Here is a 72,089-nt window from a genome sequence, read left to right as displayed (position 1 = left end):
TAATATTGAAAAAATTTTTACTTAATGCCAAATAAACTATGTAGGTCAGATACTGAATTAGGACTCATATATTTAAGTAGAAGAGAAAAAAAAAACTACTTGAGAACTTATTACGAGAAAATTTGCAGGTCAAGTTGGAAATGCACTTATATTCCAGAAAAGGACTTAGTCACAGGTGCAAGTTGATTCAAGGGACATGAGATTCCAGAAATAATTGCTTGCCTCCAAATATAGCTTTCCTTACTCACTGAGTTGAATTCTAAGCATGCCACTACTGCTGTGTGAGCAGAGCAGGTTTGGGGAAGAAAAATCTAAAATAGGTAAGTCATATTATTCTTAGAAGAAGAACATGACCACCTCCTTATGAAAAAGGCCATCTATTTACAATGTTTTCCAAGACCAATTAAGAGATGTCCAAATCTTTAACAACAATTGAATCAACACATGGTTATTCAATAATAAGGCAGAGTACCTCAGAAATTGAGGTCACAACTAAATTATTGCATTTTTTCTTACTATGTACGGTTACAGATAATTCCACATATCACTTTAAAAAATATTTACAAATTTATTATATGTATATGGGTGTTTTGTCTACATTCAGTCTCTGCACCATGTGAGTGACTAGGGCTCACAGAGGCCAGAAGAGGGCCATTGTATTCTCTGGGGCTGGAGTCATAGAATGTTGTTAACCACCATGTGGGTACTGGAAATAGAATTAGGGTCACTTTTAAGAGCAAGCAGTTCTCTTAACCCCTGATCCGTCATCTCTGGTCCCATGCATTTCTTGAAAATGACAAATTTCAAGTTATAGACTTTATTATGATTATGTTGCTGTTGTTTCTGTGAAATATCAATATTTCCGTCTTTGGACTGGTTTAGTAACAGTTTATGAAATCTGTTTTTACACTATTCCCATTTTCCTTTCTGTTTAATGCAGCAAAATTTCTATTTATTTTTTATCTGAAACCTTCAGCTTTGGAGTGAAAGCAAGCCACTACCAGAACTGGGTGGAAGTTTTGATTCCATATCTGAAGAGAATAATGACTAAGATATATATATATATATATATATATATATATATATATATATATATATGTGTGTGTGTGTGTGTGTGTGTGTGTGTGTGTGTGTGTGTGTGTGTGTGAATTTCAGTTCAATTTACTAACAAACCAGTGCAAAAATTTGGTGTGGAATGTAGACACAGGAGTAGGATACCCAGCTACAAACCCTGCAACTTATAGTGGTGACCTGCCTGCAAGATATGCTAGTGCAATAGCGGCATAACCATTGTGGGAGTCGCCAACCCGTCTCTAATTGGATTTAAGTCTCACTTCATGAAAGGGAACCAATTCCTGGACACTGCTTGAGTGGCAAAGGACCTGAGACTGGATAGGCCCTGGGCCTGGGGGAAAACCAATCATACTGTTCTGCTAAAGGAACACAGCCATAAAATGATTTCTAATGACTTTCTGATTTACACATAGATCAGTGTGCTGCTCAGCCAGCATCTGAGATGTTTCCTCTTGCGGTAGATGGGTACTAACACAGAGACCCACAACTAGACAACATGCATAGTGTGAGAGACGTTGACACACTCAGTCATAAATGGAATGTCTTCATCAAACGCCTCCCTTCATGGCACAGGGAACTATGCAGAAATGGAAGTGGAAAGATCATAAGAGCCAGTAGAGATGAATGACATCCAGAAAATAGTGTCTTCCTGACACAGCAGGACTGGCACACATAGGAACTCACAGAGACTATGGCAGCATGCACGGTGCTTCCTTTGTTATTGGATATCTAGTTAGCCCTTTGCATACCAGTTAGGACTCAGATACTCCCAAAGTGAGGACTGCCACAGAAAAGACACTTAAGATCAAATAAACATTAAAACAGATACTAGATACTGGTATCACAGGCATGTGCTGTACAAAACAGAGCAGAGAATCATTCATGGAGTCACTGACATGAATCTGGGTCTACCCAAACCTGGATGAGTTGAGAGGATCATGCATGGTGAGGTGTTTCAGGCAGATGTTAACCCAAGAGCATTTCTAAGCTATCAAACAATGGTGTTTTGATTTTTAAATGGAGCACTCTCAACAACAGACTTGAAAGTAGAACAATGGCCATGCAGTTTTTGACATTTTGAAAAATAGTCTCATTTAACAATAAACACACATTTTCAGGTAAACAAAGCCCATTTGAGTTAAAGCTAATGAGGCTTTTAGTGCAGAAGAGAATATGTGAAAATGATAAGGAGCTAAAAAGAAAGGGACTTTTATTCCTATGATGTGGGTTACCAATAATAATGTGCAGTGCTGTGAGGATTAGTTTTCTAAGTGCCTCCATTATCATCATCCGCCATTGTGTATGTACTCAGACAGAGCAGGCATCACAGAGTAAATTAGCAGAGGAAGAGCAGAAACAAACAAATGGACCATAACACTCTATTTTGGAAAGTAATACTCAGAATCCAAGTACAGATTCCAAAAGTATGTCCCATTCAAACATAAAAGGCATTCTGAAACACTGAAAAGAAATACTTGCAGCTGTTAAGTAGGTTACAACCTCTCCAAAGCATTATAGACCATATATAGAAGGTCAAGAGAGCTGTGAGCATCTTGTTTTTCCTTTTTTTTTTTTTAATAATTACAGAACTTCACTTTGCAAAATAACTCTATTCAAAATCACAGTATCTGGAAAGAGAAAAGGGAGAGAGTATTGTATTCTAGGAGGAAAGCTCTGCTTAATAATCATATGCAATGGGAGCATACAAACATATCCTAAAGCCAGAGATGATAAAAATAAATTTCTAAATGCACAGCTCTTTTGTGATACAGCCAAACTCTATTGCTGAGGTGTCTGACTATGCCCAAGAAAATAGACCCACTTTCAAAGAAAACTGACACAATGTCCTAAGATGAAAAAAAAATAAAGCTTTAACGTTAAATATCAGTAAAACTGAAAATGCTATGTTTTACAATTTTAAAACAATGGCCTGTTCATCCAAAGGAGAGATTTGTAAGCATTAGTGTTCCTGGCAACTAGATTGAAGAGAAAGTGATTGTTAGTACCTTTGGTTTTTACCACTTTTATTCATATTTTTCATAAAACCAATTGATTATTTTTCTTTTGTTTACAATTTTTTATGATGAATTGTCCAATAATGTAAGCATAAAAGAACATCAAATCTTAATGTTTCAATGTAGAGTCTATACCTAGTACAGTTAAAATGCTTTCATATTGAGACATATGACTGATGAGAAATTGATTGCTCATTGCTCTAGTAATTCACTTAAATGATACGCAAATCAACTCATTTAATAATAAATTTCATTTTATAAAAAGAATTCCTAGGGGAAATATTATGGGCATGAATCACATGTACTTAATTTAAATGTCAATATAATTTCTGATCCTGTTAAGTAATAGATTGATGTGTGCAGAATCCACACATATGTGAATAACAAACAAATATTAAGCAAAAACATTGTACTGATTCAACCTAGAGAAGGGGAAGAAAGTCTCTATTGCTGAAGACAATGGGTCCAGAGGTCCCTGAACTGAAACTGACCTGGATATTTCCTTCCTGAGGATTAGCTTTCATTGTGTCAGAAGGTGCCATGCAAGCTTCCAAAGGAGGTAAATAACCAACAATCTTACCTCTGAACCACAACAGTGATCAGCATGGCACAATAACCCTAATTGTGCAGTAGTGGCATGCTTACCTTGGCAGTAACCAACAGCTTTCTGGTTGGACTTAAGACCTTGTCTATAAGATGGAAATCATGTCTGTTACTTGAGACATATCCAACTACCCAGTGATAGTGAAGTCATGGATCTTGGAGAAGAGCACAAAACAACAAATTTACAAAGCTAGGCTAATTCCTGACTACATTCTGACTATTTGTCCTTATACTCATTGATAAAGATAGTCCTCATCCTTCATTGATAAAACTTCTCTTTGCAACAAATGGAGACTATGAAAGAAGAAGGGTGTAGATGTAATTTTGAATGGTTTTATTAAATAAGAAACACAGAGCCAAATGCAGGGTTAAAAGCCCAAGAGATCAGAGAGCAGTAGCCAAAAGCTGAGACCAAGACCGCCTTCTTACCACCCGCTGCCGCTGCTGTCCTTCCCCTGAGAAAGAGACCTACTTCCTGTGTATCTGTCTTTTTATTGACTTTCTGTTCTGCCTTCTCACTGGTTGTAAACCCAACCACATGACCTCCTTGTCACTGCCTGTCTATACAGACCTCCAGGTCTTCTATGGTTGGTATTGAGATTAAAGGCATGTGTCTCCATACTGGCTGTATCTTTGAACACACAGAGATATGCCTGTCATGTGATCAGGATTAAGGGCTTGTGCTACCACTCTCAGACTTCTGCTATGGCTTGCTATTAGCTCTGACCCCCAGGCACTTTTATTTATTAACATACAAATAAAATCATATTTCAGCACAAATAAAATATCACCATAGAAGGGAACCAATCAAAATGTAGAATTGTAGAGCCAAGTCCCAATGGCTATATCTACAAAACAACTTCTAAAACTAAGGCTCAAGAAACATCATGTAAAAGTGGCAGACAAGATTATAAGAGTCAAAGGATCAAGGAATTTTCTGTAAAATTGCATTTCCTAATAATGTCAGAAGCTATACCCCTAAAGTCTCACCAACAGGACTGTCAAAGCATGAGCTGAACAGGGATGACTATAGACATGCCAAAGTAGACAGGAGAAAGACCACAAAGCCTCAACCCCACTCACTTCAACAAAGAACTAGTGAGTAAGCAATGCTGAGGGCACAATAAATAGTTTTCCCCAGGGAAGAATACAGACATGTAACAATAATTAATAAAAAAAGAAGCCATGAATGTAGTTTTAAACTAAGACTCTATTATTTTATTTACCAATAAAGATTCAGGACTCAAATGTTGGGGCGAAAACTTGCTAGCTCAGAAAGGCTTAGAAAAAACCAGCTGATATTCCTTTTTGGCCAAAGACCCAGCAAGAGAGCATCTCTCCAGCTGTTTCAAACCAAAAAGATCATGAAACTCCAAGTTCCTCCCTATTCCTTCCTATGAGGCACTCTATCCATCTTTCTGGCTCTTCCGTACTCTATGGCTATTTCCTGTCAACTACTTGCTGGCTCTACTCCCTGATTAAAGGTTGATTTTTATTAACAGTATCCAGTTTTATAGTTCTATCAAATATCTCAAAACACATGAATTTAAAAGAGAGCAAAGAGGGGTATATGAGTGCTTGGGAGGATGAAAAGGGAAGGGGAAAATGATGTAATTATAATCTCAAAATAGAAGAAATAAAATTTCTATCATGAACTTTGTATCTAAAGATTTATTAATAATATTCCGAATTTAAAGATATTTGATATGATCAGAGTACATTGTGTACAGTTCTTTTGTTCCTGAAAATATTTTTTATACTGTATATTCTGATTAAAATTTTTTCTCTCCTAACTCCTCCTAGATCTTTCCCACTTCTCTTCTTACCCAAATCCACACACTTTACCACTCTTATTAGTAAACAGGCACCTAAAAAATAATTAAAATAATATGAGATCTTAAAAATATAATTGGATGAAACAAACAAGCAATCAACAAAATAAAAAAATAAAGAAACAGCACAAGAAACACATGTAGACCTAGAGAGACACTGATGTTTGAACCTACAGAGATTCCATTAAAAGTACAAAACCAGAAACTATAATACATATGCAAAAGAATTGTAAGGTAAAAAAAGGAGATGCCCTGACAAAGCCTTAGTGGACAAAGAATCTCCAAAAATGCAGTTAAGTTCATTTTGTGTTGGGCATCTACTACTGGGCTTGGTCCTACCCTTAAGAACATTTTTTATACTCAGTGAGACTCCAGAGGAGATAACTAATTTTTTCTCTTTTGAGTAGTTATCAATCATAAATAGCTTCTGGGCTAGGGATGGGGGCTTCTGTACACTTCCTCTCGTAGTACTGGGATCCCATCTGGCTTAGACTTGTGTAGGCCCCTTGCATGCTGCTGCAATCTCTGTGACTTCGTAGGTTTGTTGGTCTTGCTGTGTTTAGAAGGCCTTTTTTCCTTGGTGTCCTCCATTTCCTATAGCTCTCACACTACCTCAATGTTATACTTGCTTCAGAGCCCACAAGGTCCCCTGAGCTCTGAAGGGAGGAATTTCATTGAGACCTTCCATTTAGGACTGAGTGTTTCAAGATCTCTCGGCTTCTGCACATTGTCAGGCTTTGATTCTCTCTGTTTACTCCCATCCACTGCAGGAGGAAATTTGTCTGATGATGGACGAGCAAGAGATGATCTGTGAGTACAGCAGAATGTCAGTAGAAGTTGTTTTTTGTTACCTTCCTTTGGCTTTCCCACAGGTATGTGGCTTATCTAGTCTCAAGTTTTTGGCCACTGAGCACTGTCAGTCATGGGTTCCATTTCACAAAGTGGGATGTAAATCCAACCAGATAGTGGTTGGTTGCTCCTACCAGATTTGTGCCACAATCATACTAGTGTATCTTACAGGCAGGTCATCACTGCAGATTTAATGGTTTATAGCTAGTTAGGTGCTGATCTTTTTCCTTTTGTTGTATTCAGAGTGCCTTCTAATACCATTAACAGTTAGTTAAGAAAGATGAAGGATCTTCGCAGGCACCAACTCAACTTATACACATTCAATGATGTGTCTTCGGCACTAGGAACTTACCATCAGTTTTTAGAGAGCAATCATTAGCCTTGGACATAGCCTGAGTTGTCTGAGAGTTTCCAAGGGGCCCCTTTGGCTAACAACTAGATTAGATGTAACCCATTTCCAGAACTGGAGGTTTCATTTGATAATGAAAGAAGTTTAGTTGAGGTTTTCTCTCCCCCATTATTTGGTGATTCCATTTAGATTCCTTTCATATATGTGTATATTTTAAGAAGTTTTCTATAGTGGGTTTTCATATGACCCCTGAAATGACCCAGAGTTTTAGCTGTCCCTCTCTGTATTCTCTCCCTTAAATTCTCTTCTCTCCTTCCTTGTTTGATCCCCCTGTTCCAGTTCCTCCCTCCTCATCCACCCATAAATATCTATTCTACTTCCCCTTTATAGGGAGATCCATTCATCCCCCTATTCCTTTACTCTATACCTAACTTCTGTGGTTATGTGGATTGTAGTTTGCTTATCAATTACTTAACAGCTATCATATACATTAAAGTGAATACATATGATATTTGGCTTTTGGGGTCTGGGTTACTTCACTCAGAGTGATTTTTTTTTCTAGTACTGTCCATTTATCTATAAATTTAATGATTTTAACTTTTTGTTTTTTTGTTTTTTTCAAGACAGGGTTTCTCTGTGTAGCTTTGTGCCTTTCCTAGAACTCACTTGGTAGCCCAGGCTGGCCTCGAACTCACAGAGATCCGCCTGGCTCTGCCTCCCAAGTGCTGGGATTAAAGGTGTGCGCCACCACTTTTTAAACAGTGTAGCTGGAATGTTATTCTCTGGGTCCCACCAAACCCCTGTAGTCCCGCAGCCCACTTATAAAATAACCACTCAGAAGCTTATATTATTATAAACTGTATGGCCATGGCTCAGGCTTCTTGTTATCTAATTCTTATATCTTAAATTAACCCATTGCTATTAATCTATAAGTTGCCATGTGGCTCATGGCTTACCGGTATCTTAACCGGTTATCTTCTCATGGTGGTGGCGGCTGGCAGCGTCTCCCTGACTCAGCCTTTCACTTCCCAGAATTTTTCTCCTCATTGTCCTGCCTATACTTCCTGCCTGGCTACCTGCCAATCAGCACTTTGTTTATTAACCAATCAGAGCAACACATTCAGAGCATACAGCAAAACAGTGGAGTAATATTTCACTGTGTAAATATACCACATTTTCTTTATCTATTCATCCACTGATGAAATCTATACTGTTTCCAATTTTTGGCTATTATGAATAGAGGAACAGTAAACATGACCAAATGAATGTTTTTATAGTAGGATGTAGAATCCTTTGGTATATGCCAAGTATGATATAGCTGAATCTAGAGGTAGGTCTATTTTCAGCTTCTGGAGGAACCACCATACTGATTTCCATAGTGGTTGTACAAGTTTAAACTCCAACCAGCAATGGAGGAGTGTTACCTTTATTCCACATTCTCACCAGTGTGAACAGTTATTTGCTTTATTTATCTTGGCCATTTTGACTGGTATAAGATGAAATCTCAAAGTAGTTTTGATTTGCATTTACCTGATGATTAACGATGTTGACATTTCTTTAAGTGTTTCTCAGTCATTGTTTTTTCATCTTTTGAAAATTCACACTTTCAGCAAAATGGCTGGATATAAGATTTACTCAAAAAATCAGTAGCTCTCCTATATGCAAATGACAAATGGACCAGGAAAGAAATCAGCAAAATAACACTCTTCACAATAGCCTCTAATACTACAAAATATCTCAGTGTAACTCTAACCAAGCAAGTAAAAGACTTGAATGATAAAAACTCCAAGTCCTTGAAGAAAGAAATTGAAGAATATATCAGAAAATGGAAAGATCTCCTATGCTCATAGATCAGTAAGATTAACATAGTAAAAATAGCCATCCTACCAAATGCAGTCTACAGATTAAATACAGTCCCCATCAAATCTCCAAAACAGTCCTTTACAGACCTTGAAAGGACAATTCTCAACTTCACATGAAAAATAAAAAATATGGTGATATTTTATTTGTGCTGAAATATGATTTTATTTGTATGCTAATAAATAAGTTGCCTGGGGGTCAAAGCTAATAGCAAGCCATAGCAGAAGTCTGACAGTGGTAGCACACGCCCTTAATCCTGATCACATGACAGGCATATCTCTGTGTGTTCAAAGATACAGCCAGTATGGAGACACATGCCTTTAATCTCAATACCAACCATAGAAGACCTGGAGGTCTGTATAGACAGGCAGTGACAAGGAGGTCATGTGGTTGGGTTTACAACCAGTGAGAAGGCAGAATAGAAAGTCAATAAAAAGCACAAACATACAGGAAGTAGGTCTCTTTCGGAGAGGTAGGACAACAGTGACAGTGAAGGGTAAGGTTTTTAGCTCTTAGCTATTGCTCTGACCTCTTGGCTTTCATCTCTGTATTGGCTCTGTGTTTCTTATTTAATAAGACAGTTACATCTACAATCTTATGAAACTGAAAACCTCTTGTTTTTTTATTTTATAATTTAATTTAATTTTGCATATCAGCCACTGATTCCCCTGTCCTCCCTCCTCCTGCCCCCCCCTCCAACCCACCCCCTATACCCATCTCCTTCAGGGCAAGGACTCGCCTGGGGATTCAGCTCAGCAGTGGATTCAGTGGAGGCAGGTCCAGTCCCCTCCTCCCTTCACCCAGGCTGAGCAAAGTGTCCCTGCATAGGCCTCAGGTTCCAAACAGCCAGCTCATGCACTAAGTACAGGTACCAGTCCCACTACCTGGGGGCCTCCCAAACAGTTCAAGCTAATCAACTGTCTCACTTATCCAGAGGGCCTGATCCAGTTGGGGGCTCCTCAGCTATTGGATCATACTTCATGTGTTTCCACTAGTTTGGCTCTTTGTCCCTGTGCTTTTTCCAATCATGGTCTCAACAATTCTTGCTCATACAATCCCTCTTCTTTCTCGCTGATTGGACTCCCGGAGCTCCACCTGGGGGCCTGGCCATGGATCTCTCTTGTAAGACAATGGACACTGTCCATTTAACAAATGGGCAGCCTAGGGAATGAAAAATATTTTTAGCAACCTCACATCCAAGAGAGGTCTAGTATACAAAATATGTTAAAAACACAAGGCACTAGATATTTTTTTTAAAAAAATCCAATTAAAAATGGGGTACAGATTAAACAGAAAATTCTCAGTACAAGAATATCAAGTGGCTGAAAAACACTTAAAGAAAGGTTCAACATTCTTATCCACCAGGGAAATGTAAATCAAAACTACTTTGTGATTCCATCTTACATCTGTCAGAATGACTAAGATCAATAACACAAGTGGCAGGTCATTCTGGTGAGGATGTGGAGCAAGGGGTAAGGAACACTCCTTCATTGCTGGTGGGAGTGCAAATTGTACAGCCACTGGGAAATCAATATCGTAGTTCCTCAGAGAACTGGGGATTAATCCAGTTCAAAACCCAACTGTTCTACTCTTGGGCATATGCCCAAAGGATGCTCCCACATCCTCCCACAAGAGCACTTGCTCAACTACATTCATTGTAGTTTTATTCATAATAATCAGAAACTGGAAGCAACCCAGATGTCCCTCAGCCAAAGAATGGATAAAGAAAATGTGGTACATTTACACAATAGAGTATTACTCAGCTCTTAAAAACAATGACATCATGAAATTTGCAGACAAATGGATGCAACTAGAAAAAAAAAAAAAAAACAACCAAAAACGAGTGAGGTAACCCAGACCTAGAAGACAAATTTTGTGTGTATTCATTCAGAAGTGGATTAGCTGTTAAGTAAATGATAATCAAGCTACAATCCACAGATCCAGAGAGGTTGGGTAAAGAAAAAGGCTATAGGGGAAGCATTGATTTCCTCGGGAAGGGGAAATGGAACAGACTTTGTGGGTGAACTTGGGGCAGGTGGGGATGGGAGTGGGAGAAGTCAGGTTGTGGGAAAGAATGGAAGGAGAGAGTCCAGGGAGAGATAGCTAGAACTGAGTGATATTTAGGGGATTGTGTGAAAACCTAATGCAGTGGAAACTTCCTGGAATCTATAAAGAGTGACCCTAGTGAGGATTCCTAGTAATGGAAGATATGGAATCTGAGTTGTTCATCTTTTGTAGCCAGGCAAGGCTTCCAGAGGTGGGACTGGGTTACATTTGGTTGAGGTGAGGACTGGGATTAAAGCTTTGTGCCACTGCCTGGCAAATATGTATTTTTAAATACTACCCTGAACAGAAACCATGGGCTCTGAGAATATATCAGTAATGAAACATTTATTTTATTAAAACATAAGCAGATTATTACCTAAATAACTATGTGTGAGCATTTCCTTAAGAGTTTTAAGTAAACTGGTAGAATGCAAAGGAGAACAGAGGCAGTGAGGAGATGAGCAAGCTTCTGTAATCTGTAATACTTGTTGACTTGAAGTACCCATGAGGTTAGTTAGCACAATAGAACCTGGGAACAGGCTTGAGAAGGCAGCTGCATGGATGAAAGCATTGAGATTTGGAATGTTCAAGACACAGAAGAACAAAATTAGTTACCTGAGATAGACCAAAGCTTATCAGGAAAATTTGTCTTTTTGTTTTTTTTTTTTTCAAATAGGTTTCTCTGTGGAGTACTGAATATCTTTTTCTAAATGTATATATCATAACAATTATTTACTAATGTTCATGATAGTATAGCATAATATGCTGAAGAGGATTTTAAGTTTCTACAGTGTAGGAAAGCTGTTTTCCTTCGAAGACAAAGACTGTGCAGTGATAACTGAAATGATGAAGATGAGGCTTTTATATATATCTTCAGTTCTTCCATGGTCAGAAATAACCCTATTTAAAAGATTTATCAAAAGTGTGAATTTGTTAGTCTTACATTGTACAAAAGAATGGCAGTTTGTTAATTGTTTTCAATGATAAAATCATTCTTTTTTAAAATAAGAAAGAGGTAAAAATGATCAGGTACTCTTTGGAAAGTTGGGTGGTATTGCTTAATATGTTAAAAATTCGTATTGTTTGTCCAATAAATGAACAAAATAGCAGCAAAACTTGATACTATGTGTTGCAAATAGTCCATTTTAGTAGAATCATCTTGACATTCTTGTCAAAATACTCTATCTTATTAAATAAATTTACCTTATTTGGGGGATGGAAGATTTTTGAGTTATTGTATGTAATGGACATCTATTCTCTTTTGTTTTTCTATTGTTTGAATTTTTAGTAGTTGTTTTTATAATAAGTTTTCTAAACTTTAAGGCTTTTATAATTTAATAACCAAATAAGGAATAATATTCATTGAAGAAACAAACAAGCAAACAAAATCTGTATGTAAAATTGTGAATGTCCTCAACAGACTCCAGCTCTGGGGGAATTTTTCACACTTTTTTTCTTACTACTCACTAATGAGCCTCTGCACTTAATGAGTTTCTTAGTCACTGTCCTACTGTTGTGAAGAGACATCATGACCAAGTGATCTTTTATAAAAGGAAGCATTTAACTGGGGACTTGCTCAGAGTTTCAGAGGTTTAGTTCATTTTCATCATGGTGAAAAGTAGGCTGCATGCATGATACTGGAACAATAGCTGAGTGTAGAGAGCTGCATACAGCCGCACCTTAAAGATGGCGCTGGCTTCTGCCTTCCACCCTCCCGATGGTGAGTGCTTTCTGTGATAAACAACTCCTTATTTGGCTAAGGCTAGGATCTGGCTTGCTTCCGTGCACCTGGACCTATCCGCAGTACCCACGTGGCAGACTGGGGTAGGCTGCCCAGAGGCTATTTAGGTTGTGGGTTGGCTCTCCCCGGGGTCAGAAGATTGTCTCAAGATTCCTGAATAAACTGCTTGGAGAAGAGCCTGGTGTTGCGTCTTCCTTGCTGGTCAAGGTGGATGCGACAGCTGAGATCTACATCCTGATCTGTAGATGGAGAGAGAGAGAGACTGGGCCTGGAAAGGGCTTTTGAAACCTCCAAGGATACCCCCACCTTGCCTATGAAATACTTCCTCCAACAAAGCCACACCTAGCCAGACAAGACCACACTTATTCCGACAAAACTAAACCCCTAATCCGTATAATTCTCTCAAACAGTTCCACTCCCTGGTGACCAGGCATCAAATATATGAGTTTATGGAAGCCATTCTCATTCAAAACACCACAGTGAATGTACACATACACACACACACACACACACACACACACACATCCCTCCTGTTATCAAATAAGGAAGGAAACCCATCTGAAGATCACAGTAATCAGAATGGCCCTAGCCTTCTGGTCTATGTATGCCTCTACCAATTGCATGAATCAGTCCTCTTTATGCCACTCTTCCAGTTTCTAATCACAAGAGCAATTTAATGTCTTTCCTCAGAAAAGCAAAAATAATAATTTCTTCACCTTTGGATTGTCAATATCTCTCAAGTCTAGTACCTAGTTTATCTAAATTGAATGAATAAATAATCCAAAGTGAGTAGATGGTAGCTGTACACTTTGTAGAAAAAATGGCTGTCTCTTATTTATTGGGTGATAAAATTTGGCTTGATGATATAAATCCTTGTGTGTATAGTAATCCATAATCTAAGGTGAAAATGAAGCTTTGACATAGCTTCCAAATGATGGAAATGCTTACTGAATATGAGACTTAATGACTTTAAATTATATTGTGAACATTTAACTGATTGGACAGTATGTTACTCTTTAACATGACAACAATGATTTATAAATGCATTATTATTCTATTTAAGCCTTAACACAAAAGTATGTATTTTTGTATTTTTATTAGTTCAGTGAGATTATTGTACAATGTGTTTTGTTCACATTTACCCTTATTCAACACTTCACAGATTTTTTTTTCTTTTCTCACCCAACTTTGTGCCCCTTTTTCTCCCTTCAAGGTCAATTTGTACTGTCCAAATATTCTTGGATATGTGGCCATCCACTGGAATGTGGTTGACTTATAAGGGGCTACACTCTTATAGGAAACTGACCTTTCCACTCTCAGTAGCTAACAATTGTTAGTAGATCTTTATGTAGGGAAATAACTTAGTGCCTAACTCCCCTCTCTATGTTGGCATTTGGTTTAGTTTAGGATTGGATAAGTCTTGTGCATGATGTCACAAAGTGCTATGAGTGGCTCCCCTGCTGTGTTCAAAAGACACTGTTTCTTTATGGTCATCCTGTACCTCTGGCTTCCACTGTTTCTGCCCACTCTTCCTCAATGACCCATCAACCTTTGGAGAAGGAGGTGTGGTGATATTTGTTACATTTAGGGCTGAACATTTTTCAGTATTTTTTATTCTCTGCACCTTTACCAGTTGTTGTTCTCTGTGTTAGTCATCATTTACTGCAAACAAACACTTCTCTTACAAGGATTCAGAGATGCAATCATCTATGGGTATAATAAGACGTTAAGAGTTGGTTTAATACAATGTCCATTTAGTACAATAATAGTAGTGAGTTCTTTCCTAATGTCTATAGTACGAGAAATATTTATTTTCAAGTAAATATTATTTCAGAATGTAGGTGCCCTCCTCTTGGGGGAAAGATGAAGAGAGAGAACAATGAAAGAGATATCTTGACAGGAGGAGACATTATGGAGTTAGGGAGAAACCTGGTACTAGAAATATCCCCAAAAACCCACAAGGATGATCCCAGCTAAGACTCCTAGCAATAGTGGCGAGGGTACCCAAACTAGTCTTCCCCTGTAATCAGATTGGTGACTACTCTAATTGTCATCATAGAACCTACATATAGTAACTGATGGAAGCAGATGCAGAGACCCACAGCCAAGCACAGGACCAAGTTCCTGGAGTTCAGTTGAAGAGAGGGAGGAGGGATTATAGGAGCAAGGGGGGTAAGGAAAACCACAGAGACAGCTGACCCGAGCTAGTGGGAGCTCATAACTCTGAATTGATAGCTGGGCAACCTGCATGGGACATAAATAGGCCCTGTGAATGTGAGTGACAGTTGTGTGGCTTGATCTGTTTGTGGGTCCCCTGGCAGTGGGACCAAGACTTATCTCAGGTACATGAGGTGGCTCTTTAGAGCCCATTTCCTGTAGTGGATACCTTGCTTAACCTTGATGAAGTGGGAAGGGGCTCGGTCATGCCTCAACTTGATATGCCAGCCTATGCTGACTCCTCAAGAGAGGCCTTACCCCCTATGAGGAGTAGATGGGGGTGGGGGAAGGTGATGGGGACTGGGAGAAGGGGAGGGAGGGGGAACTGTGGTTTGTATGTAAAATGAAAAAGTTTTAAATAAATTTAAAAAAATGAAAAACTAAACTTTGTTCATTAGCATCTAGCTTTCACTTTAGGGAAAATAAAAAGCAGGAAAAAGCCATACTAATCATCTATAGAAAGAGTTTAATGAGGAGGAAGCAAAAAATATATTGAGTTCTTAGTATTTAACTGCTTTTGTATGCTCTTCAAGAGTGTAAGTTCTGTCATGTACTCTTACAATCCAGACTAGAGTCCCGATATTGCTACCACTAGAAGTTTGAGTCAATAGCAATTTTATTTCTGTTATTAATAAAGGGGTTACTAGTTGAATAGAAATCTTTAGTCTTCAGGAAGCAGGAAGGCATGTATTCCTAACTAAAGAGTGACATTTTTCAATTTCATGCTAATTTATTATCATATATAAATTACATACAATAAAGGCTTTATTTTTTCATTTCTCTCAATTCCTCCAGTGTATTTTGACAGGTATACTACTTCCATTAGTCTTTTGTGTTCTCTAACCCATGTTTTCCTCTCTCCTTCTTTGTCCTTTCATACCTAAAATGACGTTCTACTTTTATTTCCTCCCACTTTATATTCTACATGTGAGAGAAAACATGAAATACATGTCTTTCTAGGACTTACTTCCTGGTGTGAGCTATGTAACTTCTTTGGGGAACAATGCCTGAAAATAGCACGTGACTCTCCTTGTGGCAAGGCCTCTAGAGACTGTGAAGCACTTTGCAGGAACCTGTGGAAAGTTCGATGCATAATTCTGGGCGTGACCCCAGGAGCATGTGTGCTGCATGCTCCCCTTGCCAACTGTTAAGAGTAAGTTTCCAGGTTATGCTGCTAATAGGATAAATGAAAAAACCTGGTAGGCCCCCAGAGGGGATAGAGCAGTACAAAATGTAGAATGGATTGATCCAGCTCTGTCTGGTGAGGTGATTGTGAGAATCAAGACCCTACCAGATAATATAGAGATAAATATTAACCACAGGAGACCAGACCGTCTCTCATCCTGCATGACTCTTCAACTGCATGTGTTGCTAACTGGGCATACTGTTTTTCCTGTAGGTGTGCCTAGTTAGAAAAGTTCCTTTGCTTGCAAGACTGCTTATGCATCTGACGATAGAGATATGGGTAAGAACAGTAATGGCTACCTGTGGGAGGGTTGGGAGATGGAAGGGGAAAGAGGCAAGGAACAAACTAGTAATTATTGTAGCTTTTGTTAGAAACTTAGGAAGTAAAACTGGTTGTAAATTTGTTCATGCAAACCACTGAAACTGTATAAAGAGGCTCAAGCCATCCATTTTCTTAAATATCTCTTCATACTTGTTTCTATATTTTTATTTCTTTGCTTCTGAAAAAAAAACACTCTTCTTGTCCAAGTTGTTCCTAACTAACAAGTTTTCTTAATTTAAACTCACTCTGCTGTCTGTCACATTTCATGGTGCTTCCAGGACAACTGCCCCCAAGAGCATTATGACAATATTTCATAGAATTTTCTTATTACATGCCGCAGAGTGACTTTTAAAACCTCAAATTCATATTTTGTATTTGATTTTCTACTAAATGGACCTATAACGTTTACAGTTTTGTATTACTGATATGTATAGTTTGGAACAAGTACCTTGTGGAAAGTCCTCTGACACCTGCTGTAATTCTCAAACTCAACATCAAGTGGTCAAGCTTGTGTGTGTGTGTGTGTGTGTGTGTGTGTGTGTGTGTGTGTGTGTGTGTATTTTCCTAAATTATAGACAAAATCTGTAACTTGTATATAAGTGAGAAATATATGGAAGGTGAAAAGATGAAACTCCTATGGTAAGATTATGATAGATGGGAAAAGACAAAGGGAGTTTTGTATATATCTCAATTACTATATTAGTTGATTTTAGGTCTATATAAAGGGGGGTTAGTCCAGACAAGTCCCTGAAATCCCTTAGGCAGCTCTCTTGATGACCTGTAGAGGTGAGCATTCATGTTGGCAATTCCCATGGATGGAGCCTTAATGAGAATAGTGTATGGTTGCTTTCAGAACTTCATGATGCCTTTTAGAAACCACGAAATCAGGACATGTCATATGATAAGGATAAAGTCAGTTCTAACAAAATTCAAATAAGATTTCAAGAAGATTCTTCCATAGTTGAACCACCACCTAAGAATACAGACCAGCAAAATACTAGCTAGAATTTAGGTATGTGAGACCAAGTAGAATACTCAGCCAAGGATACCTAGATTTCTGACACATGGGAACTTTGAGACGGCAAATACAGGTGAATTTAATTGATAATATTGCTATTCATTATGCAGTGATTAATAACATTATAGTCTTTGACTGCAATTTGCTTATAATTTTCTACTATCTTTACATAATATTAAGGTTATTTTAATAATTAAACATCATCTTACCTATGAATACTTGTTTATTATCATTGGTTGGTTATACATATTGTTGTCCTCTTAGAGAATTTTTTATGTATTTTTATATATAAAATTATATATGTATTTTTATATATCCTTATTATATTAACCATATCACACTAAATTTTTAATTTACTTGTTTATATCTTCAGATCAATTAATGCATTTTTTAGAAAATTTTAAGCAAACACTTAGTTTATGCATTTTAATGAATAAATATTACATTGAATGATCTGATATCATTTGGTACATTTTTCAACAGTATTTTGTGGATTCTTTTTTTAACTAACCATTGAATTTTTAGAGTTCTGTGCTTAATTAAAAATATAAAATTCTTATCCAAGAGAACTTGAAAAAATAGTAAAATTCAGGAGAAAGAGGCAAAGTTTCATCCTAATGGGATTTTTTTTAAAAGGATAGCTGACATGAATACATCAGCTTAAGGAAGTTACATGATTCTGATAAAAATGATTCAATATTTCAAAGTTATTCTGAGAAAACATAAAGAGAAAAACAATGACACCAGGAAATTTGCAGGCAAATGAATGGAACTAGAAAAAAAAATCATCCTGAGTGAGGTAACCCAGACCCAGAAAGACAAACATGAGAGCCTTCATCCATTGACTGATGGAATCAGATGCAGAGACCTATGCCAAGAACTGGGCAGAACTCAGAGAATCCCGTTGAAGAGAGGGAGGAAAGATGAGCCAGGTGGTTCAAGGTCTTCACAAGGGAACCCACAGGAACAACTAACTTGAGGTCATAGGAGCTGACAAACTCTGGACTGACAGCTAGGGAGCCTGCATGGGGCTGACCTAGGCCCTCTACATGTGTGTGACAGTTGTGTACCTTGATGTACTTGTGGGACTCCTAGTATTGGAAGCAGAGCCTGTCCCTGAGGCATTGGCTGGCTTCCAGAAATGTATTCCTCATACTGGGTTGCCTTGCCCAGACTTAATACAAGGGGAAGAGCTTAGTCCTACCTCAACTTGATACGCCATGTTTTGTTGACACCCATGGGAGGCCTGTCCCTTTCTGAACAGAACAGAGAAGTGGATTGGCAGGAGAGGGGTTGAAGGAAGGGAATAGGAGAAGAGAGGGGAAACTTTGGTCTGGATATAAAATAAATGAATAAATTTAAATAATAAGAAAAGAAAAAAAATGTTGATGAAGGAAGACACAGTTTTTGTCTGTTGAGTTCTGACACAGAATGAATGATAAAACTTCATGGATTCTGGCCTATGGCATAGGAAATTAAGTTTCAAAATCCATATAAGAGATGGTTAGACAGAAATAGAGGAGGAGTGGGTTAAGGGGGGCAGAAGGGAGGGGGAAAGAATAGAAGGAGAGGAGGAAGGGGAAACTGTGGACAGGAAGTAAAATAAGCAAATTAATTAAATAAAGAGAAGATATGGTTAGATTAAAAAGTGGATGATAAATGTTGGAAGTCATGAAAAGCCTGTTACATAAATGCTGTGAAGGATCTGACTGGATTTATAAATATCCACTGTGGCATAGGCAGAGGCCAAATATTTGGTCTCATGGGCAAAACTTCCAGAGTTGGCAATTTGCTTCAGTAAGCCTCTAGTATAATATGTCAGCATATTGCAGAGTCTTTTTTTAATCTAAGAAATTTTTTTTCCTGTCTCAATACAGTCAGCCATGTAGGAAGTCATAAAATGCCTATAACTGATGGATTGCTGGTTGACACATTCATCATGGTGCCTTCATGTAGCTTATTAAGTGATCTTCCTTGACTCAAGAATTATATTTTATTAATAGGAAGAGAATGCAAAGAAATCACCTTTAGCAGAATCATGTTCAAGTGCTTCTCACTGCTTCCTGTTTCTGCTTACAGAAACAATGCTTCCAAATAGACTGCTTTGACACTCACAAAACTTCAATTCTTGTGAGCCTACAAACAATAACAAAAAACAAACAAACAACAACAAAAGGATGGTTCATCATTCATCATTTCTGTCCCCATTTAAATCACAGAAGAAATTTGAAAATAGAATGGAATAAAATGGGTGATACTGATTTGAAAAGCACGGTTCACCTTTAAAATTTATGTTGACATTTCCTATTAGATATAGAAGTCATTTCTAATCATTTGGTTTGATTATTCCCTAAAATTCCTCAGATCATGAAAAAAGAAAGCAGATTTTTGAAATGCATTCAATAACTTAGACCTATTCTACTTTATCCTTCATAAATCAAATTCATTTATTCTTGAAAGGATTGGGATTAATAAATGACAACAAAAACCCCTCAAATTGCATACCTGTGGTTGTATTCTTCATATGTGAATCTAGATGTCAATCAATGTTCTACTAACATTGAGATTTTAGATTTTCAGTCCTCAGAACTGGGAGACCATAAATTTCTATTTAAACTTCCCAGTTATCTGTGGTACTAACTATAGCATCCCCGGGGCATTAGTTGATCTATGTACATGAATTGGTTCACATTTGTTACTCCTTGTCGAATCTTGTGTTTTCTTACACATTTAACTTCGTTGTTTTTTCTGTTCCTGGGGCAGTTGCTAAAATCTCTCAGTATAATTTTGGATTTGCCTTCTTTTTTCAGTGATACCATTTTCTGTTTGTATATTTGGAAGCACATGGATTTGGATGCATACAGTTTTGAAAATTTCATGTCCTTCCTTCTCTCTATTGTTTCCTCATGACTCAAGTCCAGACTCATACTCACAGAAACAATGTTTATATTTTTACAACTTGGAGATAGTATTTTGTTTTTGATGGCATCTTTTCATCCTACATCATTCTAGAGGCAGTGGGCAAGACAGTACTTACTAGACTGAGTTTGGTAATAGGGAAGCTATTTAGAATGATCTTGTATTAATTCAAGCAAGAGAGGACAGAAAGCTTTGGTAAGACTAAAGCAGTAAGAAAGGAGGGGGTACTCACTCATAAGTGGATACTAGATGTAAAGCAAAGGATAATCAGACTACAACCCACAGCTCAGAGAAACTAGGAAAGCAGGAGGATCCTAAGAAGTTTGTAGGGATCACCTTGGGAAGGGGAAACAGAGGAGATCCCAATGAGTAAACTGGGGATGGGGGGGCAATAGGGGGTAGGGATTGGGGGATGAGAACATGAAGGAATGGGATGGTTGAGCTGGGGGAAGGACAGAGTGGGAGAGCAATGAAAGAGATATCTTGATAGAGGGAGACATTATGTGGCAAGGGAGAAACCTGGTGCTAGGGAAATTCCCAGGAATCCACAAGGATGACCCCAGATTAGACTACTAGCAACAGTGTTGAGAGTGTCTGAACTGGCCTACCCTGGTAATCAGATTGGAGAATACCCTAACTGTCATCATAGAGACTTTATCCAGTAACTGATGGAAGTAGATGCAGAGATCCACAACCATGCACCAGGCCAAACTCCTGGAGTCTAGTCAAAGAGAGGGAGGAGGGATTATGTGAGCAAGGGGGATCAAGATCATGATGAGGAAATCTACAGAGACAACTGAACCAAGCTCAAAGTAACTCACAAACTTTAGACCAACAGCTGTGGAACCTGTATGGGACTGGACTAGACCCTCTGTATATGGGAGACAGTTGTATAGCTAGCTAGGTCTGTTTGAGGGGCCCCTGGTAGTGGGATCAGGATCTATCCCTGGTGCATGAGCTGGCTTTCTGGATCCCATTATCTGTGGTCGGACACCCTGATAAAGTGGAGAGCGGCTTGATCCTTCCTCAACCGAATGTACCAGGCTTAGCTGTTCCCCCTCCCCCAATGGGAGAACTTACCCTGTTGGAGGAGGGGATGATGAGTGGGGGATGAAAATGGGGGAGAGGGAGGAGGGATGAGAGGGGATCTGTGGTTGGTATGTAAAATGAATTTTAAAAACAGAAACAAAGGGAGGAGGAAGGGAGAGAGCTGATTATTTTTTTAATAAATAAAAAAGAAAAACATCTGCATAGAAATTTGGATAAGAATGTTGAACATCACATTCACAGGTTAAGATCCCCAAACACCAATGAAACTATGAAATATCTTCAGCTTCCGTAATAACTAGACAGAAGCTATGGAAAAATCACAATTCACTATCTTTGTACAGACTTTAGAAAAAGTAAGATGCAAAAGACTGAATTAGCTACATCAAAAATTTGGGAGTTGTGATGACCCAGAATTTTCTACATGTTGTTGGGAATGAAATGTTTAGTTCATTTGTGAAACTGTTTGGCAACATTTATAGTAGCTAAATATATTTGCGCTCAGTAACTCAGCCATTTAGCTCCTTGGTGTACACAATTAGAATATACAAAATGCAATGCTAATAAGCAGTACTTTTTTCTTTAACAAAATCTGCTAATATCCACAAAACGATTAACAAATGGAAGAAGAAATTAGTTGAGTGGGCAGCCTGTTGAAAGTTCATATAATAGCAGTTTATACACGATGATTCATAGCGATCTGCTATATATAAGTCCAGAGAGGCATCTTAGAAACACGGTGTTCAGTGAGGGGTTAACAAGAGAGCATGCTTAGTCTGTGCTTTCATTTACATAGTTAAAACAAAACCATTTAAAATCCACTCAGTGGTATTAGAAGACACATTGAATTGGGAAAGGAACTGATGCCTCATGTGCTCCATGTATTGACTTGTGATTGTGCCTGCTATATTGGTAGCTACACAGGAAAAGACAGTCCTGAAGTATGGGTTATGTATTCTTTTGTCTGTGTGTTATAATTCACAGAAACTAAAAAACAAAACAAAAGAAACCTCTGAAATACTATACAATACTCAACATTGTTCAAATGCAATGAATTTGTCTGAGATTATATGGCAATTTTTGTAAAGACCTTTCACAAATCACCATTTTGCAGTTCTTAGCTATGTTAATTGGACTGTAAATGGGGAAATTAATTATTTAGATGTGTATTCTGGTAAAATGTGGTGGTATAAAAATTGTGACATCACATCAGCTTGTAATTCTGGACTCAATTTTGTAGTTAAAACTTTTAAGGATTATATAAGAAATGGACTGCTAGAATTGACACGAACTTGAGAATCTTGCTAAGAACATTTTAACAGAGTAGAATGAATATGGTGGAAACAGTCACATTTCGAACTTAGCAGTCTTCCTTTCCACACACTTTAATTTTAGCTATGTGTTATCAGTCATATCTTATCCAGTTATTTCTATATACTCTCAATAATGAAATCCATCCTGAAGTTAATGCAACACTTCCTGAAATAGCTCTGAGGTAAAACACATGTTTACTATGGAGGAAAAAAGGAACAGAACTGTTTAAGTTACTTCAGCAGAAAGAAATTGGTTTCAATACTTTTAACTTTAGTCCAACCTCATGTTTTGTCATGCTAAAGAATAAAATAATTTTAGTTATGAAGGGAAAAAATTAATGCTACTCTGTGAACAAGCTATATGGTCATTTCTTACCAAATTACTGTGTTTTTAGAGTGCCATGAACAAAATATTAAAATATCAAAGGAATATTGAAAAAGTAATGTTCATTGTATCAAGCTACTTCATGGCAGTTAATTTAACAACACCTTAATACAAAACGATAAATTGATAATAACAATTCTACTTTTGTAGATTTAATTGAACTATGAAGTGTGACAATCTCTTTCTAAAGAACAAAAGGGGGCTTGGCAGGAGCTGGAGAGAAACTCTCCAGCTACAAATGGCACCCAATGGGTTGGCAAGAGTTTCCACCTAAAACCTGGGAAAAAGATTCTAAAATGGAGCTAAAAACAGCTTCCTAGTTGTCTCTCTCAAGTTAGGAGCAGCCTGTGGGTTTGAGCTACTCATTGGCAGGTTCATGGCGTGAGGGGTTGACCTATGTTACACAGAGGTGTCGCCAAGCTGCACACTATGATGTGTGTTGGATATAGTTTTTGCTAGTTAAAAAAATAAAAGATGTTTCTGGGCTACACACTGATTTGATAAAAGCACAGATCCATTGTTTCTAAGAGTTTATGGCTCCTAGAACTGGTGGTAAATGTACCACCACCATGTTGGGAAGCTGAGGTGGGCGGAGCCAGCAGCCACAGTGCTGTTTCAGTCTTAGAATGTTGCAATTTAAAGCAATAGGTTCACAATAAGACAGATTCAGATAGAATAGTTTACAATGTGTGTAAAATATATGTAGGCTTAAAAGAGACATAAAAAGTGATATATACAGTTATATAAAGAAATACATAGTTTTAAAAAATAAAGTCTTTAAAGAGAGAGTAAAATTAATATAAAAAAATAAGCCACATAAAGATGGATATCACACAGAGAATCTGGATTATGTTGTCTTTGATATTCTTAACTGCAGAAAGACATTTGATTGTAAAAGCTGTTGTCAAGCCAATATGTATATCTCAAAGATACCTTGATCTAAGGATATGTTGCTTTGGAAAGTAGGCTCTGCCTTTGTTTCCACAGAAAGCCAGAAGCCATGGATTTGTTCCAGATTAAGATGCATCAGGTTTGACCAGCCAAGACCCCCTGAAAGGTCTCTGATGACACCATAGCCCAGATGATCCAACATCCAGACCAGTTTCAAGGCAACTGGCTCAGACAATACAGCCTCACGGACTACCCCATAAGCCTAAAAATTACTTTGTGTCCCCATAAGATACAGTGCCCCCATCCAGCAGGAAGTAGTATAAGAAGTTACACCCAAATTCCCAAATATATGAAGCTGGCTTTGGAGATGGAATTAAGAGATTCTTGTGTCCCATATCAAAAGAGTCCTCTGGTATGGGACAGAGAAAAACCAGTATTTTATTTAAACCAGGTTAATTGTAAATACAATATCTTTCTAAAAGAGGAAAGGGGAATATGATATAGATATATAGGATATAGATATGGTAAGATAAAAGGGTAGATTGTTGAACCTACTTTTAAAGAGCAACTTGTTTAAAAATATTTTATATTGCTATGGATTTTAGTTTACTGATACAAATTTAAAGTTAATTTTGTTTTACTGCATGTGTATTTTTACTCTTGTTTAAGTTATCATGTTTATACAACTCATTTAAATTGTAATGGAATAATTAGTCTTCTATGATAGTCAAACTTATAGTCATGTTAAGTTTTCTAGGTATACATAGATATATTTCAGATAGATAGATAATTTTTAAATACTTCAAAGACCTACAGAATATGGCATTTAAGATGTTTTAAAAATTTAGACTTTCTGGACAGTGAGATATGTTTGCTCCTGGCAGCATCAGATTTACTTCAGAGAGGCGGATGGGCATCAGAAACACTTTATATAGAGGTTATCTTCTTGGCAAAAATAGTCATTTGGGCAAGAAACTGTTCTTGCCTGGACTGCTTGATTGACTGGACATGCAGGACCCATAGGAAGGTGACCACTCAACTTTGCTTGGAAAAATGGTCCTTCAGGTTCCTGCTTCACAGAGGAAACTGCCAGACATTCTACAGGACACAGAGAAAAGTGACTGAGAGACTCTAGGCCTGTGGGCTGAAGACATATGCCCCAACTTTACAGAGAAACTTTGGATGACTATCAAGGCTGCCAGCTGTCTCTGTCTACTCTCACAAGACTCCTGAAAGTTGCTTGTGTCCTTCTCCCATTTCTCAAGTAATAGTATATCCTTCTGAGGTCTTTGATGTAGTTGAAGACTGGATAGTTATAATTTTCCTTAGTTATGATAAAAGATAAGTTAGATATAAAACTTTAGACTCATAAATATAAGATAGATATAATATCTTCTTTAATTTTGCCAAATACAAATAGACTAGATATTATAAATAGACTAAATAATGTATCTGTCATTCTTGCCTGATAATTGTTTTGTTATATGTAATTTTACTATGTGAAAGTTAAAACCGTCCTTTTTGAAAAAAAAAGAAAAGGGGAAGTGCTGTTGATATCGCTCTGTATAAATAAAATGCTGATTGGCCAGTAGCCAGGCAGGAAGTATAGGCAGGACAAGCAGAGAAGAGAATTTTGGGAACAGGAAGGCTGAGTCAAGAGACACTGCCAGTCGCCGTGAGTACCAAGATGTAAGATACTGGTAAGCCACGAGCCATGTGGCAAGGTATAGATTTATAGAAATAGGTTAATTTAAGATGTAAGAACTAGATAGCTAGAAGCCTTAGCCATTAGGCCAAACAGTTTAAATAATATAAGTCTCTGTGTGTTTACTTGGTTGGGTCTGAGTGGCTGTGGAAATGGCGGGTGAGAGATTTGTCCTGATTGTGGGCCTGGCAGGACTGGAGAAAACTCCAGCTACAAAGTCCACTTAGATTTATTCTATTTCCACCACTCACTCGTTAGTATCAAAATGAGTTACATCAAAATACTCATAAGTTACTTATCAATCCTGGTACCTTTTTTATTTCTAATAACCTTTTATACATGCATATGTATTTGCAAATATACACATCTCTTCCTATTTTCTCACTGTGTTTTGGCTAGTTGGATAGATTAGAATTAAGTGTAGAAACAAACAAACAAAAGAGGTCATACAATAATATTGTGTGTTCTTGAATATAAAATGCAAGTAAGAAACAGACTTTCATCTGTCTGTGTTTCATTAATTAAAAAACCAATGAAGGCTGAATTCATTATTTATGCCAGCAGTTATATCCACAGACACAGGGGAGGAAAACGGACAATAGTAACAAGACCTTGAGTGTTTTATAACACTGCAGAGGGTAAAACACTTTCATATTTCTGAATTCATATTCTTGTAACAACTTCACGCAGTTATTAGGGAGGAGAATATTTAACTAGTTTTATAAGTGACTGAAGAGGAGTCAGAATTAAAGAAATAATTTAGTCATATACCTAGTAACTGTCAATAAGAGCTGGCATTTTTAGTAATCCAATCAGTTCTTCTTCTTCTTTTTTTTTCCCTTTGAGATGATGTTTCTCTGAGTAGCCCTGGCTGTCCTGAAACTCACTCTGTAGACCAGGCTGGCCTCAAACTCACAGAGATCTGCCTGCCTCTGCCTCCTAAGTGCTGGGATTAAAGGTGTGTGCCACCACTGCTCAGTGACCCAATGGATTCATTTTTTTTTGTTTTTGTTTTTTTGAGACAGGGTTTCTCTGTGTAGCTTTGCGCCTTTTCCTGGATCTTGCTCTGTAGACCAGGCTGGCCTCGAACTCACAAAGATCCACCTGCCTCTGCCTCCCGAGAGCTGGGATTAAAGGCATGCACCGCCACCGCCCGGCTCAATGGATTCATTTTTATTATAGATACTTTCTTTCTGTATTTGTCTTGACCTAAAAATCCTCAACAAGAACAATTAAAAAGTCAAAATTTAAAAGCATGTTAATGTTCTTTTTTTTATTCAAACAAAAATATATCTCTAATGCTTCCACTAGATAATAGTACATAAATCCTTGGTTCATATCTTTGGGTGTGTTTCAAAACTTCTACAGCATTATGTTTAGTGCTCCCAACTTTTACAGATGAAAATACATTGAAAACTTGGCCCTGGAAAACCTCTTGATTAATTGAAAATGAACATTAAATCACTAATTGAAGTGTTTGTAGCTCTATTTAAAATATGAATAGCTGAGATACTATTTTTTTTCTGTCTGTTGTCTACTTAGAAATATTAGCACATAAACCTTCAAAAATCAGATGAGTAGCAAGTCATTGCTTTAGTGAAAAGAATTACTTGTTTAAAGTTGCATTGTCTTGGTTCCTTTTCCTGTTGGTGTTATAGAACACTCTGACAAAATAATTTAGAGGAGAAAGGATTTATTTAGCTCACAGTTACAGGATAGAGTGCATCATGGTGTAGCAGTCATAGCAGCTGTAGCAGCTTGAAGCAACTGCTCATATTAAGTAAATGTATCATACCAGTATCCAGCTCCTTTTTTTCAACTCTTATACTGTTCAAGATCCCCTGCCTAGGGAATGGTGCCACCCATTGTGGGCAGGTCTTCCCATCTCCAATAAATGTTATCAAGATATTCCTTATCAGTTATGGCCACAGGCTGTCTTCCTAGTGATTCTCAATTCTATCAAGTTGACAATTAAAAGTAACTATCACATGTATAATATATAGATATAGATATAGATTCAGACAGTATCAAATATTTTAAGGATACAAAGTGATTGCAAATATAGTTTAGTTTGCAAGTTGCTACTCCATAGAGCTTATGTTTGTAAAAACCACAGAAGAAACATTTGATTTTAGCTTTCTATAAGTGATAATTATCCTTTCCAAAGTCAAATACAGAGCTAAAATCAGAACTGGGTCTAAAGCTAAACTGTAGTTTTTTCCTCAGGTAAAAGATTCTTCCCAAAACACATTGTTTCAAGAAGAATGATTACTATGATCTCAAAATATGATTCAGTCTGGAGAAATAGGGTAGTCAGGTAGCTCTGTAGGTAGATGTTAAATTCTATTTTTAATAAAGTAGTTATGCCACTATGGAGAAGTTTTTAAAACTCTTATGTCTCAGCTTTCTCAACTTTAATTGGAATTGTGCCCATCTGAAGGAGATTTAGGGAGAAGTGTGCAAAAGGAAAAACTTCCTCACACCAATTTCTCATTTGTAATAGAGTAATTTTTCAATTTGTAATGTTTATTATTAGTGTCATTATTGCTATTATAGGATCAATGTTAGCACTCTAGTGTATGAAGCTCAGAAACATAATTTGATGTCACTCAGAATTACACTGAAATACCTTTGGTTTTATAATATATTCAGGGATCTCTGAAAATCCTCTTGGTATACACATTTTTTCCCTGTCTTACATTTATAACCAGTGAGAATGGACAAATTAAGTAGACTTCATATCTAGAGGCACAAATGTCTCAATAATAGTTTTCATTATCATATTTAACATTCTGGAAATGAATAAAGATAGGGTGCTCTTGTTCAAGAAAATATTATTTGGTGTGGGAAGTCATAAGAAATAAAAATGAGCATTAAAGTAAAATCATGTTTTAGAGAGTGTTTATTTCAGATATAGAAAAATTCAAATGAATGACAGAAAATTTAATCTTTCTGGTATACTCTAATGGATTACTAGAAGCTTTCAAAAGTTTTGAGTTAAAATAAATATAAGTATGGATCCTACCTCTTAAAAAATTTAAAATTTTCAGTGTTAATATCCAGCCTTACAATATAGAAAAACATATAAATATACAGCACCATGCTGGGACCATTAGGACCCTTAGGGTAGTTTTTTTTTCTTGTGGTAGACTGTGTACAGAAGCTGAAGAGGTAAGACTGAATCAGAAAGAGTATGTAACTTCTGCGTGTTTAGTTAGATGACTTCTAATTCCATTTGAGTGAATAAAGCCAACACTAGCCTTAAAAGTTGGCATTGCAAAGTAGGTGTATTTATCAGTTTAAGTAGACTTGTTATAGTATAGTAACACATCACTCCAAAATCTCTTGTCCTACAGTGAGTAATTTTTATATCTTTTTTTATGATATATATTTGCTATGTGCCAAGAGAAGTATATGCTGGTAGATTCACATTCAAGGCCACAGACTGGGGAGACCCCTACTATCTGTGCAGGAAGCAGAAGAAAGAAGAAATCTCTTACCCTCTGTGGGATAATCCCTTTGTACACTTTGAAGATTTGTTGCTGTGATTGGTTTAAAAAACAAGCTGACTGGCCAATAGCTGAATAGAATAAGGTTAGTCAGGATAGCCAAACTAAGAATGATAGGAAGAAGGAGGGCAGAGTCAGAGAAGTCCCCAGCCAGCCACAGAGATAGCAGGAGATAAATGTGCCATGCTAATAATGGTACCACCATGTGGCAGAGCGTAAACATGGAATACGGGTTAATGTAAAATGTACGAGCTAGTTAATAGTAAGCCTGAGCTGTTGGCCGAGCATTTATAATTTATATTAAGCCTCTGAGTGATCATTTTGGAGCAGGCAGTTGGGACTGGGAAACTCTGACTACACTTACTGAGTCTCCAACAGCAAATGTTCTTGAATGTAAGTGACTCTCCCAGAATCACTATCCAGATTCTTCATGTGATTTCATCCATGACAAAAATTTGGAGTAGTGAGAAATATCCTTCTATATGCCTGTAGGCAAAGATGAACCAGACACAGGGGAGCAGCAGAGAAATTCTTTAATAACATATAAAAACATCTCAATATAAACTAATGAAGAATGACAATAATTCTGCCCCACTGGAAAAACTAGTATTGGTGATAATAAGTAATAAGCACCCCTCTTGTCATTATCTTGTAGCTGGAGTTTTCTCAAGTCCCGCCCAGGCCTGTGGTAGGGACAGATCTCTCCCATCTGTGGGTCCCGCAGTCACTTATAAAATAATCACTCAGGCTTATATTATTTACACACTGTATGGTTATGGCAGGCCTCTTGCTAGCTAGCTCTTATATCTTAAATTAACCCATTTCTATTAAACTATGTTTTTCCACGTGTTCCGTGGCTTTACCTAAGTCCCATTACGTGTTGCTCCTCAGGTGGCTGACTCGTGCCTCTCCTGCCTCTGCCTTTCTTCTTCCTCTTTCTCCCTTGGATTTCCTGCCTGGCTGTAACCTGACATATTAAGCCTCTGAGTGATTATTGTATAAGAAAGAGGCTGCAGGACCCATAGGTAGGAGAGATCCGTTCCTACCATGGGGCTGGGTGGGACCTGAGAAAACACAGGCTACATTATCTGATCTCTGTAATAATTCTATTTGGTGTCAATACAGATGATATATAAATCAGTGAACTAATTTACATTATTCGTGCAGCCTGAGGTTCAGAGACATTAGGAAACTTACTTTAACTGTGGCCATAGCAAGCAGATACTGACCTCCTTTATGCAAATCAACTACTCCTTCCACATCAGTGTTTCTTCTCAACAAGAAGCTTTAGCGCTTATACAATTAAATTGAAGGTCTCTGTAGAATCAAGATCCCAAAACAACACTTAAGATAATCCTGAAATTGTAGCAAGTTCCCTGGCAATGCTGGTGCTGTGGATCATACTTTCAGAAGCAAGACTGACATGAATCACATATGATTTCTTGTAATTTCTCAGACACCAGTCTGTCACTTGGCTGTATCTGGGGGTTCTTAAAGACCGAGCAAGGAGTATATGTCACATCACACAAGTGTTCATGAATTTTTTAACTTTCTAAATGTATAAAGGATTAGAAGACAAAAACGCTGTTGTTTGAGACTATTATTTGAGTTTATTATGTATGAGTTTCAGCAACAGCCAGCTGATGTGCACATGGGCGATGTGCACTCTCCTTCCTCAGTGCTGAGCTTGTGATGATAGAGGCTGAGGAGAGAAGGTGACAGAGTGCTGACTCAGAGCCAGTTGTAAATTTCACTGTGTTTATAACACACTGATAGCTATTAAAACTGGTGTTTTGTGAAAATTACATTTATTACTTTCTAACTTAAGTCTCCACAGAGAAATCACTTTTTGCCACTTGACTACACATTTGACATTTTGAAAGGTAAGTGAGCTCTCTATCATAAATAGTATCTTGAGGTCACTGTGTACTATTCAGTTCAAAGCAGAGGACCGAACAAAGAAAAAGCCATTTTGTTTCAAGGACAAAATAGAAGACAATTGACTGAAAGAACACCTCATGGTACTGTTACTTATGGTATCTTTTGGGGAAAATTCTTCTGGGATTTTGACAATCAAGTCACCTGCCATACTCTGAGGGACATATCAATCAGATCTGACACACTGCTGATGGCCTCATTAAATCAACATCATGAGCTTGATTTGTCTCATCAGGTCAAGTGAAAAGAAATTTGATGGTAAGCCCTTTTTCAAATTTTCCGATTGAAGCTTCTCCAAATAAATCTATATTTTACATTGAGCTGAGCTAATCGACCATGAAGCCCAATCCTTAATAGAAAGATATTTAGAGTAGGCGCCATGCTTCCTTAAGCAGGGTCAAATAACTATTTTTTGGCAAGCTGAGGTATATCTATAATTCTGACTTTCCAGAGAACTATCATGGACTGCAGACCATTTTAACCAACTATGTAGCAAAAAAGAACCATTGAAGTTACCATAACCTACCAGATAAATGAGTAATTGTTCATAAAATCCTCACTAGAGTTGATGTGGTAACTTTACATTCTTGAAGAGGTTATAAATTAGTTAGACTTATCTTATATTCCAAATGAAACAATCTAAGACACTGAAATATATTATATAACTGAAGAAAAAGGTATATGAATCTAATTTTTAATATTGCCAGATTCTAGAATATTTTGTGAATTAAAATAATTATTAGTGAATACAAAAACCTAATCTTGAAAACACTTGTATAGAGATAATGTACAAATGTGTTGGTGCTACTATACCATCTTTACTATAATGAGTAACATTTCTCTGTGGTCTTGGCTTTATTAAAAATTATCAGTAACTACAATGTATTGAATGAAATCAGTTTATATGAGCAGCAGCTACAGAATATGAAAGTGTCATTTAACCACAAATAATCACCACACATGGTTAGCACTAGCATCATTAACCATTTTAGGTTGTTTCTGGGCGGGGAGAACTCATTTTGAGAGGATTGTCTTCTGGCCAGTGAGTCCCAAGGTATTGGCTGCTTCTGATTCCCCAGCGTGAGAACGGCATGTGTGTCACACTACATTTCTTTTTTATTGCATGGGTTCTGGAAATCAAACTCAGGTCGTAATGCTTGCCAAGCAAATACTTCAGTAAATGAGCGATTGCCCCAGCCCATATATCTTGTTAAATTTCTATTTCTTTTCCAAGTTCCTTGTTAAATAGCAATTTTTATTTCTGTTATTTACAATAGGGAAAGCTTGTTAAGTAAGTATTTATAAAAATTAAAATGTAATAACTTTACTCCTTATCATTTATAATTTTATTATCCAAGACCTGCTATTTTTTATTATATATACTGTAAGTATCTAGTTACTTTGAAAGACAGATTACGTTAAAATTAGTAAGGCAATGTCTAGGGCTGTGCTACATTTATCTTGGTTGTATAGGTATAATTTGTAAAAATAATAGCAGGTTTTATAGTCAAAATATTACAGGTTACATAAATACCTTACTAGATACTAGATACTAATGAGGCCAGCTTTTAAAGGGAGTGCTCTGTAAATATAGAACAAATGTTTCCACTCTTGTAAAAACTATTTTAACAAATAAGATGAGACAGAAAATTCCCTGGCTATTGCAGGTTGCCAGTCTAGCCACTGAACATAAATCAAATGAGGGTAGGCAAACAACCAGCACAACAAAATCATCAGCCAAGCTCACTTAAATAAATATGAATTCAAAGGCTCAAATGCAGATTACAGGCAATGGTTATGAAATGACAGAATTAAAGAATACAAATTTAAAGCTTTTCAGATATAATCAGTGTCTAAAATGGCACTTGAGAAAATCAATACATATTCATCAGTGATAACTTCAGCAAATGAGGAAACATTTGAAGATGTAGGCATAGGCAAGGGCTTTAGCAGCTCAGGAAATAGTACCAGGAACTGACAAATGGCAATGCACAGAATTAAAAAGCTCTGGACAGCAAAAGTAACAATTATTGGAGTGAAGATACAGTCTTCGCTAGCTACACATCCAACAGGACTTGTATCTAAATTATATAAAGACTTTAAACAATTAAATGCCAGAAAATCAAATAACCCAATGCATAAATAGGTTAACAAAATTAACATTCTCAAAAATAAGAAGGTCCAATGGCCAATAAGCACATAAAAAAATGTTCAACATCCTTAGCAATCAGGAAAATGCCAATTGTAGTTGAGATTCCATCTCACTGAGTCAAATTGATTATCATTATGAAAAGGAACACTGGTGAGGGTGAAGGGAACATTTATGCATTGCTGATGGGAATGTAACCTGGTCAAGTCACTGCATTTAAGTCTGGATATTCTCCCCAAATCTAACAATATACCAATCACATGACCCAGCTCTACCAAAGGATTCTGTAATCTCCGATTGAAGGACCATCCACATTAGTCAAGTTACAGAATCAGCCTAGCGCCCATCACCAGATGAATGGGTAAAGAATATATATGCCATATTGAAAACACTAAAAAACAGATGGGAGACTGGAGAAAGGAAGGTGAACAGTAGAATGGAGATCAGAGGAGAGCAAGTGAACTAAAGGGAGGAGGCAGGAGGATGGTGAATATTGTTGACATACATGCTATTTTTGAAAGATACTATCTTCCTCAAATGCTACCTACAATGAATAAACCCCAGTGAAAAGACTTTTATACTAATACTCTATTTTGTGATAAAACTACATTTAGAAAAACAAGTTGCTTGATTGATCTATCTGATAACTTTTGGGATGTGGTGATATTGTGTTCCCCAAAATATTGTGCACCCTAATAAACTTATCTGGAGTCAGAGAACAGAACAGCTACTAGATACAGAGTCCAGAAAATGGTGGCACACACGCCTTTAATCCTATCACTTGGAAGGTGGAGATCCATCTGGATCTCTGTGAGTTTAAAGCCACATTGGAAACAGCCTGGTGTGGTGACTAACGCCTTTAACCCCAGGAAGTGAGCCTTTAATCCGAGAAAGTGATGGCAGGGAGCAAAAAGGTATATAAGGCGTGAGGACTAGGAACTAGCCTGGATAAGCCTGGTTAAGCTTTTATGCTTTTGAGCAGCAGTTCAGCTGAGACTCATTTGGATGAGGACACAGAGGCTTCCAGTCTGAGGAAACAGGATCAGCTCAGGAACTGCAAGGTGAAGTAGCTGTGGCTTGTTCTGCTTCTCTGATCTTCCAGCATTCACCCCAATACCTGGCTCCAGGTTTGTTTTATTAATAAGACCTTCTAAGAATTCGTGCTACATCTGGGTACTGAAAAGGGCTGCATATAGGCTGTAGAGACCTCTGATACCAGTATAGTGGAGCATGATGACAGATTGTAGTTTTCTGAATAAAATCATAGTCTATATGTGTTACCAAACATTGTACCCTGACTCATAAGAAGTTGTTTTTTTTTTTATGGATCTAAGTTTTTGGTGATCAAATTTCATTTTTTTGTGATAAACACTAATATTCATAGAAGCATATGACCAAATATATTTCTAGCATAAAATTAAAATCCAGTTTCTCAAGTGGATGGATGAACAGACAGTTATATGAAGAAAGTTAATATTTTTATTGACCCAAATGCTGAAATAAAAGAAATAAAAATGTTCTTTCCACTTACTAATCAGTTTCAAAGTATGAAAATTTTTATCCCCTGCTCTAGAGTAGAAGATTATAATATAACATTTTATGACTACAGTTTTATTTATTTTCTTTGAGTTACAATTAACAAGAACATTTCAGGGACTGGTGATTTTTTACTAAGGGCTTTCCTTTTCATGATCTCCTTACTTAGTTAGCTTGTGAAAGTGAGTATTTAGAGTTCCCAAGGCTAGAATCTTATAGCGGAAAATTGAGTTTTGCTAGAGTCTCATCCATTTCAATAGGGTTTTTCTCACTAATAAATCTTCATCATTCTTTCAGATCTCTTGAAAAGTAGATTTCCTCTCTGTCTGTCTCTCTGTCTCTGTCTTTGTCTCTCTGTCTCTCTGTGTCTCTGTCTCTCTCTCCTTCTAACAAAGGATCTCATGTTACAGCCCAATAGGCCTAAAACTCACTGTATAGATTTGACTGGCCTGGAACCTGCGACAATGTTTCTAAATCAGCTTCCCAAGTGCACTGAGTACAGATGTGAGCCTTCCTGCCCATTTTCTATAATAATAGTTCATACGGACTGTTGCTCACAAAGCCACAGCTGTGCAGCGCTGTTAAGTCTGTCTACTTTCTTGAGTCTTAGCTCAGGAAAGCACAGCTTTTCCTTTCTCTTCTATCTTTTCCTTCAGAAATGGGCCAGAGCCAAAGCCTGTTTTCCCCGACACCTTAGGCGTTCTCTTTCCTTTGATGCTGTATGTCCTTTGTCAAGTAGCTGCTGGCTGCCACTTGACTGCTTGTGACCGCCATTGCTGAAAAAGCCAGCCTAACACAAATGTCATGGCTTTCTCTCTTCCTTGTCTCCACAACCCTCCTCCTAGCCACTGATATTTATAGCCTGCTTATCCTCTCAAACACTGATAAGAATTTTGTTGAACTTCTGATGGAATGTGGTTTTACATTCTTTTATTAATGAGACTTAGAATGCAAGTGATGTATTCTAGATTTCCTTGGTGATACAGGGTAGCCAATATCGGGCACCCTAAAGCTTCAGGATTGTTCTTGTAACCATAAGGAGACCCAAAAGAAGCTCTTCAGAGGAGAAACCAGGTGTGCATATTGCAGAATATCTAGGTAAGCTCATTAAGGTGCTCAAGTCTTCATTAGCCCCCATTTTGTTTTTGTTTAAGGTTTCTCTGAGGGAGATTAAATCTCCAGGCTTTATCTCTGTTTGTCCAGTACTAAATGTTCTTTCTTTGTTTTGGTATTCTACCACTATGGGAAGAAGGAAAGAGGTATGAATCTGTTTCCTTCCTCTCAGAGGCTTCCTTCCTGTGGATAAATAGTGAGGCATGGAGCACATGTAATTCATTTCCTTTTCTATACACTGGCCGCCAGCTGATAGTTACAGAGTGGGTTATAAATATTGGCCCTCAACTGACCTTAATAGGAATGTGTCTTAAGCACTCAACAGAAAAAAAGAAACAAGATTAAAATAATTGTTTTTTTAATAACTTTTTTGATGGTCCAAAGAATCACAATCTACAGACACTAAGGTTAAATCCATGAGATGTTATTAAGACAATCATTTCTCATTAATAATTTTCTTCTTCATAAAGAAAATGCTTCCCAAATATAGAACACTGATTCCTTGGCCAGTTTCAAACCACAGTACCTATATGGGACTTGCAACCTACAGAGACCGACTCACTGTTATTCTAACCTAAAAATCACATAATGTTTAAATCTTTCATTTTTTTTCTGCTGCAACTGGTTTAGGAGGGACCTCACACTCTGATTCTAGCCCCTCCAGTAGTGATCAAAGTACTTAAAAACAGACACACTCTCCACCACTCTTGAGCCAATCCTCAAATGCCAAAGAAGGAAATACCCAATGTGGAGTCCAATAGGTTAGATATAGACAGGTGCCCTTGGGAGCTGGTTGAGGGACTCTAATGGACTTCGATTCAGACGTCTTAAAACATCTTTCATTCTGCTTTTCCTGGCTCTCTGCCTGGGGCTTTTGATGTGAAGCTGTTATATTACTGAATGCCTGCTCCTGGTGAGATGAAATCATTTCCTCTGCTCAAAAGGCTTAAATTTTACTTTTCTCTGATTCCTCTCTTGCCTTACTTCTCCCTCACACCTCTATGTAGGCCCTTGCCACTATACTTCCTCACTACACCTGCCTGTTGTACAAATAGAACCACTGATACGTTTTTGAGTTTCCTTTAGATAGGCTCACAGGGTAGCCTACCTGCCATATCTTGTGACCCCATTAGTAGGAATAAATAAGACTCAATCGTCACCTAAATTTCTTAATGGGAGTTAGGGTTGACTTTTCAGAGTGAAGAAATAGTAATTGTTTGTTCACTGAGTTTAGGAGCATTGAGTAGTTCCATGTTTATCCTTGGCCAGAAGCAGGAAATTATCCTGGATATTCAGTCAGGCACATCAGAAAGAGCTCTGGTTTCTAGCTCCCCATAAATGTGTGCTCCTACAGAAGCCAGCCCATTTTCTCGAATCCACACATCCTTTATTAACCCTTTCAGATACTGTCCAAAGCAGTATCATCTCTCTTATTTCATGAACACAGTATGTTTTTGATTAATGTGTGATTTCAGTTCTTTTACCCAGTGGTTTACATTTCTCTGTATATGTTCATTACACTTCCTTAGTCAAATTTATTCTTAAATATTTTATGACTACTATAAGATAATTCTCTTAATTTCCCTCTTGGGCCACTTACTATATAGGATTGCTACTAAATTTTATGTTGATTTTGATCTTACATCTTAGCTTAGTTTAATTGTTCTCATATTTTGTTATGTGTTCAGAGTTTTCTATTTAAGTTCTCCCTTCTTGATTTGGATTTCTGTCATTTCTTTTGCCTCACTATTCTGTCACAAGCTGAAGCAAGGTGACAAGAGGAAGCACTCTTCCTACTGTCAGCCAAGTCTCAGAGGCTTCCAAGCCTTAGCACATGTACATGGATTACTCATGAATTGGTTATATATGCTCTTTATTGTATGGGTTGATATTCCTTTCAAACTTATTTTGTTGTGTTTTTATCATAGAAAAGTGCTAAATTTCATCAAATAATGTTTCTATATTTCTTTTGATGATTATATGGTCCTTGGCATCAACTCCTTTAATGTCGTTTATCACTTGATTGATTTGTGTATGGTTAGCTGTTCGTGAACCCGGGAACTCAATCGTACTTGACTGTGATGAAGAAGGACCTTATTAATGTACTGTAATATTCAATTTCTATTATATTGTTGAGGAGATATGCATTTATTTTCATTAGAAATATTGGCATATGATTTTCTCTACTAATGGTGGTGTTTTCTAATTTGGGGTAAGGATGAATATGTAAAATAAGCTTAGAAAGATTCCTTAACTTTGATTATTTCAGAAGATTTTGAGAACTAGTCTTTATTCTATGAATACCCTTTAGAATTCAGTAATGAGGCCATCAGATTCTACATTCTTCCTTTTTTATTTATTCTTTGACAATTTTATACATTTCCATATTCTATCCTCTTCCTTCTTAACTTTTAGGCACAGCACACTCCCCTTCTATTTTCATTTTCATAACTTCTTTTTCAGGAAAAAATAATCCACTGCATTTAATTAAGGTTTTTTGCATGTACATGGGTTAGAGTTATTTACTGGGTCATGAGAAAATTACCAGTGGCTACATCTTGGAAAAACAAATGCTCAAAGAAGCCATCAATTGCCAATAGCACCTCTGCTCAGGCCACAGCCTCATGAATTCGTCCCCATCCATGTTGATGCATGATTTTGTGCAGGTATGTACCCATAACCACAGTGGCTGTCAGTTAATGACTCCAATAACCTGTGTCAAGAAGACAGCATTTCATTATACTCCTCCCTGTATTTTGGTGCTTACACTCTTCTGTCATTTTCTATGATGTTCCTTAAATCTTGGGGGTGGGTAAATGATGTATAATTATTCTTTAGCAATTTGATCATTTATATTTTTCTTTTTGTCTTAACTAGTGCTGGTTGGAAACAAATGAGAAATATCTCACTGAGGTTGAAAAGTAGTATGTATTTGTGGTTATAAACATAAATGTTTAGAAGGAAGTTTGAGAACACTACCAATTAGGAAAACAATAGCAGAGGCTCTATCTTATGACCCACGACCTCCTAAGGCATGATTTTTGACCATGTGCTAGGCATAAATGCCCTCCTGTGTGGAATAGGCCTCAAATAAAATCTGAATGTAGTTGGTTAACCTTCTACTGTTGTAGCAGTTGGAATGCCTTGCCAGCCAGGCTACTACTGTAACATACTATTGCTGGGTAAGACCATTGATGACTTTCTCCCAAGAGACCTATATTGTACTTTTTGACCATATGGAATCTAGTAAACAGGGAAGAAGTTTCCATGTTATTAACCAAGGTATCCTAGTGGATTCAGCAACAGGGTCATGATATCTAATTCTGTTGGGCCACCAAGTGTAGTGGTAGTAACCTACATTCTTTTAGGCAACAGAGGCATCTTTGGCCAATAACTCACAGGGAGGTATCCCACACTTGACACTGGGGATCTTGTTTAATAACCCATGGCTTCTGGGAAGAGCATTATGTACCCATGCAGATGATTACTTCTGTTCTTTATAAAAACAGTTTTTTTTCACATTTCAATAGTGTCTCTCTCTCTCTCTCTCTCTCTCTCTCTCTCTCTCTCTCTCTCTCTCTCTCTCTTTCTCTCTCTCTCTCTCTCTCCCTCTCTCCCTCTCTCCCTCTCTCCCTCTCTCTCTTTTTATGTGTGTGCATGCTCATGTGTGTGCATCAGTGTGTGTGTGTGTGTGTGTGTGTGTGTGTGTGTGTGTGTGTGTGTGTGTATGTGAGTGCATAGGTATACTGAAAGGCCGGACTCGTGTGTCAGATCATCTGAATTTGAATGTTAGAGGTACCTTATAAAGGTGCTGGGAACCAACCTTCAGTCTTCTTGAAGAGAAAATATCACTTTTTACTAGCTCAAAACTACTTATTTTAAAATAATATTTTTAATTAGTATGCAACGTAGTGATATTTCATATGGCTTTTGTAATTTCTTACTTTTGACTATTTAACCCCTACAAACATTCCAAATTTAACCCATAAATATGAAAATTCAGATCTAGGATCCATAAAAGAGAGACAGAGCATATAATGCCTTTCTTTCTGTGTCTGAGTTACCACTTATTATAATATTTTTCCAATTCCATCCATTTTCCTGAATTTCATTTCAGTTTTCCTTACACCCGAGTAAAATTCCTTTGTGTATATATATCACATTTTAATTATCTATTCACCAAATGATATATACCCAGACTGCTTTTTTTTCTAAAAATTATGAATGGAGCAGCAATAACCATGGATGTGGAGGTATCTCTGTAGTAATATATAAAGCTCTTTAGGTATATACCCAGGAATGGTATGGCTAGGCCATATGGTAGACTACTTTTAGCTATTTTGGAAACCTCTACATTGATTTCCACAATGAAAGTGCCATTTACACTTTTGCCAACACTAGATAAGGGTTCTTCTTTTTCTCTCATCCTCACCAGCATTTGTTTTCATTTGTTTTCTTGATAATAGATATTTTGACAGGGGTGAGACAGATTCTCCAAGTAAATTTAATTTGCATTACACTGATGGTTAATGATGTTGAACACTTTTAAAAATGTTAATTAGCCATTTGTATATCTTTTCTTGAGAACTCTCTGATCAGTTTATTGGCACGTTTTTATTGGGTTGTTTGTTTTCTTGATGTTGATTTTAATGAGTTCTATTCTATTTCTTCTAGATGCTAATCCTGTCAGATGTACAGCTGGTAAATATTTTCTTCCATTCTTTGCCTGCTTCCTCACTCAAAACAGTTTCTTTTGTTATACAGAACTTTCAAATTTCATGAGGTCCCATTTGTCCACTATTGTTTTTATTACCTGAGGAAGCAGAGAGAGTCTTATTTAGAAAGTCCTTGTGTTGCTATATTGGAATTTATGGTCCAGTGTTGTTTCAGTACTCTGGGTTTGTTCTTTTTATCAGATGTATACATTCAGTCAAAGTATTTGCAATGTTCAAGTGAGATGTGGATGTTATGGTGTTGAGCTGAGTAGCTCAGAAACACGTTCCTTAGTCCAGGAGCTCAGGGTGCCTGGTGAGTATTATTTTTTGAGTAGAATATTGACTTCAAGGATAAGCACGGACCGGGCGATGGTGGCACATACCTTTAATCCCAGCACTCAGGAGGCAGAGGCAGGTGGATCTCTGTGAGTTCCAGGCCAGCCTGGTCTAAAAGTAAGTTCCAGGACAGCCAGGGCTACACAGAGAAACCCTGTCTTGAAAAAACACACAAACAAACAAAAATTTCAAAAAACCTCAAAAAACAAAACAAAAACAAAAAAACTAGACTAAGTACATCTACTGGGAAGTCCCACTATGCAAATGTGGTACTAGCCAATTGACAGCAGAGGCCCCTTTGACTTTAGTAACTATTAGAGGATAAACAACTAAGGACAGTGTGGTATACATTTTGCATTTAGTCAATAAGATTAGGAATGGATGAAAAGTAGTATGCAAGAAGATCTGGTGTAAGGGCCAGTACTGTCCTGCAGTTTCTACTGTCCCTCTTTGAACAGTTTGACTTGGCTGGCCCGCACAGCACCTATACAAGTGAATGAGCTGTGTTTCAGCTCTCCCGTCTGATTTCCTCAGAGATCTCCTTTGGCTTAATAAGTTCTTTACATTCCTTGTCCTTTGCATGGTAAGAAATTGCCATCTTAAATTTTTCTTTGGTGGAAGTTATTACCAATTTAATATCATCAAATTGATCTCTGCTGCATGCATCTTGAAAATTGTTTCTTCTCTATTATTTAGAAGATAGTATGTCCTGTGCCTTTTCTCTGGTGATGCCCCATTTATATGTTATGGAGAAGGTATTCCTAAATTGGGAAATTTACTCTCAAGTTTACATAAGGATTTGAGAGTACTTGAAGATGTCTAGTTTTCTTATCGATATTTTTTTATGCCTCTTGAATTACTCCAGTGAATTTAGCCTTTATACAAGTATGTTATTTTAAGTTGTTTAAACAGAATATGACATAAACTTGAAAATAGAGTAGCTGATGTTATCATTGACTTTCAAATGGATATAAGCATAATCAGAAGACTAGAATAAAGGTGTTAACTTCACACTGTATAAACATTTTCTGATCCATGCATATTCAAATGTTTGCTTATGAAGAAGTAAAAAATGAACTTGTTAAATGCTTCCTTCCTGAGGAAGATCTGTGATGGTGTCTTCACATAGCGATCCTTCATGGCAGAGACGTCCCACTGAAGATGTATTTCTATATTAAATGCTTTAAAACACAAGATGTGGAAGAATTCAACCTACATGTGTGAAAAGTTTTAAGACAGGTAATCCTGAAAAAATTAAACTTTTGATTTGAATATATTGTAAGGGCCAGAATGGAATATAATAAGAATGATTTTAATATTCCACAGCAGTAATTTTTCACCAATTTTTCTGTAGGTGTAAAGATAGATACAAAATTACTATTCTGGAAGATATTCAGTGATTTGTAATGTAAAAGCAAAAAGATTTATAATTTAATGATAACAAACATGAATTTCTATTCTTTTGTTCATTGGCATAACATTTCAAATTTCAATGAAATTTAAAATTTCTAGCATTTAGACCTATAGTTATTGAGAAGCATAATAAATCTTAGAAGTAATGAAAATATTGTAAAGGTCTATCTTAGTGATAGAACTTCTGAATAACTCAGTTACTTTGAGCCAGATGTCCAAATATTTTACTGTTAATCCTTTAAACTGTATTTTATTCCCTTATGACAAGCTCCTTATAGTTAAAGCTTCCATATACTTCATGTACATTTTGAATATTAGTTCTAGCTACAGAATTTTTATGTTCAATAGGACACAATAACAAATATCTTAATATCTGTGATAATGAATCTCCAGAAATTTTTGTGTAATTGCTAATATATGGACACCATTTTTGAAGCAGAATATGTGAGGAAAATTTTAATGTCTTCATTTTTAAGGCTTTCACTGAAGTCAGTGAAATGAACAAACTTACCCAATCAAATATTTTGCTGGACATTGAATATAACATTCAAAATTCGTGTTTTTGCAATAGAGAAAAGTATACCAAAATAAATTCAAATAGTTGAAATACAATCAAATGATAGTTAAAAAAACTGAATGAATACCTTAGTAGTTAAATACTAAAGTGTAAAAAAATGTAAATGTAAATGAATTCAAACTAGTGTGTGGTTGCTATTGCTCAAACATTTGAAGAAATTTTACACAACCCTACACAAAATGCTAATTAATTTGACTGACAGAAACATTGCTAGTTTCACAGTACTAGCTCAAACCTTTGATTCTGTGATTTTTTTTCTATATTGGAGGTAGAGAGTGAGATTATTTCATGGAAGTCTATAGGTTCTCCACAAAAGTTTTTATTCTGATGTATTTCCACCAGGGGCACTTTCCTCATTTAGTGTAAAAGTTAGAATTCTTTCTGTGTTATATATGTTTGTGATAGAATTTGTCTGCAAATAATCCACTTGTAAGTTTGAAGGTCAAGCCTCTGTAAAAAGACATTGTTACATTTCCACCATATTTACTGTAATGACATTATTATATTTCCACAATATTTACTGTAATGGCATTGTTACATTTCCACCATATTTACTGTAATGACTAGTGGCAAACTTAAAACACTCCATTTTATTCAAACCACCAATAAAATCCATTTAGTCTCAGTAGCAATTTGTTATCTACTGAATATTACAATTCCAACTCTTTGAATTGTACTTTGTGAATTAGGTTTAAATGTTTGTCAGAACAAAATCATGGCTGCTAGTTAAACTGATAATAATTTAGGAATTTTTATTGAGACAGAAAGCATGAAAGTAAATTATATTCTATCTGTAGTTTATTTTTTCAGGACTCTCCTTTAGGTGCTATTAACAGTAACAAAATGCTGATTTTATATCATAACTTATTTCATAATTATAAGAAATAACTGCTTATTTACCATATAAACATATGTAAATGTTTGTATATGTAACTTAAATAAAAAATTCCTAGTTGTAGGTTGATTCCCAATTTTCTGAGAAACCACCATACTGATTTCCAAAGTTTCTGGACAAATTTGCACTCCCACCAGCAGTGGAGGAGTGTTCCCCTTACTCCAAATCCTTTCCAACATAGGCTGTCATTTGTGGTTTTGACCGTAGCCATTTTGACAGGTGTAAGATGGTATCTCAGAGTCATTTTGACTTACATTTTCCTGATCGCTAAGGATGTTGAACAATTCATTAAGTGTATCTTGGCCATTTGAGATTCTGCTTTGAGAATTCTCTGCTTAAATCTGTACCCTGGGAAGGAGAAATAGATCAGATCTCCTGGATAAACTAGAGATGAGGGGGTAAAGGGGAGGGGTTGGGAGATGGAAACATGAGAGATCAGGATGGTGGAGTTGGGGGAGGAGGGATGGAGAGGGAGAGCAATGAAAGAGATCTTGACAGAGGGGAACATTATGAGGTTAAGGAGAAACCTGGTGCCAAGGAAACTCTCAGGAATCCACAAGGATGATCCCAGCTAAGACCCTGAGCAATAGTGAAGAGGGTGGTGAACTGATCTTCTCCTGTAATCAGATTGGTGACTACCCTAATTGTCATCATAAAACCTTCATCCAGTAACTGATGAGAGCAGATGCAGAGATCCACAGCTAAGCACTGGACTGAGTTCTGGGAGTTGAGCTGAAGAGAGGGAGGAGGGATTATATGAGCAAGGGGACTCAAGATCATGATAGGAAAACCCACAGAGACATCTGACCTGAGCTTGTGGGAGCTCATGGACTCTAGACAGACAGCTAGAGAGCCTATATGGGACTGACCTAGGCCCTTTGTGTGTGGACGATTGTTATGTAGCTTGGTCTGTTTATGGGGCCTCTAGCAGTGGGACAAGGATCTGTGTATCTCTGGTACATGAGCTGACCTTTTAGAGCCTATTCCCTATGGTGGGATGCCTCCCTCAACCTTGATGCAGGGTGGAGGAGCTTGATCCTGCCTCAACTTGATATACCATGATTTGTTGACTCCCATGGGAGGCCTTACCCTTTCTGAGGAGTGGATAAGGTGGGTAGAAAGGAGGTGAGGTGAGGGAACAAGAGGAGAGGAAGGAGGGGAAACTATAATTGGAATGTAAAATAAATTAAAAATATTTAATAAAAAAGAAAAAAAAATCCTAGTTGGATTTCTAAATTTCTTGATTTATACTTGGTTTTATATTTTATAATTACAAGAAAAATACTTGTTTTAATGAATTAAGCAGAACATTTTATATAAAGATTATTTCTATAGCTCTGCCTGTACTTTTAAAGAAGATTATTATGTTGTTACAGTATAAATGTACCATAAATGGAGCATCAGGTATTCACAGTCCAAATCACAAGTAATTGCTCTCCATGAAAATATTTTCCAAGATAAATAGCAATGCAAGTGTCTCTGGCAGTGGTTCTCAACCTTTCTAATGCTGTGGCCCTTTAACATCGTTCTTTTGTAAAATTGTCTTATTTTATGAGGATTGAAAGCTACACTTACCTGTGAAAATAAGGATTAGTATTTAAATAATAATTAGAGATTACATTAGTTTGGGAAAACGGCAATAGAAGATTCTTCTTAAGGACTGTGACTATTCAGTCATGAGTAGTTGGCTAGGTTTACAATAATGGGAATTAACTTTTTCCTGTTAGCCAGACCTAAGTATAATTAGACAGCTGTTGGTTATCCCTAAGATAAAAAACCACTGTTGCACTGTTCAGAATATCTTTCTGGACCAGCAATTGCTGCTCATAAGCTTTATAGCTGGGTATAACAACTGATTACTTCTCTCCATTTGCAGTACAAAATTTTCAAATGTTATGAGAGCCAGTTCTTAGGGGAGATGCTTATAGGTCAGATCTAATTTTATTCTTTCAAGACCTGCATCTAAATCACGTAAATTCCAAGACAATGAATACACCCAATGATGTCTTACCTTGAAGTTCTGGAAGGTAACCAATGTTTCTCAAACATCATGATGTTTTTTTGTAAGTATAACTTTCAATTCAAATTTTAATTAGTTAAAGAAGAAAAAAGAAAGGAAGCCACAAGAAAATATTGTCTAGCTGATGTCCAGTAATCTCACTACAATAGAATTTGAACTTTAATATCTTACTGATTAAGTTTTACTACACACTGAAATTTAAAATATTAGTGTTCCTTTTTGTAAGTTTTATAAAATTTAATTATTAATATATGTAAATTCATCTTCATTAAACTAATTTTATTTGTCATGAACAGGCATAGAAAAGAAAGCCAGAATGATAACATACATTGAGTATAACAGTGGTTTCAAAATATACTTTTTGTTACCTGACTGCTCCATATTTTTTGAAGTTGCTCTGTGCTACAAGTACTCATAATAGAAAACCATATCTCTACTATTTACTCCTGTCTTGAAGAGAAGTATTAACAGAATATTCAAGGGTAGGAATACTCAATAGTATTGATTGCATTGACAACATGGAACACAACCTTCAGGCTATAATTCTCATCTTCTACTACTTGAAACTGTAAATCCTAAACAGCTGACTCACAGACAAATTCTCTATGGTAAAAATTTAGCTGCCTTCTAACCATCATCCTTCCCATATCCATGGAAAAACAGCTTTGTCTCTATTTGTGTGTTTAGTTCAGTGAATCTTTATAGTGTGAAAATGTGATTACTAGTATGATATTTGAATACACACAAACATACACATAAATTTGCTTCACCTTCATAGAAAATGAATATATTAAATGGAGACAATTTTTACTTAGGCTTACACTAAGGCTCCAAAGAAACTGAAATATATTAAAGTAGAGCAACTTGTTTTGCAAGATAATCTATGAGACTTGATTAAAACACTGATAAAAATTTATTCAAAGTAATAGTCTCATGAACTCAATATTGATTGTGCTTTATGGTATGAAAATAACTTGAAACTCCTCATTGGGTGTATTCATTGTCTTGGAATTTTAAATGAGCCTCAGACTCTAACTCTGGTAGTGATGAATCTAGTGCTGTCAGTGTTCAGTTTTTCAGTTGTGAAGACAGGGACATTCTCACACAACAAGAGTCTCACACAGATGCTTATAACCAGTTTGAAACACTATGTAAAAATGATTTACTGGAGACCATAATTATAAAAGAGAAAGTGCAGGAGACCATTGAGCTTGTGCTTAACCATTTTCCTTAACAGAGACGTAATGCTGAGATGCTGTTTATCTTCTAGAGATCCACATGGCTATTTTGTTTGGGGAAGACGCATAACCTGGTGACAACAAAGATGACAGAGATTCTAAACAAAGTTCACCGCATGTCAAACAGGTGCCAGAGAGAGCCTGACCACACCACACTGTGATGGGGTTGCAGGATGTCTCTGATATTAGTACAAAACTTAGAGACACAGCAATCAAATTCCAATCTCTAGCCCATTGTTTCCCTCTTCACATATGAGAAAGGCCTACATGTTTTCAATGTCTCTTCACTCATAGCTACTCAAAACCTGTCCACTGTCTATGGACCTCTTTCAGAAATCAGCACAAGCTGCGTATTCCTTATACAGAAAACTTATTTTCTCTGTGACCAGTTATTATCAGTCCATTAAGCTACTGATTTGTTAAATATAAAATAATTCAAATTATTTTTCTTTAAAATGTATTTCCCAATTTGTGTTTTTCAGAAAATATTTTGGAGACTTTCCTTTCTAATTTTTTTATGTAATTAAACTTCTTTGGATTGTTATTCTTTTATATTTCACTTTTCTCTCTCCTTTAATTGACTATTATGGTTATTACATTTTTTGTAGAATCAAGGTTTATAGTTAAATACTTTTACTTTTTGAATCATTTTAATTTGAGAATGATAAACAGGATTTATTCTTACTTTGACTCACATATTTATCTCAGTATTTTATAACAATTTCATTTATTATGTCAAGAAGACAAATAAACCTATAATATTTAAAAAAAGTTTTCTCTCATTAAATGAAGAACATGTCCAATACAAACATTTTTATTTATTTCTGGAGTAAAAACACAAATAAGCTGAATTCTATGCTGAAAAGACTCACTTATAATTATTTTATACTTTTTTTTTGTTTTTGTTTTTGGCTTTTTTTTGGTAATATTTGTTTATTATGTATATAGTGTTCTGCTTGCATGTGTCCCTGCAGGCCAGAAGAGGGCACCAGATCTAACTACAGATGGTTGTGAGCCACCATATGGTTGCTGGGAATTGAACTTAGGACCTCTGGAGGAGCAGTCAGTGCTCTCAATCTCTGAGTCATCTCTCCAGCCCCTATTTTATACTTGTAATTGCTTGATTACTTAAACTATTTTAATGCTAAACTGACACAATCATTAATTACTAGACATAAGATATGTAGTAAAATGTAATCAACATAAATACTTATAAATTAGAGGATGAATAATTCTTTTGACATCTCTCTTCTCTCTCTTCCTCCCTTCCCCCAGTCATTCCTTCCCTCCCTTCCTCCATCACACCCACCTTCCCTCTCTCCCTGCTTTGTTGTTACTACTTTTATATCTTTGATTTTATTTAGAGCATGTTTGCAAAAAGAATGTGGCTAAATTGAAAGCAAATTTTCTTTTATAGAAACACACTCATCAATAAAAAAATGAAAAAGCCACATTCATATTACAAGTAACACTGAACCCCACTAATAACTGTAGTTAATATATGCTGATAAAAATATAAAAATAGTTAACTGATATGTGAAATTAAGTTAATTATAAAATAAAAATACTATAAAAAATCTTCCATGATTTTTAGAATTTTACTTTACTCTCCCAAAATCTTAAATTGGGACACATGGATGAGACTGTAGATCAGAAATCATGTCCGAATGAGTGGGTGATTTGATTTAGGCAAGCAGAGGGACCAGTGCTGATGTATTACTTAGTCAACCTGCTCCCATCACCACTCAGGGACAGTGTTTGCTCTACACACTAGCAAACTTCCTCCACAATTCAACCTGACATCCTGCCCTGCAGCTACTGCAGCTGCCAACACGACTAGACAAGAACTTCATGAGACATAATCAAGTTATAAAAGCATAAATATAAATCTGTAGGGAGACACGTCAGCTCACAAACAGAGGAAGAAGCATGACAGAGACAGCATGGATTGACATATTTCCAGTTCTGAAAAGTAAATAATCATCAATCTAAGATTCTTATGCTCATCAATGATAAATGAAGTATTCTCAATTAGAAGAAACAGAGAAAAAAATTTCCAAGAAAAAGTTATGTAGTACATAACCACTAAGTTAGCCCTGTAGAAAATACTTAAAGGAATAATGAACATAAAAGAAGAAAAAAGCAGTATACAAGAACACAGGAAATAATGCATTCTATGAATGCAACAGATGAAGTGTTTAATTGGAAAAGGATAAATCATGTCCAATACTATCAGTGATGAAGGAAAAGATTACCAGTTAAACAGCGAACTAGAACAACAAACAACAAAATCATAAACAATACATAACCATTTATAGCCATAATCTTGAATGCAAATGGCTTTGATTCACGGACTAAGTCTGGACTGAAAAGGTAGATGGAGAAACGTGATCTAACTCTCTCCTGTCTCTATAAAATTCACACAGCTAGGTAAAACATATAAACTGAGAGTCAAAGGGTGGAATCAAACTACCAATGAAAGGGAAGCTATAAACATTGTATCTTATAATGTAGACTTCAAAACAGGCCTTTACATATTAACAAAAGGAACAAATCATGAAGAAGACAAACATATTGTTAATATTTAGCATCAACTCCTGAGACTCCTAGTTTTATTAAAAACAAAACAGGTAGGGAAAAAACCCAACACTAAAATAACAGCAACAAAAGAAAACAAAACAAAAAACAATGATCACACATATTTGTACAAAATACCATTGAAAGACTATAGTACTCCATTCTCACATCTAGATACGTCTTCAAATTAAGAAAGTCGGCCGGGCAGTGGTGGCGCACGCCTTTAATCCCAGCACTTGGGAAGCAGAGGCAGGCGGATCTTTGTGAGTTTGAGGCCAGCCTGGTCTACAGAGCAAGATCCAGGAAAGACGCAAAGCTACATGGAGAAACTCTGTCTCAAAAAACAAAAAACAAAAAAACAAAAAAAAAATTAAGAAAGTCAGCAATGAAGCATCAGAGTCAAAATATACTACATATCAAATGTATTTAACTGATATCTACAGAATATTTTGCTTAATATATAGGGAATAAATATTCTTCTTAATAGCACATGGAATCTTCTCTAAAACTGACTATATTATAGGACACTATATAGTCCTTAATAAAAATTTCCAAAAATAAAAATAATTCCCTGCTTCCTTTCAGAATACAGAGAGATAAAATTAGAAATCAATATCAAGACTAGTATTTGAAAATACATAAATATTTGGAGACTGAATAATAAACTTTTGAATAAATAGTAGATACTGAAGAAATCAAGGAGAAATTTACAAATATCTAAAATCAAATAAAATGATAGTACAGGCTACCAGGTCCTCTGGGATACAGCCAAGGCAGTCCTTAGAGGAAAATTTATAGCTACAAATATTATTTAAAATTAAAGAATCGTAGAAACTTTAAAAGGAAATAACAAAAAGTCAGTCTCAAACCCAGGAAACAGCCAGAAATGATAAAGATTACCAAGAGAAGAAATTAACAAACTAGGTAATAAAAGAACAATATATAGAATAAAATAAAGAGTTAATTCTTTGAAAAAATTAACAATATTGAGTAATTCCAACCAAATAAACCATGAGAGAAATAACAAATTAATATAGTTAAAGATGAAAAGGGAGCCGGGCGGTGGTGGCGCACGCCTTTAATCCCAGCACTCGGGAGGCAGAGCCAGGCGGATCTCTGTGAGTTCGAGGCCAGCCTGGACTACCAAGTGAGTCCCAGAAAAGGCGCAAAGCTACACAGAGAAATCCTGTCTTGAAAAACCAAAAAAAAAAAAAAAAAAAAAGATGAAAAGGGAATTGTGACAACAGACTCCAATGAAATCCAGAAGATTGTCAGTTAATAGTTTGAAAAGTTTTAATTCTAACAAGTTGAAAAAATTAGAGAAAATGAATACATTTATATATACATATGGCCTTATGAAATCAAAGTCAGAAGACATAAGCAATGTAAACAGAACCCTAAACAAGTATTGAGACTGAAGGGTACTTAAAACTCCCTCCACAAAGTCACGTCTAGGGTTAGATGGATTTACTGAAGGAGTCTTCTGAACTCACAAGGAATATTTAATACAATTTTTCTCAAACTGTTTTACAAAATAGGAAGGAAGGAACATACCCAGCTCACTTTATAAAGCCAGTGAACTCCTGGTATCAAAACTGAATTACAGACACAGCAACAGATAAGCTAAAACCAATCTTCCCAATGAACATTGTTATAAAAATCCTTACTTACCAAATTGATCATCTCACCAAGAAGGTTATAAATTATCACCAAGTTGAAGTCATCCCAAGGATACAAAGTTGTTTTAAAACACACAAATCAATGAATGTAATACACCTTATCAAAAGACTTAATGGCAGACATCACAGGATCATCTGAATAGGTACAGGAAACAGCACTGGGCAAAGTTCATCAGACCTTCATGATACAAATACTGAAGAAACTAAGACTAGATGGAAAATATCAATATAATAAATGCCAAGGTCTGCAAATCTAGTCAATATTTTACTAAACAGAGAAAAACTGAGACCTTATCTTCTAAAATCCAGAATGATGGAAGGGTGCAGTTTTTTCACTCTTATTCATTATATTGTGTAGCTGAAGTTTTCCTGTGTCCCACCCAGTCTGCAGCTGCTCAGATCCAAGTAAACACACAGAGGCTTATATTAATGAAAACTGCTCCACCATTAGCTCAGGCTAACTACTGACTAGCTCTTACACTTAAACTCAGCCCATTTCTGTTAATCTATATGTCACCACGTGTTCCATGGCTTTACCTGTGTGCCATTACATGCTGCTCCCTGGATGGGTGGCTGGTGTCTACTGACTCAGCCTTCCTTTTCCCAGAATTCTCCTTGTTTGTATATTCCACCTATACTTCCGGCCTAGCTACTAGCAAATCAGATTTTTATTTATCAACCAATCAGAGCAATGCATTCACAGCATACAGAACATCCCACAGCAATAGTGTTCAATGGCTTAGCTAAAGCAGACAAAAGAAAGATATGTAAAGGATAAGAACTGGAAAGGAAAAAGTTGGTTGATTCCTACTTGAAGATGGTACAGTACTACACTTAAAAGTCCTCATTGCTCCATAAGGAAAACTTGTGCCTAATGGACACTTTGAGTATGTTTGCAGGATTACAAAATCCACATGAAAATCAGTAGCTGTTGCACATATCAATAGTAAATTTACTGAGGGGAAAATAATATCTCACTTATTTTAGGCTCAGAAAACAGGTAAGGATTAATCAAACTAAAGGGATAAAGGATCTTAATAAGGAAAATGTCAAGAGACTGGAAAAAAGAAAACAAAGAAAGTGAAGACCCTAAACCAGTGTTTCTCAACCTGGGTTGTAACCCCTTTGGGGGTTGAAATCCCTTGTCACAGGAGTTGCCTATGACTATTGGAAACTACAGATATTTATGTTACAATTCATAACATAAAATTACATAAATGAGATTGCAATGAGAAAAATCTTATGATTGAGGGTCCCCACAACATGAGGCACTGTATTACGTGATAACAGCTTTAGGGAGGTTGAGAACCACTACCCTAGATGATGGAAAGACCTCCTAGCTTCAAGATTTTCAATACTGACCAAATCAATATTGTGAAGATGGTTATACTACCAAAAGCAATCCACACAGTCAGAGCAGCCCATCACCACTCCAGTGATATTCTTTACAGAGCTATGAAAATTATAAAAATCCATATGGACATGCAAAATATGCCAAGCCAAGACAATTTTAAAGAGAAATAAGGCAGCCAGAGGTATCAGATTACCTGATTTCAAACAATACTATAGAGCCATAGTGACAAAGGCAACATTGGACTTGCACAAAAATAGACATGTAGAAAAATGGAACATAATTGATGACACAGTGATAAACTCATCCAGTTATGGAAATCCAATTTTTCATAAAGGTATCAGAAATGTGAATTCAATAAATGACAGGCTTTTCTATAAATGGTGCTGACAAAATGAAATGTCCCCATGAAAAAGAATGAAATTAGATCTGTATATTTCATACTGTACCAAAATCAATTCAAACTGAATTAATAACCTTATATAAAAATAGAGAAGTTTAGTTTATTAATGGAAAAGTCCTTCAGGGTAAAGAGATCGGCAAGAAATTTCTCATGAGAGCCTCAGTAATTCAGGGAATACCAGCAATATTTAATCAAATGGGGTAGTGTGAAATTAAAATGAATGTATACAACAAACAAAACTATCATTAGAGTGAACAGACAGTCCACTACACCATCTTTCCAAACACACTTTGGACAAGGCGTTATTATCTACAACATATAATGAAATAAAACCTTAAATACAAAAACAAAAATATCATTCAGTAAATAGGACAATGAACTGAATAGATATTCTCAGAGGAGAAATACAAAGGATCAACAAAGAAAAATATGGTGTCGGACAATATAATACTGGAAAACGTTCAAGTAAGGAAAAAAATCTATGAGATTGGCACCTATCCAATAGAGGAGGTTCATAGTTCAATGTTGGTTTTAATTTTTAGAAATACACTCCCTAATTTGGGAGAGAATATTCTCTATGGACCAACTGCACATTTCCTATTCCTAATACGCTGGCTGTGGATGCCTTCTCTGAGATGCTTGTGAGTACAAGTGTATCAGATCTCACAATGTTTTGTATTTGGGAATATTTATATATTTATAATGAGATAACTTGGGTTTGTCATCAAAGTGTAAGTATTTAACTCATTTATGTTACATAATTACACCTTACATATATAGACTGAATATATTTTTGTACAATATTCTAGTATGCTCACATTTATTTTAACATATACAGCTTGCACATACTAACAGGGCTCTCTATAATACCTTTACATATTTATACAATAAGAATTGATCAAAAGAAACCTCCCAACATCCTCAATTTTAAAATTCTATTGACTAAAAGATACAGCCCAATTGTAGACATATGAAATTTGACAGATGAGCTCTGAAAAATTTGTTCCATTGAATTGTTTTCATCATCTTCCACCTCTGATTGTTACTAGAGTTTTACAGATGGAAATAATTGCAAGTTGAAAAATAAATGTTAAAGCACTGAATATATGCAAAGGACAGGAAAAGAAGGAAGTCTTAAAATTTAAAAAATGATTTTATGTAATGTATTATCTACAATGAATCAACTAGGCAAGGTATTTAGGCTGTTAGGGATAATTTGAGGTGTCCTCATATCCCAAAATATGATTTCCAATGAGAAATAAGGATTATTGGCAGATTAGTGGGGGGTAAAGAAAGGACACAAAGGAGAGAAAGCATTTACTCACTAGTTACTACATTCTAGTAATTGTATGTATTTCACAAGTACTATTGCTGTCTCACAAAAGTCTTGTGAGATAAAATAATACACATTTTATGTAGAATGAATAATTGAAATTTTGAGAAATACAGTAGTGTGTGCTGTCTCCAGGGCAACCTTCTATATCCCGTAATTGCTCCCCAATGGTTTTTAGTCTAATGAGTCTGTATCAGTTATTTCCCTACCTATTTCCAACCTAAACTTTTGTTACACTGATTCTTAAGGGATTAAGTCCTCAAGAGAAACAAAGTAGACTGGTTTGAAACTCCACAGGGTGGAACTGTAAGGCACTACAATCCATTCCTTTGAGTGTCATGGTATTTCTGTCCATACACAGTACATTTTCAGTAAAGCCAGTTAATTCATATTAAAGAATTAGTTATTTGATAACCAAAATGTATTTTGTTAATTCATGTGAGTGTGCACATGTCATAGCAGACACTCATGTAGAGGCCAGAGGAGAACACGAGTGAGCTAATTGTCTTTAACCTTGTAAGTTCTAAGGATCAAACTTAGGTTACCAGGGCTTCTTATGTGCTTTTAAGCAAGGAATCATCTTGCCTGTTCCCAAAAATGCTTTAAAATGTAAATTTCTCTCTCTCTCTCTCTCTCTCTCTCTCTCTCTCTCTCTCTCTCTCTCTCTCTCAGATTCACCATCTCTTTATCATTAATTGGTGTGTGTGTGTGTGTGTGTGTGTGTGTGTGTGTGTGTGTGTGTTGTTGTTGTGTGTTTTAAATATATAAACACAGTCTGCTGGGTCTGGGTACATGGGAAGTGTTCGAAGGAGGAACTTGAAGGGGAAAATGATGTAATTATATTAAAACCTCAAAAATTGAAAGTTATGATAAAATGTTAGCTTCATAAGCCTTTCAGAAGTCTATAGCATTGGCATCACATAATTAAAAACATAAAATCATTAAAAGTAACTGAGAAAAGAGTGACTACATGAAAGAAATAATGAGTATTATTATATAGCAAATTTCAGTGTGCACTGGCAGCTGCCCCATCTTTCCTTGACATGGCTAGAAACAGAAATGGGGAACACAAGCAGAAAATGATCATTATTGGAACTCCCTTATAGCAGCATGAATTCTTGTTTTGTTTCAGACACTGCTTGCTATTTAATGTATGTACATTGGCTCATTGAATCCTCACTGCAAACTTATAAATGAGTGATTAATCATATCCGACACAATATCTAATCCATTGAAAAAATCCTTGCTATGAGACAATTTTTACAGTTCTTACAGAAAGTAAATTCAGTTTATGGTTTTCAAAATGCAATGGCATTCATTGTAAAATTGTGAAAAACTCAGTATCTGGTTTTCTGATTTAAAGTAGTTTCTGACAATGGTTTCATTAATCCAAATATTTGATTATCAGGAGCAATGTCTGTGAGGAAAAACAACATCAATTTTACCATATATCACAGAAATATAAGCTCTGTTTTCTATTTGCTTAGAAAAGAAGAGTGCTTGAGCAAAATATTATTTGCCTTCTCTCATGGAAGAGAACTCCATTATCTCAATAGAATTTTCTGTAGCCATAGGATATTCACAGACCCATTCACTAATGTGAGATATCCTATTTGTTCCTCTTTGTTTTGTGAATTTATGTATTTACATATAGTTTCAGGACATGAGCTAAGATCTCCCTTTAAGTATACCTTAATAAAGGTCAGGCATGGTGATGCACATCTTTAATCCCAGCACTCTGGAGGAAGAAGCAGGCAGACTTCTGTGAGTTCAAGGCCAGCATGTTCTACGTATTGAGTTCCTGGACAGCGGGAGGTACCTAATGAGACCACCCTCTCAAACTTTACCCCTCACCTCCTCACTCACAAACCTCACTGTATCATGGTGTCAAGTAAAATTTAAAGGTCAAATCTATTCATTTTGTTTTCATACAACTTGCAATTTCCCAGCGACCTTTGAGGCAGCTTTAGCAAAGGAAGGGCCAAGATAATTCTGCTATCCATTCATATGATTAGAACCTCACCTCTAGTTCCACTGATTGCACTTTATTTAAACACAATAACAAAATGACTCTGCTCAATTCTGATTTTAATGGTGTGTGTCTAACACCAGCCATCAATTGTTCTTGTTAATCTACTGCTCAGTAGACATATGTGACAGTGACATATGTGTCGGCAAAAATAAACACGACTTACTAAATGTGGAAATTGAACCATGACCTTGAAGGGTTTGAACTACATTGTTAATTTGTCATTTCTAAGTTGAGCAGCATCTAAATATAACCAAGAGGATCTGTAAATGGAAGACAGCTTGCCATTTTTAAAACACATTATTCGATGCTCACAATACGTAATAGACACCCACACCAACTTAATAACACCATTTATTTTCTTAAATATGGGAATGCCTCCAGGCAGGAATAATTGTTAATATGAAATTAGTTTTTCCTGAGTCGTTGTTATTCACTTTTTAATTAGTAGTTGTCTTATTTATTTCAAGGTAATCTGTCATTTCAGAGATGGAAAGATGCATCTGATCCATTAAGGCTGCTGGATTAAAAGTATTGAGTTCAGTCTTCATCCTTAACATCCCAGCTCCCCTTCTGACTTCAACAACAGACATTCAGAATCATCCATAACTAATGTTCTTCATAGCAGAATTCTCCAAATAAAACTCAATTTACCTGAATTATTAGTTATTATTTAAGATTAACTTTGAATTCAGAACAATCTCAGGCAAGAAGCTACTTGTCAGTTGGGATTTAAAATTTCATTAGAGAAATTAAGTACACATAACATGTACTCAGGATCATACATGCAATTTGTATATGGACATAAATATTTATATCATTTATGTATGAGTAGTGGCATGCAAATGTGAATATACATACATGTTGGGCAGTTGAAAATACTAAAAGAGGGAGACAGGTGTTTTGTTGCCATTTTTTACTCTGTGGAAACAGGTATACCATGACAGGACATAGCAATGTTCAGTGCTAATAGTCCTCAAGTTTATCTTTTAACTGTTATCATAAAAATCATAAATGAAATATTAATTAGACAAGATCTGATATGGGGTTGGGAAGGCAAGAAACCCAACACCGAGCTGAAGTGCTATTGATAGTTGGTAGCTGCTAGGAGAATGAGTGTCAGTTTTCTTAAGGGTGTGAACACACCTAAGAGCATTTGAGTAACACAAATTGTACTCACTAGGATCTTTAAAAAAGAGAACAAGAAGTTAGCTGGGTAGCGAGGGGGAATGAATATGACCAGAACACGTTGTATGTCATCCTCAAAATTTAATTAAAAATACCATGTAAAATTTCCTTAACAAAAAGGAAGTATATATCTTCTACTTTCATACTAGTGTTTCATATGCAAACTTTGATGACTTAAAGCTCATTTGTCATTTATACCATAACTAGTTCTCATCACCTCCTTCGCAAGTTCAAGATACACCAGATATTTATGTAAACGTAAGTCAAAAGCTGTCTAAATTTGAAAGCTTAAACTAATGACACGTGTCTAGTTTTGATATAATCTACACCCCAGTCAAAGAATCCCCTTCATAGAGTTTGAGAACTCTTGCCTTTTTGCCTCGCCTTCACTCTCCTCATTTAATGACACCATCCATTATAACAGACAGCTCAGATTGCAAAAGTACCTGTTGAAATTTCTACTGGCATGGTCTCATCTCCCACTGTACACAGTAGTCCATGCACTGCTTAACATCAATAATCCTGTTTCTGCTGTGATCATTTCTCAGGCTCAGTGCCTTAATATATCTTCAACTATTTATTGTGTGACTTGCAATGCAGAGTCCCTCAATGTCTCAGATAACTGTTAAGATTGTATTTCAATGGGTTATTATCTTAGTATCCTGAAACCTATAACTTAAATGAATGTCTTAGTGTAGATGAATTTCTAAATGGCATTTGCAAGCTCCCAAGTTGGTGAGGTAAGGTTAGTTGTGGCTTTCCCTATTTCCCTGATCTTTCTCTAAGGCATTCACCCCTATATTTAGCTTTGTGCTTTTTATTTAATAAGACCATTTAGAAATTTGTCTACATCTTAGTTTTGGTAGAGATTGTCTTACAATATAAGCTATTGCTTTTGATTTCTGTTACTTGATTTTGTGCAGTATAAACTTTCACTGAGCTTTTCATGATTTAATATTGCTAATTCCTAATGTTCTTTGTGTCACAATTATTTCATATGAATTTATATTAATTCCTGGCAGTGGCTGAGATGAAACCTGAGCAAAAAAGAGAGAACAAAGAACAATGGGAAGAGTAAGCACATGACTCTCCCAGGTTTGGGAATTTTAAGTCATAAAAGGTAGAAATTCTAAGAGAAAATACACCTGTGTGGTCTTTTTTTCTCTTCTTCTTATTCCTAGGCTGGAGGAGAGCAGGAGCACGTTTACAGTTAAGGACAGGAGAGAGGGATCATTCAGTCTCCTTTACAGTTATAGCTACGTACACTGACATTCTGTGTCACTGTTGTAAGCATTTTGTGAATAGAACTAGCTCCCATTTGGCTTATGAACACAGTGCCAATGTCATAATAGATGCTACCCAAGATATTATTTGAAAAGTGTTGTTTCTCCCAGTGGACATACTTTTTTAAAGAAAGCTGTTACTAACAACCCCAACAGCAACTTTGTTTCACTTTCCTGTGTGTTTCTATCTTGCTCTAAACATAAACATAAAAAACAAAGTCAAAAGAAGAAACATTGTGGAAATGCCAGCAATTTTGTGCTGTTTAGTGCATCTAATTAATGTATATGCAGACAGGACAGGGCATCAGATATTGAATGTAAATAGATGGGGTTTGGGGATTGTCCTTGGAGCACTCCAATATTAAGAGGTAAAATAAAAGGACACTAGGTTCCTTAGAGAGAATTAGCCAGCACTAAAAGAAGAAAAGAATTGTGTCTAGCGTGAGAGTTGAAAGGAAGAAATGTATGTAGAGGAGAAAGTGACCCTGGTTATTGCACACTGCTCATAATTTAGGTGATAGGACTTGGAAAAATCCCAAGTACTCAATCCCTGAATGACTACTGATCAGTCTAAAGTAAATTTCCAGAACCTATAGCTCTCTTTGCCATTGTGACAAAGATTCTGTTCTAGCTTTGTGGTCTCTTTGGTGTTGTATTTGCGTGCCATATTCAACATTTCAAAGACTACATATTAGTATCCCTAGCCATATGATCATTTTCTTTATTCATAATCTAATTTCAAAAATATGTCATGAACAGCCAGTAGATGCTAAGCTCTTTGTTAAGCCTTGGAAATACCACATTGATTATGAAAGTCTCTGAGACTTGCCCTTATGAAGATTGGAACATATGGCAAAATGATTCCTTTGTTGTCTTTCCAAATGCCACTCCCATCTATTCTTTTTCTCAGGCGTTGGTTAGGTTTGAAGTTCTCAAATCATAGGACATTATGGTAAGGCTATTTCTATCATCAGTAGCTGTTTAAATAATGGGAATATCACTTAAAATCATCATCCTATTACAGGGGAAGTGTATGGATGGACTTCTAGGAAGGGTGCCAACATTTATAAAACAGTTTCATTCAGTAACAGTGGTATTTCTGTTTGTGAACTTTCGCCATCAATGAAAACCCTTAGATTATGAGCTGGTCATTGTTGGGAGAAGATGGATGGTAATGTGGATATTAGATTGGATTAGTCCCGAATACTGATGAGCCAATAAACTCATGATCATATGAAAGTAAAGTTTAGATGAATATGCCAGCTAAATGCATCCTGGAATCAATTTTGTAGCCTAATAAAGAAATTCTCTGTTGGACCATGCCTAGGAAAAATAAGTGAAGTAATTTGCATCAAAAATTGGTAAAAAGCAAAGCTATGAAGACAGAGTTAAATTTATTTGATACATTACAGGAAAGACACAGGAATCAAAACAAAGAAGAATATTTTGCCCAGCTTTGAAAGGGAATTGTGAGTACACATTTTTTAAGTCTGTGAATTTATATAATCCATCTGCTTTTCATCTTCTATGAAGACACACCTGGCATGTGGCAGCCTCTGTTTGGAGACATGAAAGTTGGAATAGAGTTTGTTAAATATCAGAGATAGCGCCTTCAGAGAATAAAAGTAACCAAATGTGCTCAGTACAGAGAAACTCTTTTGGAGGATGTATAATTTAGTGTAACTTGTAAAGCTACATAAAATAACAAATGTTTGTTACTATCTTCAGTCTTGATAAATCATAGTTTATGGGCAGGCTTATTAATTCAAAATTAGTATCAGAAAAGTTCCTCTTGGATCTGCAAGACAAAGTGAGTATCTTTTGGGTAGATGGAAATGTAAATAATCATCATAATAAAAATGACATAAGGATGGAGGAGAATTGGTAAGGGCACTCTGAAGATGTTCAACAGGCTGTTTTCTCAGGTCAGGGTATCAGATCACAGCTACAAACTGACTTACACTGAGGTTGCATTTCTTTTTTCTCCTCTTCTCTTTCTATTTCTCTTTCTTCTCTCTCTCCTTTTCTCGCTTAACACACATCACACACACACACAACACACATACCACACACACACACCATACACACACTACACCACACACACACACACACACACACACACACACACACACACACCACACCACACACACACACACCACACACACTGAAGCCCCATTTTATGCTTTAGGTTTCATTAGAAAAGGTTTTCACTTGTATGACATCACATCAATTTTAAGAAGATTTCTCCCATCTGGATCCCTCATGTTCCCTTCTCCCATCCTCTCCCTTCTACTCCCTCTTCCCATTGCGGGAGGGATAGAGAGGGAGAGCAATGAAAGAGATATGTTGACATTGAACCATTAAGGGGTTAGGGAGAAATCTGGAGGTAGGGAAATTGTCCCCAGATAAGACTCATACCAATGGTGGAGAGGGTGCTTGAAGTAGCCTTCCTCTGTACTCAGATTGGTGTCTACCCTAATTGTCATCATAGAACCTATATCCAGTAACTGATGGAATCAGATGCAGAGACCCACAGCCAAGCACTTGGCTGAGCTCCTGGAGTTCAGTTGAAGAGAGGGAGGAGGGATTATAGGAGCAAAGGGAGTCAAGATTATGATGGAAAAAAACACAGAGACAGCTGACCCAAGCTGGTAGGAGCTCATGAACTCTGGACTGACAGCTGGGGAGCCTGCATGGGACCAAACTAGGTCCTCTGAATGAGAGTGACAGTTGTGTGGCTTGATCTGTTTTTGGGGCCCCTGGTAGTGGGACTGGTATTTATATCAGGTACACGAACTAGCTTTTAGAGCCCATTCCCTATGGTGCGATGCCTTACTCAGCCATGATGCAGGAGGGAGGGGCTTGGTCTGGCCCCAACTTGGTATGCCAGTCTGTGTTGACTACCTAAGTGAGGCCTTTTACCCCCTATGTGAAGGGGATGGAGGGGTGGGGTGAGGGTATGAGAGGAGGAGCTGGATAAGGGGAGGGAGGGGGAACAGGGGTTGGTATGTAAAATGAAAAAAAATTAAAGAAAAAAGTTAAAGAAAAATGATTTCTCCCTTCATGAAACACTCTCTTCTCAATTGAAAATCTGGTAGCAGGAAGCTGCTCCCTTGTCTCACCATCAGGTGATGATTTGGATCATGTTACGACAAATAAAAATATACTTCGGGATTTGGGTGTTTTATTTTTACTTTGGGATTTTAAAATAAATAATTTTAATCTCTAGTGTTTCTAAATGGCCTGTAAAAAGACACCAAGTTAACAGTGGCAGCTTTCAGTGAATCGACACTGATAAGAAGAAGTTCTATGATTAGGAGAGACAGAACATGAGAAGAACAGGTGAATGATTCAGTGACTGCATCTAAAAATCACATAATTCAGCAGGAAAGAAAGCACAGAATAGTAAAGGCAATCTCTAATTTAACAAGGGCTCCTTAGTAGGAAGAGAAGATGCTCACATTCAGCCTTTTCCTTTTAAAATGACATTGGGTTCCCATTTTCTTTATTGTTGCTAGAAGATTTTTAAAAAAATTTAGAGAAATCAAGCAGAAACATTCTAGAACATGTCCTACTTTAAACATGACCCAAACTCATTATATCCCATTTCACAGATGACCTCTGATTTCCTAATTTTGTTATTTGACAGAATTCAGAGAGAAGAGAATGGAGTACAAGAAATGATACTGTCTACTTCTTTTCTTAGGACAAAATAAATGACTTTTCATATGTCATTTGCTTGTTTCAAATCTCAAGGAATCATATGAAGTCATTCCAACTTTCAAATAATGTTTTTTGATTTTTATTTTTTTGAGAATTTTATATATGAATATACTGTATTTACATAATTTAAATCCCTCCGTCTCCCCTTCCAATTTTCCCTTGTCCCCACCCCCTCTTGTATTCATGACAACTTTTATAATCATTACTTTTTAAAAGATACTGAGTCCCATGCATTTTATTTATATGTACATATGTTTAGATCTGACCAGTTAGGAATGGATAAGCTCCAGTTAAATCCTGAAGAAAATGGATCTCCCCTCTCTCATCCAAAACAGGATGCCTATGGCTCATCCAGCAGTGGGGATTTGTGAAGATGCCCTCCATCCACATTGGCATGTCAACTATTGTGCATGTCTTATTCAGGCAACTATATTGTTGAAAGCTTGTGCTGTATCTAGAAGATACTATTATATTGTAGTCATTCTGGTACCCTGGCTTACAATACATTCAGTTTAACTAAATTGAGGCATTGAACATTTGCCAGATTAACTATAAAAAAAAATTAATACCAGGTCAAGAGGAGACTCTCAAGTGAATATGATAAATAAGTAATTTTGAGATCCTAAAACGGCATTCTAAAGTCTAGAATTGATAGGTAGTGAAAGGCTGGGAAGTTCAATCACCCCCAAGAACATTTTTGGTTTCCTTTTCAGTTTGGTTGACAAGTAAAAGAATGAGTTATTGTATGCTCAACACATTGACTGATTACATCACTTTCTATTCCAGTTTCCATCCATGTGAGTTATCACTAGTACTCAATATCAAGTGAACACTCATTAGCAACACTGGGAGAAATACCAGTGTGCTTCCTTCAGTGTACCTGGGGAAATAAATCCTTGATCTACCTCATGGGTGAAAAACAACTTAGAATTTAAAAGATAAATGTCAGATCTATGAACAATGGAATTATAAACAGAACTAGAATCCTCGGTGCTTACTGATAATGATTACCAGGAATTTTTATTTTTAAAAGAAACATAAGACTCCAAGAAAGACAATGCACCTGCAGGACCAACAACAAAACAGCAGCCTCGCTGTCTGTTTGGAAAGATTTAATAAGTGAAGAGGCTTCAGAACACAATGTGAAAGCAAACCAGCCCTTCCCCTCATGCTGCTCCCTGGAATTACTACAAATGGAATATAAAGGCAACTTCAGAATATGAATCTGTCTTAATTGTGTTTCCATTGCTGTGATAAACTACTATGACCAAAATAGCTTGGGGAGGAGACGGTATTTGGCTTAAATATACTACACAACAGTCTGCTGAAGAAAGACAAGGCAGAAACTCAAGTAGGGCAAGAACCCGGAGGCAGGAGCTGCTGAAGAGGCTATGGAGCTGCCTACTGACCTAGTCTTGATGGCTTAGTTAGCCTGCTTTCTAATAGAACCTAGGGCAAACAAGTCAGGATTTGGCACTGCCTACTATGGGCTGAGCCGTCTGATAGTGGTTACTAATTAAGAGAGTTCCCCAGTAGGCTTGTCTGTAGCCTGATCTTATGGAATAATTTCCAGGTTGAGGTTTTCTCCTCTCAGGTGACTTTAGAATGAGTCAAGTTAACAGAAAAGGTAACCAGCACACAGTGCGAAAAGGAGACCGTATACAGCTCAGTTTATTCAACAACTATGGTGTGCATACCTAGAAGAGAGAATAAAAATATGTACTTATTTGTTTGAACCAAATAACTAGGAGTAAATAGTAAAACAGGAAAGTAAATTTAAAGACAGGACAGATGACTTTGTCTTTTTATCTGTCAAATCTATATATGTAGTAATTTTATTTTACTGTCACCGAATGTATTATTAGTTACACCAAAATATTAATTATAACAGAGATTGTATACATACATATACACACAGGCATAAATACACAGGCACACACACATGTATATATACATGCACACATGCATCAATTAAATTGGTAATAATTGTTGACTGACATTTGGTTGTTCTCAAAATCTGCAGTGAAGTGCCATCTACATAAGATGATACTTGGCTATGGGACTTTCAGCAAGCAATCAGGTCACAGAAGGTTGTTAAGTGAGGGTCCTGATAGGGTGAGTACCCTGATAAGTGGAGGACATCCTAAAAAGATGTCATCAGATGACAGGAGTTTATTCGTCATACTTGACCTCTACTTTGATCCTGTATGGTTCAGCATCCGGAACTGAGAGATACATGTCTGCTTTAAACTTTTTAGTCTGGTTTTGTTTTTTTTTTCTGCAGCAGCCCAGGCTGAGAAATTAGAACTTATAGAACTTACAGATCTCCTCTATAATTTTTATTTGGATGGAGCTAAAAATATTTTCAAAACTAAAACAAGAAAATTACACATATTGACCTTATTTTTGATTAACATGAGTATATATTCATATATAAAAATTAAACATTGCTAATTTTTTAGTTTCATCTATAGTCTAAAGATTTCATGAAGTAAACAGAATTTAAAGTATCCTCTTACTTTTATTTATTTATTGAGTAATCTTCCTTTTAAAATGATTTGGTTGTATGAGAAACTGATAGAGAATGAATTTAATACTTTGAAATTTCCTCAGAACGAGATGGTGTAGGTTTGAAGAAACTAGTTTTGCAAGTTTTGAACACTATCACTAAAAATAATAACAAGCAGTATAACTTGAGGTGGAGAGATGGTTAAGAGCACTTTCTGCTCTTTCAGAGGACCTGAGTTTACTTCCAAAATCCACATTAGGCAGCTCACAACCACCTATAACTCCAGTTTCAGGGGATTTGAACCCTTTTATGGATTCTTGGCTTCTCAGCCTCCCCCCTCCCGACACACACACCAGTTTTAAAAACAGTTATAATTTGCTTCAGGTTTTAGATTTGATTCCTCCATGTAGCTAAAATGTTTTAGAGCAAGCATTAAGGTATTGGACAGAGTTGATAAATGACATGTCTGTATGTATTTCTCAAATTGAGACTACATTAATCTTTTTTTTTCTTATTAATGAATCAGTGTAAGGGAAAAGCTTTGGGCTCCAGTTAATTGAGCTTCTATTGCATCCTGCATATGTCCATGCACTTGACCTCTCCATTTCTGCTGATGTCACTTACTGGTGTAATACACCTGGGATTAACATGGACTTGTCAAGCAAGATTCTGGATTGTTGCCTCACAGAGGTTAGGAGAAGTCAGTAAAAGAGAAGCAAATGTCTAATTCTTCAGACCCTTACCAGAGTGGTATTGGCATGGAATAGTCAATGGCATCATTAACTCACTTCCCTTCCCCCCAGGAATTAAAAATTCATAAGAGAGTAAGCCAAGTAGCTGATAGTGTTTGCCCAGTCTATGGTTTAGCATGGAAGAATGAGGACTGGACAGGAAGTATTCTACACCTCCTATGAAGTAGAAGGATTTTACATTCCAGCTTTGATAGGTCCATAAGCATCCTAAGTAAGATGGATATGAATATTCTGTACACAAATAAGCACACATATCCCCCAAATGAAGCCAGGGCTCCTGAGTGTGTATTTTCCTGAGAGTAAGCCTTGGTTACATCTCAGTGGTGTCTGTGATCCTAAAATATTGAGGATCCACTATTGAACTGTTTATACTGCCATGCAGTGAAGTACATGATAGCAAGTAATTGTTTCTCTAAGTCTGAATGAACAGATCGTCAAGCATTCGATGTGAAGGGTAAAAGATAATGTGTCCAACTAATTATTGGTGTTTAAATTTTCATGGTTGGTTTAGGAATGTGATTTTCCTAGGTTACATTTATTCTTTTCCTAAATTTGGTTATTTCACTCCATATTACAGACACATAGAGGAGAATATAATCATTGTGTTAAAAACCAAATCAATTAGCTGGGTCTACCCACATATATTGAATAGACTCATGTCATTACAGTAATTTTAAACCAATGTTGGCTTGCAAGTTCTTTAATTGATGAATAACACATATAAACATGGTAGAAAGCTCTGGATGAACAATAGAAGTTGAAGTAGTGCCAGTGAATATCATGTTGAAAGCATCTTGCGCTCTCTCTCTCTCTCTCTCACCCTCTCTCTCACCCTTCCTCCCTCCCTCCCTCTGTCCTCCCCACCTCTCTCTACCTATTACTTCCCTCCAGGTTTCATGTCAGTATCTTGCCCTTTAGAATATCACTGTAAAGAAATGATGAAAATGTTTTATAATATGAAGAAAGGTCCCTTTCTTTATTTATATGTTGAGATTTTTTTGTCCTTTCATTCACTGAAACATTTATTAGGCCCCTTCTCACAGGTGCTCAACTGAGCTCAAGGAATATGGAGGTAAACAAAAATCATAAACGTGAAGGAATTTTCCGTGTTCTTTGTGTGTACATAATGCATGTTTATTTACTACTTTTTATAAAGCTACATAATGTAAGTGTTACAGCCATGACAATACAGTTGTAAGTCACATATGATATCTACAAAATAAGATAAGAAAATATACAATAAAAGAAATATGATATATAAATAGATATATGTAGTTCCATTTAAATATATTCAAGTTTATTTTAAACATTACAAGTTAAAATATCCACATATTACTTAAATTAAGAAATTAGTCAAAGATTTTTCAAATGTGAGAAATTTTCTTACTTATTTCAATAAAATGGATACTTAGAAAAGGAAAAATGCCATTTTTAATAGCAAAAGAAATATATGATTGCTTTTTATGTGACAACTCAGCTGAGCTACACAAACCTAGGTTTCAGCAAAATTCTACCCAACTAAGTAACATTTCAAAGTCAAATTCTGAATCAGTAGCTGGCTAGGAAATGGAGAAGAATATTTTAATTTGTAAAAATCCATTATTCTAATCACTGATACCTCGTGTCTACTTTGTAAGAACTCAATAAACATGATGCCTTAGATCAGTGGTTCTCAACCTGTGGGTCGCAATTCCTTTAGTCATATATTAGCTATGCTATGTATCAGAAATTTACATCAGGGTTTATAAAAGTAGCAAAATTACAGTTATGAAGTAACAACAAAAATAATTTTATGGCTCAGGGGAGTCATCACAACATAAGGAACTGTATTATAGGGTCGCAGTATTATGAAGGTTGGGAACCACTGCTCTGGATGATTAGGGAAGGGAGGTTTTAAGGGCCTGGTTTTAAATATGATGGAGATGAGAAGAAGTAATAATATAAGGAATGTACTCTTGGGAGATGTGCTTTTACTTCATACATAAATGAAAACCCACTTAATTGGCCTGTATAAAGTATTAATGTTTCCAAAATACAGAAACAGTCACAACTCAGCCACATAGATAGAAAGGAAATTATCTTGCCGGGACAATTCACTGGGTGCTGTAGCAGTGACCCAGAATTTCATATCCTTTCTTTTTAAAAATTTCTGGTTTATATACAAAAAGTTCCATTCTACCATTTGATCCAATCACTCATATATTTCCCTCTGTGTCTCCATCTCCCAATTACTTTTCTTCCTTTATTATAGCTTTCTACCTATTCACCATCTATTTCTATATGCCCATAGTTTGAGATAGGTTAGGTAAGAGTATATGAATGAAAATGCATAGTGCTTAATCTTTAGTTTAATGTCCAGGACTATAATCAGTTAAGATCTCCACAATACTCCTGTGTGTGAATATAGCTTAAAGAATACTTAAAATGTAAAACTATACACTAATGAGTGTACAGTTGCAAACTGGGTGTATTGATGGAAGCCATTTTAAACTTTGAATAGATCTACAAGACCTCAGTGTTTGTACATGTACAGGATTATAGATATAGGTGCATATTGGTACTATTTGGGACCAACTGATCCAAATCATGACATCTTTTAATCATAATAGCTATACAAACAAATGTTTGATTTGAATGAAATGTTCCAAATCTGAAAGGAGTTTGGGAAATTAAGGTGTAGTATTTGTCTACAATAAAGTTAATATTCCATAAAGCACATAAAAGCACACATGAAGGAAATCAGTGATGTGAAATTGTCCAACTGCTTCTGTTATGTTTCCCCAAATGTTTTGTTAATTTCTATATTCATGGCAATATGCTAAAATGGCAGTGAAGAATATTAAAATATCAGAAAGATGTTGCCTTCAAGGTGCATAATGCAGCAGGAATGATTCTTGCAGCAGGAATGATCCTTGCGAAACACTCCAAAAAACTGGCTCTGAAGAAATAGTGTGATGTAGATGGGTGATCAAAGGCACAAAAATAGGGTATGTTGCAACATATCTAGGAAATTATGTAAACTAATTCACTTTGCCTGGCATAAGAATCATGCAAAGAGCATAGTTTGCAGAAGATGACATTGGAAATACTGGATTGAGCCCAAATCCCAGAGGAATTGAAGAACAAACTTAGAACAGTTTGAACTGTGGAATATGGAAGATGAGTTAGCTCTTGGTATCTCTAACGGCTCCATGCATTCATGCTTTCTTGTACTGACAACATGGGAAAATTAAATACTTTATTTTATCAGCATATTGCTTGGATTCAGTTTGGCACATTTTGTTGAAGTTTGCACTGTCAAAAGTACAGTTGTGACTGTTAGTGTAGTATTTTGCCAGGCCATCTCCCCTTCTCCATTCTGACTGGGCAGTCTCTTTTGGAAAACCACTTTGCCAGTGTTCTTTTGGGTATCATTGCTTCAGACTCAAGCCTCTGTCCTACATAATCATTGTGTAAGTACCTAGTTGCTCCCATTATACCAACTTAAAATAAACAGACACTTGTCTTTATCATGGAGTGAAGTCTACACAGGAACATTGGATTAAGTGAGGATGACAGAGTTGCAACTCTGAAGGCCTTTGATTCACTTACATAATAATTGATACTTAGATTGACGTTTTTAGTCATTCTGGACTTAAATAAAATTAAGACCACGTTACATTTTATCTGGATGGTGAAAGAGACAGCCCAGATACAGTCTGAGAAATGAGGAAATAGTGTGGGAGTTAAAAATAGATGACCTTCAAATACAAAGTGTGCCTTAGTCATAGAGAACTGACTAGTACTTAAGTCCTGAAGACATTTTCTTTCTAGTATAGGAGTCTGCAAAGGAAGTAAGATCATGTACAAGTCCACATAATGGAATAAAGTGGTTTGGATCCTAGTTTGTTCTCTTTATCGCTACAGAAAATTAGAATTGTTCATTTTTCCATGTGGAAAAAGAAAGAAATATGGAGCAAGTCTCTGCATTTAAACATTTCTGTTTTAATTGCCTGAGAAGAAACAATGATATTAAAAATGTCAATTTGGCTTAGGAATTACATTTCAAATATTTTGAGCCATTGAGACCTGTACAGTGTCTGAAAAGAAAATTATTAACTATGGATCATGAATTTTAACTTTTCTTGGCTGTTTAGAAATAATGGCAACGAGGAACGGCATTAGCAAGCTTCTAGTCCATCAACATTCAGTAACCCACTCCCTGTGCCATGTTCAAGGATCTAGTCTGCTTTCACTGCACTTAGCATCAGATCCCCAAGTTAAAGAATCCAGAAGAGCAATGGAGAGTCAGCTGTGGCCTCGTGCAGGTTTATTTTGATGTGCCTGATCTAGTCTTCTACATAAGTCTGCAACCTGGTGACTTTGGACTCCTGAAGGTAGCTTTTGTTCACATCCAACTGCCTGAGCACTGGGCTTGAAGCCAGCTCTGTACTCACCTCATTTGTGTTATTCGGGTCAGGGAAACGTCAACAGAAGAGCCAACTGTTCCGAATGGAAGACTGAACTCTCCATCACCCCTCTTTCCAGCAGATTCCATAAGACCCGGGACGTTCACTTGGTAACTTAGCTCTTATACGAAGGGTAGAAAGAAGAAATTCCAATTTATGCATTAGAAGGCTTGCAGGGAGATTAAATTATAACAGTGTGTTTTCAGAATAGGAGAGAATCCCAGGAGACTAAGACTCATTATGCTTCTATGTTCTTATTAAAAAGTTATATTCTCTAGACCAGAAAATAGAAACCTTCAAACTTTAGGATAAATACTTTATTAGAACCAAAATTACTTCAGACTAAGAAGAAGGAACTTATACATTAGTTATGATATCTTTCACTATTAAAACAAAACAGGCAAGATGAAATGAGTTGGACAAAGAAGGGTAACATAAAACCTGAAAGAATATCAATGCACTGCTTGCTTATTCCAATAAAAGGCTAAGATTTATATATCCACTGATACACAGAAAGTAAATATAAGTATCATTATCTTGGTATCAAAAAGAAAATGTAGTGTATGTGTGTGTGTGTGTGTGTGTGTGTGTGTGTGTGTGTGTGTGTAACTCATAACACACTCTTTGGAAAAAAGCACATGATTATTTCAATGGCAGTTTAGTCTTATGTGAATGGATATAGACACAGACACACAGGCACATGAGCGCATGCACGCACACACACTCTCTCACACACTCATCTGTTATGCTTTTCAGGAGAAAACAATAAAAATAAGGAAAGTCCTTATAAAATAAAGCTTTGCATTAAGTGTCTAGAGGATTGGCTAGTATAAATCCAAATGTTTTTCACATTCTAATAGAAGATATTCACCACAAAAATAATTGAATGACTTTGCTAATGGCATAGCTGTTAGGTTCTAGCCTGGTGAACAACAGCCCTGAGGGTTGACCCCAGTGGTTACTTACTTACAAGCTATGTCCTCAAGGTGCAGTGTGATTTCTCTGTGTCATTAGTTTCATCTGGATTTTGTGTCCTTCAGCTTCCCTCTAGGATTTAGCACACAGAGTTTCAGAAACCACTATTAACAGTTTTTATTGACTCGCTTATTTCCAATACTGTGATTTTCAGAAGTATAGGGGTTTAACACATGTATTTTAGAGTTAAATTACTTGTTGTTAGTAGTTTTTTTAAATAATAAAATTGTTTTATCTCAGATTTTATTCCAGTTTTAACAAGCAAAAAGACCAATTACGCAGCTCCAAAGCAAATGAACCAATGTTACAGCCTGTACATTTTATTATATTTACCCTATGTCACAATATTTTTTAAACTTTGTCTTTCATTTATTTATTCATTTAATATTGGTTTTCCATGGCAGGGTTTCTCTGTGTGTAGCCCTGGTTGTCCTGGAACTTGCTCTGTAGATTAGGATGGCCTTGAAATGATAGAGATCAGCCTGTCTCTGCTTCCTCATTAATTGAGTACTGGGATTAAAGGTGTTCACCACCACTGCTCAGCCACAATAATTTTTAAGAGGCCACTTTAGAACCTTCTTTGAAATTACACAAGTAATATACCTTCATCTCAAACTTCAACTCGAAACTATTCTCAATGTATTAGTAGAATCTAGAGTTTTACCATTGATTTGTTGTATGTGTGTGTGTGTGTGTGTGTGTGTGTGTGTGTGTGTGTGTGTGTATGTGTGTCTGTCTGCAAGGTTTCTGTTATCCACCATTTATCAAGTTCCCTAATTTTTCTTAGCTAAACCACAATGGATACTTTAATTTTTAAATGTAAGTTTGATTTTAATTAGTCTCTCTGAACTGGTTTTCTCTTTTTATCTGTAAGTTTGCCTTAATTATATCAACAATTTTTTTTTGCCTCAACAAACTTCTGATATTCAGCCATCGTTGATTTTCTAGGACATGGTGCATCTTTCCTTTATTATGTACATTAGAACTGGATCGTATGATTTATATCTTGTATTTTTTCAATCAGAATAT

At 36.3% G+C, this 72,089-nt stretch overlaps 1 long non-coding RNA gene across 1 annotated transcript; it reads left to right on the top strand.

The window, feature by feature from the left end:
• Positions 1 to 35,473: 35,473 nt before the first annotated feature.
• LOC131926615 (uncharacterized) lies at positions 35,474 to 58,446 on the top strand. Its single transcript, XR_009383524.1, has 6 exons — positions 35,474 to 35,601; positions 38,080 to 38,282; positions 40,291 to 40,317; positions 40,533 to 40,644; positions 41,773 to 41,906; positions 58,393 to 58,446. It is a non-coding gene; the product is annotated as an uncharacterized LOC131926615 (long non-coding RNA).
• The last annotated feature ends 13,643 nt before the right edge of the window (positions 58,447 to 72,089 follow it).

The sequence above is a fragment of the Peromyscus eremicus genome, chromosome 16_21 (assembly GCF_949786415.1).
Source record: "Peromyscus eremicus chromosome 16_21, PerEre_H2_v1, whole genome shotgun sequence".
Lineage (NCBI taxonomy): Eukaryota > Metazoa > Chordata > Mammalia > Rodentia > Cricetidae > Peromyscus > Peromyscus eremicus.
Note: the sequence above shows the minus strand (reverse complement) of the source record. Positions and strands in the feature narration are given on the sequence as shown.